Here is a 69654-nt window from a genome sequence, read left to right on the forward strand (position 1 = left end):
GACAACGAGGAAAGAGTTTTTCGTTAGTACCGAGCGTACCATGCACACATGAGCACACAACTTAAATTAAACATTGTCATTTCTCATTTCTCATTTCTCATTAACCTTTTTTTAAGATTTGGTGTCGCCTTTTGTTATGTTGCGATGGCAGGTATGGACAAAAGAACAGCGACAGTAACTCTCCGTACTATCATCAACTGGTGGTAGCAGTAGTGTTTGTTGTAAACTTGTAATAATGGTTTGCCATGATGGTACGGTTACATTAACTACAGCAATTATGTGCAGAGTACATGTTTTGCCGCGGCAACATATTTAGTGTGTAGTTATGGACGAGATTGCAGACACAAATATAACTTTGCGACCCATGTAGACTGGTTTCTATATCATTAATTATATTACCACATAGTTATTTCTTTATGTGGCTCTATAATAAGAGAAGGGAAGAAACCGATCTCGCAAAACTTAGTTTGAACATGAAATCCAATACACTAGACTACCAAGTTTGGATTGGGAGAAGATTATGTTTTCATAATAGATGGAGGACACAAATGTGATAGGTGGAGAGAAGAGAGTGAATGTATTAGAGACCACAATAAAAAAATGAGTTATAGAGTGTAGTTTAGGTGGAGAGAAGAGAGTGAATGTATTAGAGACCACAATAAAAAAATGAGTTATAGAGTGTAGTTTTTAGAGAAGATATTATCGCAGTATAGACAGTGGCAGAACTGGAAAGAAATTTAAAGAGGGGCCGGGGCCGAACAAACTTCGATAATATTTGTAGGCACAAAAATTTGGCGATTTGTATTAATTTTTTATTAACCACACTAATATATATGCACTAGCTAGTCATGGTATATACTATTTAATCATACAATGACAATTCAGAAAGGAAAATAGGAGCGGGAGTCAATATATCTTGTTCATTTTAGTTTTCCCTTGGTTTCCTACTAAGATTAGGCCTAATTAACAAAAATCTATTCTATTATACGATACAAAATCAACAATATTTATATAGTATACTGTATCAACAATAATATATTTATATAGGTTTAAATAGGAGAAGTATAGATAGAAGCCATGGCTTTGATGCTAATGCGATCGCATTAGTGGTGCATGTGGGTTTGTTGTTGTCGTCCATCTTAGCTGTGGCCGCTTGCCTGCTTGCCGTCGGCGCCTTGTCATGCATTTGCGCAATGCCAATCGCTAGACATGAGTTCGCTGGCACCCTCCACTGAGACACTGATGAGCTATGACTAGCGAGCAGCCACGGAGAACGGAGAGAACTTTCGGAGGTAGAGATCATAGTGGATTGTGGACTTTCGAGGAACCAAATGATAGGCTTAAAGTGGGTTAAGATTAAAAGGTACTTAAAAACTTAGGCTAAGATTAAGCTGAAATTAAAGCGTACTTGAAAACTTGAGCTAAGGTTAAACTGAAATTAAAGAATACTTAAATACTTTAGCTAAGATTAAAAGTACTTAACAAAAAAAAAATGTTGTTAGAGGTGCATAGCCCCTGCCAGCCCCCCTGGTTCCGCCACTGAGTATAGACATCACACATGGACACTATGGGGATTGGATTACATGTGCTCCAATAGTGCAAAGCAAGGAAACACACTCGCGTGTGTGAATTCCGAACTGGATGGGCCCTGCAGTGATTGCATGGTCGATTGCTCGATCACAGTTCACAGTTCACAGCACAGACTGCACCTGCCTGCCCTAGCTGGGCTCTGCCTAGCTTCTTCATGTGTTTCCGTTGCGCCGCCGGCGGCTGAAGCAGAAAAGCCTAGGCACGCCCCAGCCCCACCACCCCCTTGCCGGAGTCACCATCACCTTTCTGATCTGCCCCTTGTTTATTAGTTGCCTTCAAAATTTCAAAATTTTACTAGATTCCCCATCACATCGAATCAACGCATGCATGAAGTATTAAATATAGCTATACAAAATAACTAATTACACAATTTGTCTATAATTTGCGAGACGGATCTTTTGAGCCTAGTTAACCCATAATCGGATAATAATTACCAAATACAAACGAAAGTCCTACAATACTTTACACCCAAAATTTCATGCATCTAAATAAGGGCTTGATCAAGAAGATGGGTGTGGGTAACATGACAAAAGCCCAAGCATTATGCCCCGGCCCGGCCGTCGACCTGCTTCAAGATGTTACCATGTGGCTACATCGTAACTCGTACACCACACTGTAGTTTCACCAAAATGGCTCGAGAGAGAGCGTGTGTGTTTCACCAAAAGGGAGGGAGGGAGGGAGAGAGAGAGAGAGAGAGAGAGAGAGAGAGAGAGAGAGAGAGAGAGAGAGAGAGAGAGAGAGAGAGAGAGAGAGAGACCACAGCTCTCTATCTCTCTCAAACACATGGAGTACGTAATGTCTCTTTCTCTCTCCACTGTCGTGGATCAAGCCTTTTTAACCACCCACGGGGACCCCCACGGCTTGCACACGCGCATATAGGTGCTCGTCGTCGATCCCTTTCCTGTACTAGCTGTGCTCCGACGATCCAGCCCTGACCTGCACCCAAGCCATGGCGAGCAGCAGCAGGCTGATGATGATGAGCACCAACACGATGGCCGGGCTAACCAACGACGTCGACTTCTCCTTTGGGGCCATGCAGGCGCAGCCCTTTGCCGGCTTCGACGCCGGCGCCATGGCCATGCCCAGCGTCGAGCGGCCGCCGCTGCTCCAGCACCACCACAACAGCCACCTCTACGACATTTTTGACCTCGCCGCCGCGGGTTTCCCGTTCCAGGAGCCGGGCCTCCTCCCGCCCACGAGCCTGCCGCTACCGCCGAGCATGGAGATGGCAATGCCGCCGTCGCCGCTGCAGATGCCGCTCCCGGCGGGCGTGCTCACGGCGGCCGAGGTGTACCCCTTCGGCGGCGCGGGAGGGACGGCGGCGGCGGCGGCGTTTCTGAAGCGGGAGGACGGGCACCACCAGCTCGCGGACGCCGGCGGCGGCGGCGGCGGGACGATCGGGCTGAACCTCGGCCGGCGGACGTACTTCTCCCCCGCCGACGTGCTCGCCGTGGACCGGCTGCTGGCGCGGTCCCGGCTCGGCGGCGGCGTGGGCCTCGGCATCGGCGTGCTGGGCCTCAGGCTCGGCGCCGCGCACCACCACCACCACCAGCAGCCGCCGCGGTGCCAGGGCGAGGGCTGCAAGGCCGACCTCTCCGCCGCCAAGCACTACCACCGCCGCCACAAGGTCTGCGAGTACCACGCCAAGGCTGCCACCGTCGCCGCCGCCGGCAAGCAGCAGCGCTTCTGCCAGCAGTGCAGCAGGTACGCCGTGCCGCCCCGGGTCGATCGATCAGGTGGCCCCGTGAAGTGAATACACGTGCCCCGTTTTGGCCAGCGCCCGTCACACACGGACAAGGCCACTGTTGGCAGCCGAGACACGTACCTTTTTTATTTTCTCCTTGTCTCGCACTGTCGTTTTGGCTCGTCACATAACGGGTGGGTGGGCACGATCGGGCACGTACTTGCTAGTACTAGCTCGTTTAATTTCTTGAAATATAAGGGTATTGTGCTAGTGGTAGTGCTTGCCGCCTTTGAACCGAGAGGTCACAAGTTCGGGCGGTGGCCTCTACACATTGCACAGTATGTGGAAAAGACCTCCCACTAATAATCTTCTCCAGACCCCGCACAGTGCGGGAGCCTACGGCACTGGATACGTCTTTTGATGAGGGCATTTTTTTTTCTCCAGGGAGTCGGAGTACACACCGATCATGGATGTAAAAGTAAAGCAATGCAGTAGATGCAGTAGACTAATAGAGCTGGGCAAGCTCTGGCACACGCATGCATGCATGGCATGGGCGGCCAGAGCACGGCGATGTCTCTAGCGTGTCACACGACTCACACGTACGTACCAGACGTAGTAGACTGTAGAGTGGTCGTCTTCCTCTCCAAGTCTGGGTCTGGCTGCTGGCTCACTACCAAGCTGCACGCAGGGTGCAATCATGCATGCATGCCACTGTTCCTCTCTCTTTCTACGGGCTATAGTGGCACGTAGTGGAGCGGTACGCGCTAGCAACAGGACAGTTAATGCAAGCATGCATGCATGCTTGGAAAGTTGGGGGAAGAAGAGATCAGGGGGAAAGGCTGCAGGTTTATGTCCAGGTTCCATATGGCCATTTGTCCCGGTTTTGGAACCGGGATTCGGCCGCCGGGACAAAAGCGCTGGAGGCTTTTGTCCCGGGTGGTAGAACCAGGACAAAATGTCCCTCGCGTTAAAAAATATTTGCGCTCTACGGGATTGGAACCCAAGACCTATTGTCTAGCGCATGGCTTTCTTGCCAACTCAACTAAGTAGTACATGTGACTTAGTAAAGAATAACTCTCTTTTGAACTATCACGTGGAGGGGTCTTTTGTCCGGGTTGGTACCACCAACCGGGATAAAAGGGTCACCCTTTTGTCCGGGTTGGTGTTACTAACCGGGATAAAAGGGGTTGGACCTTTTGTCCCGGGTGGAGCCACCAACCGGGACAAAAGGGGGGCCTTTTGTCCGGGTTGGTGGCTCCACCCGGGACAAAAGTCCCCTGTCCCCCGCTGGCCCGGCTAGCCTTTGGACCTGGAACAAAGATCTATTCTGTAGTAGTGTGTCGAGTCAGCACCCAGCACTCCCAGCAGCAGCTAGCGATGTTTCAGAATTCAGGTGAGGTGATGCGCGCCCAGCGCATCTGATCCAATCAGATGGCCCAGGTCGGGCCGGGCCAGGTCTCACATTTCCTTTCCACTTCACCACTAGCTAGCTAGCTACCATCACCATGTGCATTGACCACTGCACCACACACTCATCATTGCAAACGGATCGTATGTATATACGTAGTCGTATACGTACGCATGTACGTATGCACAAGTCATGTATGTACACGCACGTGTATATATACCTGAAATTCATATTTGTACCGGCATGTATATGTATGGACATTTTAGTTATTATTTTTGTTTGTTTCATGGGGGCGGCTAGGTTTCATGTGCTCGCCGAGTTTGACGATGCCAAGAGGAGCTGCCGGAAGCGGCTCACCGAGCACAACCGCCGCCGCCGGAAGCCGGCCGGGGCACAGGGCAAGGACTCGCCGCCGCCGCCGCCGAAGAGAGCCGCGGACACTTGCATCATCTCCACCTCCTACAGCAGTGATCATCACAAGAGTAAGAAGCAATGATAGATTATGGCACAAGATGTGCAGCAGTAATATTGATTTAATTTACCAGTTTTAATTCATTCATAAATATAATGACCGGCAGTCGCATAATCCACACTGTTCAGTTCAGCACCAAATGTCATGCCATGCACCTAGAATTACGGATCGTGGCTATCTAGTGCTCTCTTCGTAATCCAACTTAGTCCATATATATTTTTAGCTTAAAATTATATAACGTAAAAACCCAATGCATTTAGAATTTTACCCTGCTCTAAGATTATCCAGCTAAAATTTAAGACCCTTTACCGCCGTATCTGACCCGATGGATATGCACTCATGCATGCATGCATGGCGCCAAAGTTTCGACGTACGTGTGGGATCTACTAGCTGCTACACTAGACATGTATGTAGCTAGATGCCATCATGCCAGTTGCCAGCCAGCCCTGCCCGCAGCTAGGTACTTGTGATCAGATATATACTCCATCAATGAGCTCCGATCACCACTATATATACTTTCGCAAGCCTTTTTGGATGCCACGTACTGTACGTGATGCTGACGTGGCTACCGTCTCTCATTGTGCGCGTACGACGACGACGAGCAGGTGCGAGCGCCACGGCGGAGGTCAAGTCGACGGCCCTCTCGCCGACGAACGGCAGCGGCGGCGTTAGCTGCCTCGACGCCGTGGACAATGGCCACACAAGCAGCGCCGCGGCGCCGACCGCCCTGTCTCTGGCGGCGCTCCCGCCGCTGCACGACGAGGAGAAGGACGGCGGCAGCGGCCTGGACTCCATGCTGATGCGGCAGGTGCAAGTCCGCGACGACCACGACGACGACGACCATCGCCGCTTCATGACCTCGCTCGCGATGCAGCAGCAGGAGCACCAGCACGACGGCGGCAGCGGCGGCCATGGCGGCCACGACGGCGTTGGCGGCGGAGGCAACATCTTGTCGTGCCCGCCGGTGTCAGATCACCGGAACGGCGGCTGCAACGGTTTCTTTGAGATGGACTTCATCTAGTGCGATGCACGCGTTCACGTACTACGTGAAAAGGAGGAGGAAAAGCCTATAGCATCGCTGCATTATTATGAAAGATGCGTGAGCGTGACGTGAGAGAAAGGAACAACACAGGTTGGCGTGGCACCACAGCAGCTAGCCTTTTCTTTTTACTGCGTTAGTGTACTTTATTAGCTGTAACCGTAGTGCTGATGGACTTTTAATTTACTAGATGGGAAATTTAGGTGCAGGTGTATTATTTTTATTTTATTTTCATTCCTTTTGGTAAATGTACATTATGTGTATGTGTGTTAATTTACTAGTCAATTTGGAGTGTAGTATGGTGCATGATCGACTAGCTCTTCTTACTACATTGAGTCTTGACAGTTTTGGAACCAACTTGCTTGTATACAAAACTTTAAAATCAAAATCGATGAAGTTTAACCGCTCGAATTTCGAAACATGACAAACTATTTAACGAGCTAGGGTCAGATTTTGAAAAAAGGCGTGTGTCCGGCCTGATTCATCATCGTCACACTGCAATCCTTTAATGATCAAGAAACGTTCTCGTTCCCATTACTGGTTCTGAACACTGGATCGGGGATTGAAAAAGCTAGAGGCGCGCGCGATCTTTGGCAGCCATAGGGTGCATCTCCGCATTAAATTAATTAGAGTTGGGACCGTCTCACATTTACGGCGGCGTTGCTGTAGCAGGAGACTTGTAATTACAAGTCGTCATTAATTATATGTGGATCCAAATTAATAGGAAATTAAAGAGGAAAGTACGATCAAGGGCCGGGGGGACCAGGCTGGTATAGCCAGAACGGAATCGATCGACCCATCGATCTATGCTACGCTCGCATGCATTCATTGTTGCAAAGGAGGGGCGGGGCCTGGAGAGAATTCAAGAGGAGCTAGCTATAGAACTATCCGTAGGACGAATTTAATTGAGTAAAATATGAGGGCGTGTCATTTAGATTCATCAACTTCGAAAGATTATTTCTAGTTATAGAAACTTGTTAAGTTGTTCACTGCAAGTCCATATGTATAATGTATCCAGAAGTAAGAACATGAAAGTTGGAGAGGAGAAAGAGTCCCACGACCCCTATTTATAGCTGCGTCGGGCGCCAAGCTTTAAGCCTGTCGCAGGGGAAAGGCTTGGACCGCCTGTGACGGTGCGGCACCCCACGAGCGAAAGATGCCCTCGGTTACTATGCCGAGACGTGACCAGACAGGGCAAAGCCGAGCCCCTGGACGCTGAGCAGCGCAGCATCGGTGCTGGCCGACTACCCTCGAACGGCGCGTCGCAAGGCATCTAGGGAGAGCAGGGCTGAGACCCCGAACGCAGGACAGCGCGGCATTAGCACCGGCTGCAAAGCAGCAGGTGCCATCATGACCCTGGCCTGCTCAGCACGCTGACGCGTCTCGTCACCAAAGCCAAACAAGAAGGGGCGCGCCTCGGAGTACTTTTTCTGCAGGCGCACTACCCCGACCGACGAGTTGTCACATCCACCAGGCAAGCGCTCGGACGCGCCCGGCGGGAGTGCAACGCCGATCGATCACATCAAGGGGTAAAATCGCCAAATACCCTTTGGCCGAATTCCCTGACTCGACCAAATGCTCGGGGGCTACTGTCGGGTACCATGATTAGGGGCACCCTAATTAGGGGACTAAAATCGCCATAAAAACGCAAACACATGTTAGGCAACCGGGCCCACAAAGGCCTACAGCCTTCTTCCAATCTGGAAGAAAGGAAAGGACTCAAAGAAGCCCAATATGCAGCCCACGTACACAGTGCGGCCCATCCAAACCCCCTCGAACCCGCGGGGCGATCTCCGCCTCGCTCGAGGGCTCCTCGCCGAGACCCTCGACCGCGCGCCCGCGTCTTCGCCTCGCTCGAGGCCACCCCTCGATAGGAAGAACAAACGGCCCTTCCGCTCACCCGCCCGCCGTACGGAGGCATTAAATTCCAACCACTCCTCCGCAGCATCCGGGTCGGACGGCGTCAAGCAGCCACTCCGCGCAGTGGCTGTGACCGGAGTCCCGTCCGCCAACTCCGGTCACTGCTCCGCCATTCCGGACGCTGTGGCGACACTGTGGGAACCTGCGACGCAGTGCAAGACGTGTTCGGCACTGCTCCAGCCACTGTACTGCCAACTCCCCATACCTCCTTCATACTTCCCCTCCGCGGAGACCTCGAACGGCATGGGCACCACCCTCGGAAGCGGCTCCGACCTTGACCGGGACAGGGCCCTGGCTTACTGGACCCTCGGAACGTCGCCACGCCACGTTTGGAGGACGGTACCCCCTACAGCAATGACCACGCCGCCCGCTGGAGCTACAAGGACACCGGCGCGATCTCCGCAAGGCCAAGGACGACGCCCAGGACGACTGCCACGCCAGGCGCCATACCCCACAGTGTAATTTCTACACCCCTTTGCTGGACGTACGGCCCTGCGGCCGGAACCAGGATAAATCCGTGCGTGACTGTGTTGTCTTTTGCATCAACCGTCTGGGACGAGGAACACGCAGCATCATTACTAGTTGGGTCCGGACCGCCGGGTCAGGACACCGACAATACCTAAATTTAGCTAGCTAACCATCATTAGTTAGAGGATTCAAACAGATTTTGCTAAATCCCGTGTACACAACAGTGTTCATCTGTGTATTTGACCCCGCTGCCTAATGGAGCCGACCCTGATGGCGTGCTCGGCTAGCTTCGCCCCTGACTGACTGGATCATTAGGTCAGCTGCATCAACCGTGACACGGATGCATGTGAACCTTTAGCGGAATGGTGGCACGTGGCGACATTGTCATCCTGGCACGGAAATTAAAGCTGCTGCTCTGTCTAGCTAAAGGTTGTCTTATGTTTGATGTAAATCACAACCGTGTGTGCTTTAGTATGTTGCGTGCGTGTTAGTTACTCCGCGTCATTGTAAGAAATCCTGTTTTCATCATCCTTCTTAATATAATGAAACGCAAAAAAACGGGTGCCCCTGCCCGCCGCGGCCTCCGTCGCTCGAGTCCCATCCTGCGTTCTCGGTTCTATTACCATCTGCTTCGAAAGACGCCGCCGCCTCCATCCACCGTACCCATCCCTCTAATCCCAGGGTACGGCCGCGGGCGTCGATGAGGGCGTGGCGACGAGCGGACAATTGCTGCGTCCCGGCGCGCGCGCACGGATCGGGGCTCTGGGAATCAACGGTGAGTTCGAGACGGAGAAGGAGATGCCGCGGCATATCGCAGTGGCGTGGCTGCCTGGCTGGGCTGCGGCCGAAGCAGAAGTTTCAATGCAAATAGCCCCCTGAACTCATGACGTCGATCCAACATTAACGGATAGCCCCTAAATGGGATCGTGCGCGATCCGAGTATGTACAAATTGGTCTCTATATTTTACAATACCACCTTCAAATAGATTGCAATTAATAATCATGATCGAATATTTACATATAGACCCTGTCGTTTCAGTTCTTGTTTTCGGCGGCCGATGAACGGCGGCGAGAGACGCGTCTGTATCCTGGTACTGGTAGATGTCCGATTGTCAATTCCTGCGGGGTGAGGATGGCGCGGCCGTGGTAGACCGACTACGAGGCGATCGTGCGCAAGTTCATGGAGGCGGGGTACGGCGTGGCCGTGCCGGAGGTGGTGTTCTGGAACGTGAGGGACTCCAAGGCCGTGCCGCTGGGAGGCCTAGCAGAATGGGGTGGCGCCCGTCAAGCTGCTCCTCGACGGCGGCAGCGTCACCGGCCCCAGGGCCGTCATGCAGAAGGCCATGTCGCAGTCTTGGATTGAAGCCGAAGAAGCACATTTGCCACATTTTTTCTTCAATTTTTGTTGGCTTGATCCATGACTCAACTGTCCAGTCCTTTTGCTGAAAACAGCACACCTCAGACCTCACTCGCCTTCGACAAGCTCTGGGATCGCAGTGTTTCAAATGCCGGTGGCATGCTGGCTCATCAAGAGCAAATTTCCTCCCCAGCCGCGCAGAGAACGGTACGGTAGTGAAAAGATGGCTGCCAATGGCCTCGTGAGGTGGACCACCTCGATTGTTTGGCTGGTGGCACCATCACTGATCTGGTAAGATTTTTTTTTTCTCGACTACGCAGGAGAGCTGCGCATCATTGTATTAAGTAGAAGAAGAGTTTACAGCAACAACGGAGCTAGGAAGCTCACGTTACAACCATAAGCACCGTCGGTGCAAATGAGACATGAAGTTACAAGTGCCCGTCAGGGCTAAGTAATTAGTGAACTACTCGTGTCTCAAACAACCAAGGCGTGTAGCGCCAGCATCTATCCAAAGTTTGATGTCGACCTTGATCCGGTCCTGGACCTCAAGAGCATTGGAGGAGAGGTTATCAAAGAGACGAGCATTCCGTTCTTTCCAGAGACACCATAGGATGAGCATCACCAGTGTGTCCAGGCCGCGTCGTCGTTCTTTAACCTGCATCTGTCTGATATGTTTCCACCATTGGTGGAGTTCCATGGGCATCGGGAAGGTGCAAGCGCAGTCCATCCACGAGAGCATGTTCCACCAGATTTGCTTGGCAAAGCTGCAGTTGACAAGCAAATGATCCGCTGTTTCTTGTTCTTGGTCGCATAACCAACAGATGTCGTGCGCATCCAGACCATGGCGTCGCCTTCGGTCAGCAGTCCAAAGACGCTGTTTCAGAGCAAGCCAAGTGAAGAACTTGACTCGCTGGGGTGCCCAATTCTTCCATATCCATCTAGAGCCAGCGAGAGGAATGGTGCCGTGATGCATGATTCTGTAAGCTGAGGCTGCAGAATATGTGCCATTTGCCGTCCAGCGCCAAATGAAGCGATCCGAGTCCATGGACAAGTGCATGTCAGCAAGGACCTGCCACAAGCGGATATAATCCCTGAGAACAAGAACCGAGAGACCGCCCCCTGATGTCCCTAATCCACTGTCGGTGTGGCAATGCTTCAGCAACAGTGCGCCTCTTGGTGATCCTCTTGGGAATAACTTGAAACAGATATGGCGCCATCCGAAAGACGGAGCTTCCATTGATCCAATTGTCACGCCAGAAGAGCGTGCGTTCGCCGTTTCCCACTTGCACCGTCACTGAGGCGTCGAACAGAGCCTGAACCTCTGGTTCAATTTTGATAGGTAGTGCAGACCAAGCCCGCTCCTCCTCCGATCGTTGCATCCATAACCAGCGAACACGCAACGCAAAGCCAGCCAGTCGTAGGTCAACAACACCCAACCCTCCACAGCCGGTAGGGCAGCATACAGTCGGCCAGGCCACCATATTCTTGCCCCGCAGTGCTGTTTCCTTGCCGGACCAGAGAAAATTCCGACGCAAGCTATCAATCTCATCAATGACCCACTTTGGCAATTTGTCAGACATAGTCAAGTAGATTGGCAACGTAGAGAGTGTGGATTTTACCAGCGTTGACCTTCCGCTACGACTCATCAATCTGCCTTGCCAAGCCGGAAGCTTGCTTGCGACCTTGTCGATGAGTGGTCGGTACTGGCTTTTGGGCAAGGGGCCCGTAGAGAGAGGGGCGCCCAGGTAAGTAATTGGGAACGCTGTCATGGTGCAGGGAAGTATCACATGGAAGTCTGCAAATGCTGCCTGATCGCCGAAGATTGGAGTGATGGAACATTTGTCAACGTTGGTGACCAGCCCCGATGCATCCCCAAACATCTGAAGAATGTTCTTTACAGCCAACGCCTCGCTAGCAGTAGGAGTTAGGAGCAGAATAGCATCGTCGGCATATAGGCTGCAGTGGTGCTGAATGGCCGGGACGCCAATGGGTTGCAGGACGTTGTCCATCTTAGCTTTGATAAACAGCCGATTGAGTGCATCCATGACGATGACAAACAACATCGGGGACAATGGATCCCCCTGGCGTAGCCCGCGACGATGCTGAATTGGTAGACCAGGCTGGCCGTTAAGCAGCACCTTGGTGGATGCCGTGGAAAGTAGTAGAGAAATCCAACCACGCCAACGCTGACCGAAACCCCACGCTCGCAGTATTTCCAGGAGGAATTGCCAAGACACAGTGTCAAATGCCTTCGAGATATCTAATTTGAGCAGGAGTTTGGGAAGCTTCTTTTTCTTGATTAGCACTGCCGATCTCTGTACATATTTGAAATTGTCAAGGATGTAGCGCCCACGGATGAATGCACTCTGGTTGCAAAGGACAGGCGATTAGCTAACAGCTTTGCCAAGATTTTTGGGAAGCTATGGATGAGGCTGATGGGTCTGAAATCCTTGGCATCCAGCGCATTGGGCACTTTCGGGATCAGGGTGAGTAGTGCTCCATTAACACAGGAGAAGCCCCGGCGATCAATGTTAAAGAAGGCATTGACCGCGAGCATTACGTCTCCTTTAACCACAGGCCAGGCGGCCTGGTAGAACGCCGCTGTCATCCCGTCTGGTCCAGGTGCCTTTTCAGGCTTCATGGACTTGATGACATCCCAAACCTCCTCCTCTGAAAACGGCAGCTCCAGCGCAGACAACTCGCGTGGCGTGATGCCAAGAGCCTCAAGATTCAGGGTGCAAGGACGCACCCTTTCTGTTCCCAGCAGGTCGCTATAGAAGTTGAACAAAATTGACGCCATGCCGTCACCTGAAACCAGATCGCCCGTCAATGGGTCTCTAAGTCGGAGAATGTGGTTCTTCCTCTTTCTACCGTTGGCATGTAGATGAAAGAATCTTGTGTTTGCGTCGCCTTCGGACAGAAAGAGAAGTCGTGATCGCTGTCGGGCTATGGTGCGCTCAAGAGAGGAAGGACCCAGAATGAGTTTCTTGAGATCTTTACGTAGCTGGAATTCGTCAGCAGTGAGCTCGCGCAGGTCTTGTGCTTGATCAAAACGGAGTAGCTCTTTGGCTATGAGGAGTTGCATTTTAACCGATCCAATGCTCTTGGCAGACCAGCTTTGTAGTTCACGTGTGACTGACCGGAGTAGGCAGTCCAGTCGGCGGAATGCGTTGGTCACGCTCTCAGGGCAGCGCCATCCCCGGGCCACCGCATCGAGAAAGCCGTCCAGCTTCGGCCAGAAGACTTCAAAGTGAAATCTGGGTTTCGCACGAATCGCGGAGTTAGTGAGCAGGAGGAGTGGACAATGATCAGAATCGTTGGAGGAGAGGGCCTCCAGGAAGCAGAACGGGTAGATTTCTTGCCAGTCGACCGTGACGAGGACACGATCGAGCTTCACAAGTGTTGGATTAGTGCGCTCGTTGCTCCACGTGTAGGTGAATGTCGCGCAGTTCAAGAATGTCCACCAGACGACGGAAGCGAGCCATGCTACGTCTGTTGATGGCCGCGTTGTTCTTGTCCGTTGGGTCAAGGATAAGGTTGAAATCCCCGACGACAGCCCACGGTCCGCTGCACGCAGCGCGTGTCGTCTCCAACTCCGCAAGGAACAAGATTTTGTCAGCATCTTCTTGCGGACCGAGATCTGGTAAGATGGCCAGCTTACTTGGCATCGCAGCTTGTTTTAAAAGTTAAGTTGGCAAAAACATTGTCAACCAGTGTTTTTTTTTCAAAAAGATTGTCAACCAATTTGAAGCACATTTTTCAGCATCGCCAAAATTTTGGTTTGCCGCTCATACAGGCCGTTTTGGCAATACAGACATGATCATAACTTCCCATACAGCAGCTATATGCGCAGAACGGCCATAACTTGCTGTGCTGGCAGGCAGGGCATAATTCGATAATATCGAACTTCCACGATACAGCACTTGCTGGGAGCAGAACCACCACCAAATCAGAAACTACTCTGTTTCAATCACTGTCTGATCAATGGTGCGAGATGTGGATCGATGGTGCAGCTCCTTAAGAGGATCTGATCAAGACCCCTTTGACAATAATGCCTTCGTGAAGAAGATTAAGTAAGGAGAGTTCAGCTGGGAGCTCCTGAAGAACTGATAAGAAGCTTGTTCTATCTGTTGCAGTCACTGTCTTTTCTTTTGAAGATTAAGTAAGGAGAGTTCAGCTGGGAGCTCCTGAAGAACTGATAAGAAGCTTGTTCTATCTGTTTCAGTCACTGTCTTTTCTTTCTCCTTCGCTTTAACTGTTCTAGTTTTCTCGGCGTTGGCTTTCTTGGGTCTGGGTTGGCTGTCGGCAGAATTCCAGGGTTCCCTTGCTGCTATAATAGCTTAAAACTGTACTGAACCAGCATACTCTGTTGCTTTGTTCCATGAAATGGGGCAGGGCCGTTGGCCTTTTACTCTTAAAAAAAAATCAGAAACTACTCTACCCAGGAGGAACCATACACAGCATACATGACAACAATTAAAGTTCACGAACTTCCTTTCTTCTGATTAGTTTCCTTTTTTTTTGTAACGAAGCATCTATGTACGGCACGATATGGGAGTTAGATCTCCTAGATGTTTGCCAAAACAGCATGACGATATTCACAAGGGAGAAGCACCCGCAGGTTAATGCTATCCAAACACCAAGTCAGTCTCACTTCGGAGAAGCTTCATATCTTCACCTCCCTAACATCATTTTGTCCGAATGGAGTTCCACAGCCAGGACATTTCCGATGGCGAATCTCAAGGTTCCTCTGAATGCATGGTGAGCAGAATAGGTGGAAACATTTGGTAATCACAACCTGTTAACAAATAAGCAGAGAAATAGGACCTCGTCAGCTTAGGCACCTAATAATCTGGTTATTCAATATCCATGAGATTGCCAACAAAACAGGATCTTCGTGGAGGTAAGAATGGTGTAAATCTCTGCCATCTTGATTAATAAACAGGTTTAGGCCATTCAAAAAAAACAAAAGCTGTACAGTACATCATATTTACCTCTTTAGGCCGGTCAAAGCAGACACCACACTTGAGAATAGCCTTGCATTCTTTTATTTCATCCTGGAGCTTCTGGATAGTAGTCTCTTCAGTCTCGGACGTCAGTTCCATAACTTCATTTTTCACCTCTTCGTATTGTTCCTCAAGCCGTCGCCTCTCGCTCCTGGAAAAAGTAAAGGTAACGTGAAAGTGGTTAGATGCCAGCAGCATAGCATGATCAATTTGTAAAAGAAGCTTAACAGCAGCCAAACCTCTCATGCTCTAGCAAAATCCTCAGCTCAGATATCTTTTGTTGAGTCTCGTCATATTCTTTCTCAGACGATCCAACAGAGGACCGAAGCCACTTGAGTTCCTTCTCAGTGTTGGATACCTCCAGCGCAGTCCTTTCCAGGCTGATTGCAAGATGTCTGTTTTCTGCTGAAGTTTTTATCGCTTGTGCTACACAAATCTTCATCTGTAAAAATCATTCAGTAAACCACTTTCAAAACTGGTTCACCTCCTAGTGTAAACACTAAGATCAATTTACATTTTTGAGTTGATGTTGCTATCACATTTTTCTAGGAATGTGTTGCCACATAATTAATTTTAGTGACTGCAAACAAATGATACAATACAAAAGAAGTAACAGAAGTAGGAAACTACCTGCTCTTCACCACGGGTCATTTTCAGTTTGGATGACTCCAGTGAAGTATTAACTTGCTGGAGTTGCTTCTCTAATATAAGCTTCTCTGAGAGAAGGGAACTAGAAGCTTGTTTCATCTTCACACTATCCGATACCAGCTGTTAGATGAGAATTCAGTTACTGTTAGCAGCCAATAAGAAAAGCAAAGCTAGCTTTTGCCAATGCAAAACTGCAAAGAGAGTTTTGTAAGCTTGGTTGATGTGCTTGAACCTCCAGCAGTAACTGGCTAATTGACACAGTGAGGTAGTTAAACAGCCTTAAGTGAAGCTCTTTGCCTCTATGTCACTAAAAAAGTCTGCAAAATACACCATAAAACCCACAAAACCAGTAGATGATGTTTCTAGATCCTTTTTCCTTGCCTGCCAGCAGTTCATGCTTCATTGCACATCAAAATATGGTAGACTGTGCTAAGGCAGTGTTATGTGAACATTAGCATCAAATACTCTCCGCATCCATATGCCATGTGTTTGCAGTTTTGACATAAAAGAAATTAAAACAAAGAACTGATAAATACCTTTATGTTAAAGTCCTCTCTATCTGCGAGCTGTTCAAGAAGATGCTGATTTTGTGTTTGCATGTCTTCATAAGCTTGACCGATTGTCTGCATGCAAATATCATAGGTTTTCATAGATACCCACAAAAAAGGTACTGATAAGGGGGAAAAAATAAATTTACCTCAATATCAGAAATATAGGCATCTCCTTCAGCCTCTTTAATTCTTATTGCCTCCTTGAGTTCCACAACATCTCTGAAAAACATATCATACAAGTGCAGTATGGCTTATGGACATAGTTTCGCACATATAATATATAGTACTTGCCACTTTACATCACAGATGAACCCATCAAATATTGATAGTTCATATAACTATAGAACACTAAACTGGGTACAAGATACAACTTCAGAAAAGCATGAATTTTTTTTTAAGATAGGTTGAATTAAAATAATCAACAACTATCAATTGTTCTAGCTTGTAGACATAACATTGTTCCCTGGAGCAAAAAACGAACCTTTCTGATGCATCTACTTTGGCCCTTAACTCTTCCAGTTCTGCTTCAGCAAAGGAAAGCCTTTGCTGGCATGCAGCTTCAGCTTCAGTTGCTGCTTTTACTCGAAGCTCAAGACTATGCTCCTCCAGACTGCTCTTCAAATACTCAGCCTGATTGCGAGCTCGGTTTTCTGATTCTTCAATATCAGCAATCGTCCTAGATGCACAGTATATATAGAATAATGTTATAGTGAATGAAATATACATGTATGTTAAAAGACTAAGATACGCATGTAATGTGATTCTTGCACTATACATACACTTTTTTTATCTAACACTGTTCGTTCCAGACAAACTGCAAGTAAATATGCAGTACACCATGGCCATACCCTTCAAATTTTCTAAATGTTTACATTGTAAATTTCCTGAACTATATTTTCTTTGTGCAGTTACTCCAGTTAGCAACAACATATAGAGGCCTATATCAACTAGTCCACCTAATTGCAATTTGCAAAGTTGTAAGTCAAATCAACAGTCATTGTTTTCCTCAACAGCTTGATCGATGTTTGACTAGGTCATGATTATTCAAAGATAGCACACTAGATAGCTAAAACTGACAGACACATAAATGAAACTCAATGTGCACCACAAAAAAAATAAGGGGCTCAGTCCCCTTTTACCACTACTATTATTATTGTTACTAATACCTCTTTTTTTCCCCTGTTAAATTTGTTTGCCTCGTGATGGGTTTCATCTAACTCCGCCTATGCTGACTGGAAGACTCTCTCTCCTGAGTCGTCTCAACATAGCCGGTCCCAAGCCCGGGTAAAGGAGGAGGGTTGCGTTAGGTTTTGGCAAACCAGCATAAAAAATGCCACTCTAATGGATATGAAACCTACAAGAAACTCGTTGGGGCGTAACCCTCTTAGCGACGCGCTACATCGGAACCCGGGTGTGGTGATAAATGGGCAAGGGCCGGGTCGCCATCCCCCCAAGGGCGCGTCGTATCATGACCTGGGTACGATGATAAGTGAGCAAGGGTCGGGTCGTCACCTGAATGGCGCGCTACATCTACGCCCGGGTGTAGTGAAAAATGAGCAAGGGTCTTTGCACTTCCCTCGACGGGTGCGAAGGGTAAGGAAGCTAGCCGAGCCAACTAGGATTCGTATAGGTAGCTGGAACGTAGGGTCCCTAACGGGTAAGTTGCGAGAGCTAGTTGATGTAGCAATTAGGAGGCGTGTAAATATTCTATGCGTTCAAGAGACTAAATGGAAGGGCCAGAAGGCGAAGGAGGTTGAGGATACTGGCTTCAAGCTTTGGTACACGGGAGCAACTCCGGGTAGGAATGGTGTAGGCATCTTGATTGATAGGAACCTTAAGGATGGAGTCGTAGAGGTTAGAAGGCAAGGCGACCGGATTATCCTAATCCGGTTGGTAGTTGGAGATTCGGTTTTGAATGTGATCAGTGCCTATGCCCCTCAGGTAGGCCTTAGTGAGAGCACCAAGATACAGTTCTGGGAAGATCTAGATAGCATGGTTAGTACCGTGTCTACCAGCGAGAAACTCTTCATAGGAGGAGATCTCAACGGCCATGTGGGTGCGACTAATGTAGGGTTCGAGCGAGTGCACGGGGGTTTTGGGTATGGTAGCAGGAGTCAAGAGGGGGAGGATGTGTTGAACTTCGCGTTAGCCTACGACTTGTTGATAGCGAATACCGTGTTTAAGAAGAGGGAATCCCATCTTGTGACTTTTCGTAGTGGACAACACTCGAGCCAGATCGACTTTATCCTTACTAGGAGGGAGGATAGACGTGATTGCTTAGATTGTAAGGTGATACCTGGGGAGTGTGTTGTCCCTCAACACAAGCTTGTGGTGGCGGACTTTCGTCTTCGGGTACGTATCCACCGGGACAAATGTACTAAGATTGCGAGAACAAAGTGGTGGAAGCTTAGAGGGGAAGCGGCACAAGCGTTTAAGGAAAGGATGCTAGGTGAGGGGCCTTGGGAAGAAGGAGAAGACGCAGATGACATGTGGCTAAAGATGGCAACATGTGTTCGGAAGGTGGCCTCAGAGGTGTTTGGCGTGAGTAAGGGAGGCAAACAGGAGGGGAAAGACACCTGGTGGTGGAACGACGAGGTGCAAAAGGCTATTAAGGAGAAGAAGGAGTGTTTCAAGCGCCTCCACCTTGACAAGAGTGCAGCCAACATCGAGGGCTATAAATTAGCGAAGAGGGTTGCAAAGCGAGCTGTGAGTGTAGCAAAGGGTAAGGCGTATGATGACATGTATCAGCGGCTAGGCACGAAAGAAGGGGAGAAGGACATTTATAGGATGGCTAGGATCCGCGAGCGGAAGACAAGGGACATCAACCAAATCAAATGCATTAAGGATGGGACAGATCGACTGCTAGTGAAGGATGAGGAGATCATGGATAGATGGAGAGAGTACTTCGACAAGTTGTTTAATGGAGAGAGTGAGAGCCCTACCCTTGAGTTAGATGACTCTTTTGACGATACCAACAGACGTTTTGTGAGGAGAATTCAGGAGGTAGAGATCGGGGAGGCTTTGAAGAGGATGAAGAGAGGTAAAGCGATGGGTCCTGATGGTATTCCCATTGAGGTGTGGAGATGCCTAGGAGATAGAGCAATAGTTTGGTTAACTAAGCTTTTTAATCTTATTTTTCGGTCAAACAAGATGCCGGAAGAATGGAGGAGAAGTATATTAGTACCTATCTTCAAAAACAAGGGCGATGTTCAAAGTTGTACTAACTACCGTGGGATTAAGCTGATGAGTCATACGATGAAGCTTTGGGAGAGGGTTATCGAGCATCGCCTAAGAAGAGGGACAAGTGTGACCCAAAACCAATTTGGGTTCATGCCTGGAAGGTCAACCATGGAGGCGATTTTCTTAATACGACAATTGATGGAGAGATATAGGGAGCAGAAGAAGGACTTGCACATGGTCTTCATTGACCTTGAGAAGGCATATGACAAAGTACCGAGAAATGTCATGTGGTGGGCTTTGGAGAAGCACAAAGTCCCAACTAAGTACATTACCCTCATTAAGGATATGTACAAGGATGCGACGACGTTTGTCCGGACATGTGATGGCAACACCACTGACTTTCCTATTAACATAGGCCTACATCAGGGGTCAGCATTGAGCCCTTATTTATTTGCTTTAGTGATGGATGAGGTCACAAGGGATATACAAGGTGAGATCCCTTGGTGTATGCTCTTTGCTGATGATGTGGTGCTAGTTGACGAGAGTAGGGCAGGGGTTAATAGGAAGTTAGAGCTGTGGAGACGCACGTTAGAGTCGAAAGGGTTCAGACTTAGTAGGACCAAGACCGAGTACATGATGTGCGATTTCAGCGCGACTAGGCATGAGGGGGGAGACGTTAGTCTAGATGGGCAAGTGGTGGTCCAGAAGGATACGTTTCGGTATTTAGGATCGGTGCTACAAAAGGATGGCGACATTGATGAAGATGTTAGACATAGAATTTCAGCTGGCTGGTTGAAATGGCGGCAAGCTTCTGGCATCCTTTGTGACAAGAGGGTGCCACAAAAGCTAAAAGGCAAATTCTATAGGACAGCAATTCGTCCGGCGATGTTATACGGTGCTGAATGTTGGCCTACAAAAAGGCGACATGTGCAGCAACTGAGTGTAGCAGAGATGCGGATGTTGCGGTGGTTTTGCGGGCACACAAGGAGGGATAGAGTCCGGAACGAAGTTATTCGGGATAGGGTCGGGGTGGCACCAATTGAGGAGAAACTTACTCAGCATCGGCTGAGATGGTTTGGACATGTCCAACGAAGGCCTCCTGAGGCGCCGGTGCGTAATGGGGTCCTTGAGCTAGTCGATAATGTAAAGAGGGGTAGAGGTAGACCTAAACTGACGTGGGCTGAGTCGGTTAAGAGAGACCTTAAAGATTGGAACATCTCTAAAGAGATAGCTTTGGATAGGAGCGCTTGGAGACTAGCTATTAATGTGCCTGAACCTTGAACTTATTTCTTTCGGGTTTCATCTCTAGCCTACCCCAACTTGCTTGGGAAAAAAGGCTATGTTGTTGTTGTTGTTGTTGTGATGGGTTTCATCTTTAACCTACCCCAACTTGCTTGGGAATAAAAAGTCTTTGTTGTTGTTGTTGCATAAATGAAATTAATTTTAGAACATGGGCAAATATAGTTCTACAGTAAATCTATTTATTTAGAAACTGTTTCTTTGAAGAGAGTTCAAAGAATCATAAAGCAATCGCATAAGCTTTCTATATACTATATCTAAAAATCCTAAGGTATTGTATATCTAATTTTGAAGAAGATAGACATCTGACATCCTATTGAAAATTGACAAAGTAACCAGAAAAAATGAATATAAATATATAATTATGAGGATACTTGACCAATGCAATTGTAAACCATTTTAGAAGTGGTATATCTTTTAAACATCCAAAATCGATACTAAAAATAATGAAGATTACCTTGACTCAGAACATTCTTTCGCATACATATCTGCAATAAATTGCAGCTCTTGCTTTTCCTTCTCCAACTCCTCAACCTATTGAAAATTGAAATTCCATCGACAAAGTAAGAACGAAAACCTGTCACCTCTTTTTGCACCAACTTCATTTCACCACAACTGGTGCTCAAAATTTGCATCCATGAATGCTAATTACTCTTTAGTTTCTAAATAGAAAAAAAATATATCTGTAAGAATAATCTTTGTTTCATGTTAGTGTAGGTCAAATCCTGTCTTATGGTGCAAGACAAGTCTTTGCCTTAGAGTGCAAGACAAGTCTTTGATTTTGCAGTGCCACAAAAGTGTGTATTCGAGCTTTCTCTAGTGTTAGAGTAGGTGATCCTGGGAGCTAGTGAGGCTATCAATAACATTCATGGTCAAGTTATTCAACAGTAAATAGATGGTCCAACCGTCATTTGCTAAATATAATGCTGGTATCTCTACTATCATTGCAAAAATACACAGCCTGTGCATGATTTTATATTGGATACAAAAGAAAGACAATAATGCCATGTGGCCCATTGGAAATGCTGGTATCTCTACTATCATTGCAAAAATACACAACCTGTGCATGATTTTATATTGGATACAAAAGAAAGACAATAATGCCATGTGGCCCATTGGAAAAGAGCATTATTTACAAGCTAACTGAAAGCTACCACTTTGCTAACCAATCAAGCTCTTAAACACTACTATAGTGTTGCACGTCCTTGCTAGTTACTATGACAAAACTTGATATATTTGATATAGACATTGTGATATAAGTATCACAACTTGCGGTGAGACTAAAGAAATACACTGACTTTCCCTGGGGATGTGAAATATATGTATCAATTTCTCAGGCTCTTCACACCACCTTAAAGGAAACAGAGATGTTTTTCAGGATAACATACCAATGCTTTGAGGGACTTGATCTCAGTTAGTTGTGAGTTGTACTTGTGAGATATCTCCTTTTGTTCCTCAATCTGAAAATCCAACACATTTTCAGCACATATACTAAATATTTTGCTAGCTCTTTAAAATGTCTGCAGAAGAGCACAAAATGTAGAACTCTAATTCAACAAATAAACTCTACTTAAACATTTTTTAAGTTTAAGTAACACTAACATATAAGAAAAGTTAATGAAAAATCCAATATTCAAGACCCATTATTTACACGTGGTGCTTTATGCTCACAAGATATCCTATGCTTAGCGTTAATACTCAAACAAAGTCATCATGGTCTAATAAGGCATATTGACAGGTAGATGAATGAGGAAAACATATGTCCAGAGAAACCAGTGGAAATTCAAAATCATGAACTGAAGGATCGGATGAAGACCATGGAACCACCATCACATTCTTTCAGGTGGGACAAAGGCGTGAGCTGGCACCAACACCCAGGATCAGCCCCAAGAGTGGAAGGGCAGAGAACCTCCCATTACTCTAAATTTTGGGGAGAAAAAGTACCGAGTGGAAGAAATATACACGAATATTCATTAGTGCATGGGAAGTAAATTTCCACAGGGTAAGCTTTAAAACAACATTCACAGGCATGAGTAAGGTCACACAACAACTTGACATAGGCAGAATAAAGAAAATACAAATGCAAGAGGAATGCTTGACCAGATCGAATATAGACCTTCTTAGCTACCAGTGATGCTAATGACTCTGCTTGCTCACGTAATGCAAATGCTTCCGAAGCCGCATCCTTTGATCTATTCAACTGATTCTCCATCATTCCCAGCTCATTGGACAGTGCTGCAGCCATAACCTGGATCTCATTCTTGAAGTCTTTCTTGCCTGACAGGAGAAATGAGAACAAATTATATTACATTCTGCAAAAAGAGATGAGCTACTGATTCCCTATTAAATATAAGCAATGTTCGAGGTCCCCTCTACCTGAATCTTGCAAAGTTTCCTCAACCTTGGTCTCAAGATCATTCTTTTCAGATATGAATATCTGAATTTGATTTTCCAGTTCTTCAATTTTTTTCTCATAAGTGGTAATAGTTTGTTTAATACTGTCGAATGACTCTGCTTTTGCACAAATTTCTTTCTCCTTTTGCATGACCTGGTCCTTCTCATTCTACATTCACACAGATGGAAATCTGGAAATTCCAAAACAATACTAATGCAAGTCAGTACAACAGAGGACAGACATCATACCTGTAAAACTTCAACTAACCCCCTACAGCGCTCTATCTCAGCATGCAGATTATGTAATTGATCGTTAAGAATTGCGTATGGTTTTGATACTAAAATATAGTTATCATCTTTCAATTGCCCCTGCATACATAGATCAGTGAAATAAGAAACACAACGATCCAACTTAAGATACGAATATATGTTAATCATCCGCTACAAATCAAGGTACCAACCTCGAGACCTCCAAGTTCCTTTGATAGTATTAGATTATCCTCTTGCGTCTGATGGAGTTCTAATAGACGGTTTCCTGCAAGGGTCTGCCCTCAGTTGGGAAAACCCGTAAATTAGCAGTAAAATATCAAACGTAAATTAAAAGATGGAAGGGAAGATAATACTTCTAAAGAACATCGATCTGAAGAAAATTGCAGATTCGTTTTACTACAGTTCACAAGTACCTTAGCTGCATCAACAGCATCTTTGAGGTCTTGCCAGCTCATACTTTTGTCTGAAGATTTATCAGTAGAAATGCCACCATTCACAGCATTTGCGTCGGATGCATCCATGACAGAACCATGCCTCTGCAATTGGAGCACAACCAATTTCCGTCGACTTAACTCAAGCTCTGCCATGCTTTCCTCTAGCTCACCTGCAATCCAATAAGTGCATATGTGTTATGGGTTGGTTTCATTTATAGATCAGGTTAGCCAAAACTACGTTGACCAGACTTTGTAATTTAGCATGCATTTAATTTTTGCTACTTCATGGGCAACAGAGATTTAGTATGCATTTATTTTCCGTTCATTCAAGCGCAATCAAATATTAGTACAAATTGAACACCCTGCTAAATAAATCTGCAAACCATCATATAAAGGTGCATTGTGAAACCAGGATTTATTTTATATACCAGGGCAAATTTTAATTATACAGCAAAAAAATGGCATGTTCCTATTTGCAGCCCACATTCACATACTCCTTTGTTTGTTTTTTGTTTTTGTGTGTGTGTGTGTGGGGGGGGGGGGGGGGCATTCCGAGCTTTGATTACAAATTACTTTTGCTGTGTTGAGTTTTGATATTTGAAAATGATACGAGTATATTTGTATCAGGAATAGTTTCATGAATCATGATAGTACACTTTTGCTACGTATTACAAATATATAACAAAAGATAGTCCAAAATGTCAATTATACATTGGAGGGAGTGATGTATTTACATAAGATGGAAAAAGCAAGAAATGTAAATAAATTGTCTTCAATGCAGATGCAGCAAACTTTCACCCAAATGGGAATGCATGAGGGGAGGATATTTTTAACACCTGAAATGCGCTTAATTTCCTGTAGCTCCCTTGAATGGTTGCTTTTGGAAGCCTCAATCTCATCCAGATACCTTTTGTGCTTCTCATTAATAATAGAAATAGCTTGACTGGCATTCTCAACAACCTCTTTCAAATGATCATTATGGTTTTGAAGGGCAACGATAACATCTACATAACATAACTATGGTTTAATCAAATGTGTAATGACTAATGAGTATAGAATTTAGATGCAGAGTAATGAAAAGAGAAAAGGTACAAGATTTCTTTTTTTTCTACCTTCATTTGACTTTTCTCCATTAAAAGCCAAAGCTAAAGATTCACTTCTAGCCTGATGTGAACAAATTGCCTCTTGCAGGGACTTCATCAGAGTAATAGTTACCGAACGGCGAAAAGCAAGAGCTTCTTCAACAAATTCCAACAAGCTATTTTCATTGTTATTTTTGAAATTGCTGGACTTCAGGAGCCTCAAGAGAAATACCTCCTCAGAAGGACATGACTCAAAAGAATCTAAGAAACAATGAGCACACCATCAGGTTAAAAAAACATCACTACTGAAACAAAATGGACCTTACAAAAGCGAATTTGACGCAACCTTCTGATAACTCTTCATGGTCAAGCGCTTGCAAGTTGCCCAAATCTCCACCAGCCCGTACCCCAAGCAGGACCAAATCATCAATCAGCTATAATATACATAGATGTAATGAGATGTTGGACTGGAAAAGATGCATACACAAATTATCAGCCACAAAGGAAAGAACCTGATTCCACATTTTATTCAGCGAAATCAAAGTCTTGTCATAAGAACATTGCTCATCTCTCAGCTCCTTGAACTTGCGCTCCAAGGCATGCATTTCGGACTTCTGTGCCTCCAATTGTTGAAACAACTTTTGGTTTTCATATTGAAGAGCTGCGGAATCCATCTATAAAAACAAAACAATAATAATGAAAATCGATAAAAAATCATCCTACAACAGTACAAAGGAAAGCTTCAAAAGGGCGACAAGGAACATACAAAACCCAGCAACAAACTTTCAAAATTGCTTAAGTAATCTGATGAGAGCAGGTACTCAGTTATTATGGTCAACTTGCAATATTTTCCAAGCAAATTATAGCTGAAATTTAAATTATATATTGAAAAATTGATATAGCATATTTCCAAGGTCTCTTTGGTTTGTGATGCTGGTGAACCAAACAAAAAAATTTTGGTAATGCCAAAACCTGAGCGAGAAAATGATGTTTGGGTTGTGGCTGTACCAATTCACGAGCAATGCAAAACATATCTACCGTCCTCTTTATTAAGTTATTCACTGGAGCAATTATATAAGTCATTCGGGGGCAGGAAACCGTGTTTGGATTGCAACCATGACGAAGTTTGCCAAACCTGTGAGTACGACACGTGCAAAAAAAAATTGAGCATGAAAACCATGGTTTTTATGGCGTCGCCTTGGCATCCAGGCGAGCTCCCAATCAGGGTGTCTTGCCCGCCACGCCCTTCCGGCCTATGGCGTCGCCTCACGCAGGAAGGCGTCACCTAGGCGTCGGACGAACGCCACACACAAGCGCAAGGCGATGCGCGCGGGAAAAAAAAAAGGCGCCGGCCCTTGCCGCGGGACCTGGAATCCGGCAGCCCGCCGCCTCCATCCAGCTGCAGCTCCTCTCCTGCTGCTACTCCACGCCGATTGAAGCCTCCGCCTGCAGATCGTGGCTGCTTCCTCTGCTCCACCTCCTCACGTGGCTCTGCCCCTATGCTTCCTCTGCTTCCTCCACCTGCAGATCTGCACTTCCAAGAGTCACCTCTGCAGCTCTGCCCCCCAAGGATTCGTGGCTGCTATTCCAGACTCGCTGCCGCCTGCCCGCCTCATCCGCGCTTCAGCCCTCTCCCTGATTTGTGTATGTGTGTTCTTCCCTCTCCTTCCTCTGTTCTCCCCGCAATCCTCCCCTACTCTTTCCTCCGCTGCTCTTCTTTTCCTCCCCCTCTTCCTCTGCTCTGCTCCTCTCTGCTATTTGTAGGGCTATGCAGCAATAGGTAGCTCATAGTTGTGCTCCTTTCTGCTAGTACATGCCCCTGTAGTTGCCTAATTGGTGTGAATATGTGCTTGTCTGTCTGAACCTTGATGCATAAGAGATGGACTTTGCAGCAAAAAGGTATGCATCAGTGTATGTTTGTGCTGTCCTATGGAAGGTTAGGGTATGTGTATGTCGTCGCCTCACCACACGCCATACTCGCCTAGGCGTCTAGAAGGGCGTGGGTCGCCACGCCTCGCCTTACCCCCGTAAAAACCATGATGAAAACACAGACAGCATAGGCCTTAAATTGATTTAATTGTAAGTAATACGACTGTTCAAACAGATTGCATCATTACAAATCAGATGCTTGAGTGTGCTTTAGAAGATATGTTCCTAAGAAGTTTGATAATAAGAAAAATGATGTGCTTAAACAGCCAATCACGAGCTGCCATCTAGCTTTGCATGCAACCAAGCCAAGATGTGAGCGAGCCCACAAGGCATGTACTATAGTTTTGAGTTGCCCATTTTTGTTTGGGCATTGCCAGATTTTGGTTCTAAACCAGACTGTAGACCTATTTCAGGGGCATTGTAAAATTTTGGTTGGCTAAGAACCCAGTAGCCCCATATAAAGCAACTCAAATTCAACAGAAGGTTTCGATCTCAGATCTTTCGCATGCCAATCACAAACTCCTCTGTCGTATATACTAATATACCAAGGCAGCTAAATATCTACAAGAGAAAGGTTCCAAATGACCATCTAGCGTCGGAATTCAGCATGACAGCAATATTTGAGGCACTTCACTGGTCATAAGTATTGATGTCTATGATTATTGTTAGTGGCATTTGATCCACTTCCAGATTCCCGGACGTCAAAAGGTGAAGGAAAGGAAGGATTCCAATAGGAATTCAAGCCCGTTCCCCCAGTCCGAAGGGATACAGAAGGGGGGGAAATCCTAATAGAACCCTATTGAATTCCTGCGAGAACCCTACATTCCAACAACCCCTCAAGCTGTTAATCATAAAAGGTAAGGAAATAAAAAGGAAGGAGGGAGGCAAATTTATGCCTGTAGCATCCCTGCAACCAAGTCTGGAACTTCTAATTTCACTAATAGGTAATAGCAATTTAAATACAAGATAAAAAGAACTTTCCATCAAGTCTATTTTCTCATTAATGTTGATTGATTGCAGTCTACTGGTATCCAGAAGTGAGAAGTGAGGAGTGCATTGTTGAGTAAAGTGGAAGTTTAGAGTTAATTTGGAATACAGTACCGTTAGCATTTATTTAGTCTAACATAACAGGTGCTTTTGAAAAAGAAACATATGAGATTTGATCCTAGTGTTAAAAAAACAAAAGAAAAAATGCTCTAATATAGTCGGAAGTAGTTGGAACTAGCTTTCCCAGTAAACATGTCAGTGACATGGTAAGGAAACAAGCTAATAATAAATGAAACATCCTTACTTATAACACACAGTCGTGCGTGAAACTGCATTAATTTAGAACGCCCAACATTTTTACCGTACCCAATTTCCGTTACCGTCGATAGCTAAGACTATAAGTATGTCACAGAATCTCCAACTATGGGTCATATTACCGCCCAGCTTCCACATCAAACTGAAACTACATAAGGGAGGATGAATCAAATTTATTACTGCCAGCTTCCAGTTCAGATTCGTTAAAGAAGACCATGAATATAATATTCAAACCATTAAAACACCAGATAAAAGAAAATCAGCGCGTGACCATGACAAACAGAAGGACCAAACTGCTTCCAAGGATCAATTTCGGTCATGATTGATCGACAAACAGGCTAATCAATCAGTTGGACGAATGCAAAATTGTTGCAACAGCAGGTTGCACCTTGCAGCTGCTCAAGCACTCATTGCGAGCGTGGGGAGGTGGGGTTCGATTGAACCTCACAAAAAAAAAATTGATGGGTGATTTAGCATTCCCATCATGCAGCAGTGGAATCCTCTGCTACCATAAGCAGGGGCGGACCCAGCATAGGACATGGGTGTACATGTACACACGATAATTTTTGCAAACGAAATCGAAGTTAGTAGGTAATATATTGTAACTGGATTCAGATCCGAATACAAATAGTTTGGTTTGGGTTTGCGGTGCTCCGTCTCGCACGGCCGAAGGAAAGAGAAGGGGCGGGCATACCTGGATGCTCGTCCCCGGCAAAGGGCTGGGCGAAGACGTGAGAAATGGCGCCGCCGGCCGCCGCTCGCCCGGGCGTCGCCTCCAGGGAAGGAAGAACAAGGAGGATAAAGTCCGAGAGAAGGGAAAGGGTTTAAGGGCAACTCCAACCGAGTGCTCATTTGGACCCCTACCTCATAGATGAGGGTTAAAACACAAAAATATATCTCCAACCGGTCTCTCATCTCACCCCCAACGGATGAGGCGACCTCATCCCCGCCCCTCAGACTCCCACTTGTAGGAGGTCCTCTCTCGAGCCCTCATCCGGCGACGGCGGCAACGGCCGTCCCTCCCGCGCCTCCACGGAGGTTTCCCCGCGCCGTCCACGGAGGATTCCCGGCGCTAGGTACGTCGATTTCTCGTCTCCGGTGACCATAGAGTCTAGGGAAGGGAAGAGATATGGTGTACCTTGTAGATCTGGAGGAGGTTCGTCCCTGCCTACGCTGCTGCGGCGGCGGCCCGCACCGCGCGTGCGCCCGAGGGCCGGCGGCAGGCCGCCCCGCGCCTGCGCCCGTGGGGGGCGGCGGCACCCCGCCCCACGTGCCGTGCGAGGGGGCTGGGGGAGGCCGGATGTAGCCGGCGGCGTGCCCCCGTGCGGGGGCCCTGTGCTGCTGCTGATGCCCCTTGCGCCGCCCTCTGCTCTGCTGCTGCTGTTTATTTTATTTTTTTCTCAATTGCAGGAGGTTGAAATGGATAGCTGGGTGGATTTGCTGGAGAACAATACGGGTAGCAGTGAGCTTGAATGCTTGATGCTGATGAGTTCAGTTTTGAAGCAATGCCTAATGGACAAGCATTCCAGGAAAACCTCTAGTGGTGTCTTGCTCATTTGGAGATCTCACATACTCATCCCCAAACACTTCAATAATAACTTTAACTAGCTTTCTAAGACTCTATGATAGTACTTTCACCAATACGAAAATATTAGTCCATAAAATCTGCGGGAACGCCATAACTAATCATCATGTAGGCAGCACAAATTTTCTGTAGACAAGATAACCCAAGCCTTCCACATATATCATTTTTTGCACAAAGTAATTATCATGCTCCTCTACAGCATGTGCTATGCAAAGAAATAGAGGCCGAGTCATTCTAAACCTGAGTCGAAGGAACGAGAATAAGAAAAATATAGGAGCTTCATATCGATGGATGGAGAATGCTAGGGGAAAAACAATTTCGCATACCTACGCCGAAAGATAGATGCATCATATGTTGGAGCTTCTGAAAAATAGTCATGGTACAACCTCTAATGTCCAGCTTCTCTATCGCGATGAATATATTGCCAGCCAGATACAGAGCCCCCCATTGTGAACTATGCATAGCCAGATATCTCCTATGAGCTTGATGTAGTGCACCAAGGGTGAGTTCAGGCTCATCATCATCATCCGACCAGGACGACGAGTCTAAACGAGAGAGTCTACTTATTTTTAGGTGGAGAAGCAACAATGAAGTGAATGACTCATTGCAGAATGGGGTGAACAAGCCTGTATATATATAGAGAGATGAAAGACATTGCCGTTTGAAATATAGTCGTTGGGATATGGGCGTTTGAAATATAGCAGTTAGAATATACCTATTCGAATTATAGACATTAGAATATACCCGTGTTGACGCAAAAATCAACACACTGGAATCCGAGAGCAAGTGTTCGCCGAGTCACGAAAAGTCAATCAAGCGTGCCAGTCAATTTGACCTGAAATTGACAAGGGAGAAAATAAAATCAAATTCGAGAGCGTATCGGCTGGGATTCCGAAGATCTCTCAGATGGGCGTATCGGCAAGCTTTGCCAATACTATAGACGACAAAAAAGATATTAAATGTAAGCGCGTAATAAACGAGTGTATCGTCAGGATCAGCCGATACACTAAATGACAAAAACCGGTTTTGAACAGCCGATCGTGTATGTATGATAAGATCTAAGCTACGAATGTGTAATTTAGATGATGTGAAGCTAAAAATAGATCTAAACCGGCTCTTGAGATAACAAAAGTGTTACTCCAAATCCTAAAGCCGATCTAGTATGTTTTTAGATGATAATGGCCAAAAAACATAGGAAAACCTACAAATCTAGCTGATATCGATAATTGGTGAATAAATCTAGACGAGACGATAGCGATGCGCCTGGAAGTCAAAGCCTAGATAAACTCGATAACTTTTGAATAGATTTGAACGAAGCCACAGCGATGCGCCCGGTAGCTAAACCTCAAATATACTCGGTAAAACGAAAACTTACCAGAAAATCAAGTCGCTCGAATGTGAGGCGTCCTTGATCAACTTGAAAGAACTCGTCGAAAAAAGAAAAGAAAAGGCGAAGTCGTCGAAAAAGTGTAAATGAATTGTAAAATTTGTTGTATTGGATGTGTATCAAGTTTTTCCGGTCTCTTACAACTCATATTTATAGTCTAGCGCTATCAAGTCCTAACCGATTACGGCAAACATTACTTTACCCTAAAGAAAAGACTATCTAAAGATAAACTACTTTAAATACTACAACCGAATCATTAAGATCCTCGCAGAGTCCGGATCCTCTCCTCCTTTATTGACTTCATCGGCAACTCTCCATCGGCCGAGTACCAGAGCGGACTGATCAGTATCTTCACAGAATATTCTCTTGGTCCATCGGACGAACTCCCATCGGCCGATCCCAACTCTATGCATCTTTTAGTTTCTTTTGAATCGGCCACATTTCCTTCACCGAAATCACCTTCCTTGACACGTGTCAAAAAACGGTGTCAACAATCCGATTGAAATATAGCCGTTGAGATATACCCGTTTGAAATATAGTCGTCGTTCTAATTATCGTTAGCAGCCAAATTATTAAATAATTAATTATTATAAATAACCCCGTTTCAAAATTATTAGTTCGAATATATTCAGTGTGATAATCATTATTGGTAACAAACACTGTTTGCTTATATAGTGCTACGATTGTTAGTTACATGATATCAATTAAAAAGGTGGTAGTGAAGATATAAAAAGGCATATAAGAGTTCGGTTGGAGTGGGAAGTAAAGTAGGAGGTTGGAAAATGGATGAGAGCTCCTCATCTAGAGAAATAGGGGCTCAAATTTGAGAGCTCCATTGGAGTTGCCCTAAGAAACAGAGGACTGGAGGAGATGAGAAGAACTTGAGGGCTGAGGCCCTGAGCTGGAGCCGGGAGGGCTGTCAACGAGCCGAGCTCGACCAAGCCTGCCACCTCGAGCATTCCAAGCCAAGCTCGATCCGAACATGAGAGACTGAAATATTTTTAACTTAGGTCTAGTTTAGATGCTCCGCGTAAAATTTTTAGAATAGAATTTTTGCATATTTAAATATTAATATAGACTAATTATAAAATTAATTATAGAACTCGTCTGTTAACTACGAGATAAATTTATTAAGATTAATTAATCTGTCATTAGCTTATGTTTACTGTAGCTTTAATGTAGCAATTTAGTATCTAATCACGATCTAATTAGGCTCATTAGATTCATCTCGTAATTTACAAGCAAACTATACAATTAGTTTTTATTTGTTTAGATTTAATACTATATGCATATGCCGCATGATAATTTATACTGTGTAATAAAAAAATATTACTGCTACAGAATCGCTTTATGGTCGTCTAAAACTTTATTTAGATGCAAAATTCAAAATTTCAAAATTCTAATATTACTGCTATAGAATCACTTTGTGGTCATCTAAAACCTTATTTAGATGCAAAATTCAAAATTCCAACTGTATACCTCAAACATTTATTTCGCACATAATTCATCCTTTATGAATATGTGAACGCAAATTCTATTCTATTAGTATCTTTAAAGATTCAACCAGCAAATCCTTAAAATTGAATAGTTACCATATTCATTTCACGATCATCGAGAACGTATGTGCGTGCCGCAGCTGGGGGTCCTCCTCGACCTTCCGTGGCCGGCCGCCTTGATTGCTCCGAGAGAAGAGTAGAGGGGTTGGCCGGCGGCGACGGGCTCGTGACGCTCGTCGGAGTGGGATGTGTATGTGTGCTTCCGCTCGTATTAGAGTGGGTCCCTCATGTGTGTAGTAGCATCGACACCGCTAAGCTCAGCGGCCCGATATACCTTCTCTTTTGGTCTCGGATTCTCTTGGCCCGACTCGGCCCATCCTAGGTTTGTTCATGCCAATTGCGCACTCGGATGGATGTGGGCTAACTACGAGCCCAGCTGAAGCTAGCCCACGAGCAGAAAATAGACGCTGAGGTGATTAACTCGACGGCCCACATGCCTTCACTCTCTTCAAAAGGCATCCAAACCACAACTGCCCGCACCAGACAAGAGAATAGATGATCAAGGGAATATTCGATTGGTCTCAATCTATCATTGTTAAACCTAACTTTGGGTTTTTACTTTTCTCATTAACATCTGCTCTTGGGTGGGTAGCCAATATACAGCCGCAAGTGACTGGTTCGAACATAGTTGCTCAGTTCAAGAACGGCCGGTTCAGTTAGAGATGTGTTTAACCTTTAGATCGACATGCTGCACTCCTAAGTCCTAAGGGGCGCATAAGTGTAGGTACACGAGCGCCCTCTTGTGTTTTGGAACAGAAAAACTAGACCTTGAAAAGTAAACTAGGGCATCTCTCAGATTGCGCACGAATATTTTGTCCTTTTTTTTGCGGTGGACTTGAAGCGCGGCTCAATCCTGTAGGATGCAGTGCAGGAAGCGCGGATGATGGGAAAGGTTTGGGCTCGAATCCGGTAGTTTTGTACTTTCGAATTGAATACCGCGTTGAACCCTTTGAACCCACACGGCAGCTCGTGGTGGATTCTCAAATCACATGAAGACGCCATGGCCGAATTGCTCGATCACAAATCCACCACATATGTACGTCCATAAACCAATGTGCAACTGCAGAGAACATTTCCGGCCTAAACTAAATACTGGACATGACATATACACTATACTACCTTCAGCTTTCCTGACCTTCGTGCATACTAGGGTTATCCTTCACCTTCCAATATATTTTTCGATCATAAAGTAAACAGAGAATACGGATGCTGGATTCACCTCACCTCCGCTCTCTCCTCGGCCTTCCGACCTGCCTCTTCGCCTGAATGCGGCCTGCGTCGGGCACCTGTCCCATCGGCGCTGGATTGTTCAGTTGTGGTAGCCCATTCGATGATCTGGCTGTCTGTCGATTGTTTGGGCGACGACTTCTGCTGGCAGGCGCAGGTGACCTTGCCTTCGTAGGAATGCTACTCTCCAAGTTGAAACTCCTCTTGTAACTTTTGGAGCTGTTCACTGGATGGAAGCCCATTGATGCACTGAAACAGACAGTATGACATTTCAGAATTCAGCAGCTATTTACAGAAAATTCCAGCAGCTGTATCTATACCGACTAGCAAGTATAATATCAGGTAAAAGATCATAGACAAAAAAAAAGGGCCAAAACAGAGACCACGGCCAGTCGACCACAGAACATGGGCCATGTGGAACTAAAATAACTGTCATTGAAGATACCTGGATGCAGCCTCAATGTCTTCTTGAAACATCAGTTTGGAGGCAGAACAAGAGGCATTGCCCGTGGTGCACTCTACAGATAAAAGAACAACATTAGATAAGAAGAAGGTAGTGACTTGAGGTTCATTCTCACATAAGTACATAACTAGAGAATTAGTGCAGCTGAAGTATGGCGACATACTGTCATTCTTTCCTAAAGTGCTGGGTCCATTTTGCTTTAGTCTGACTCTTCGAGACTCTTCAAAAGTAGCCCCTGTGCTGTTGTACCTTCGTTTCATAACCTGCAGTATCGATTATGACATTATGTTTATGTACTACAAGATCGAACACACAGTATAAGAACAAAAACAAAAACATGAGATTTAGCAGTGTCTACTCTACCTAAAAAGTTTAGACATGGCATGAACAAGGTCGTGAACAAATTACTTCAGGTGACAGCATTGCATCACGCGAAGGTCCTTACAGAGGCACAAGAACTGTTTGCATAATTGTTTGTTTGTTTATCTGTGTGTTCAAATCTGGAATTATGCAAACAGTTCTTTTTTAAAAGAACTGTTTGCATAATTCCAGATTTGAACACACAGATAAACAAGCAAGATGCAGCAGTGTCTACTCCATCTAAAATTTAGACATGAAACCAACAAAAAAATGTAAAGGCCAACTGTCAATTGTCACTTGCAGATCACTATTGTCTGAACTCGGAAGTTATAACACTAAATAATATTTATACTAAGAAAGCAACAAATCAGTAACAGCCGAGAAACCTAACAATATGGCATATTTTGTGTTTTGCATCATCTAAATTCTAAACTAGTTAGAAACATATTGTACATCCATGTATTGAAAAGGCACATACAAGTATAGTGAAACACACAATTATGGAATTCGATATGTATGGTCGCCAGACTTAGGATGAGTTATTATTTCTCAAGATAAGAAGACTCACAGGCTGACTCTTGTCATGATTCTTGGTGCCAAGGCCTTTGATAGTAGTTGAACTTTTCTTCGGCCATTCCTTCTCAACAGTGTTCTCAAGCCCTGGACTGTAAGCTGGAATCTCCAAATCTGCCTGTAGAGAGGTGTTTGGACTTGAAGAGTATGCAACATGGCGTTGCTGAGTGCTAGCATGCCATGCAATGGGAAGAATAATTTCAGGTTCATCTACACCTGGGTCTGATTCTACCACCCGCTCTTGAATTATCTTTATTAATTCATCGCATTCCGTCCTAGCATTAAAAATAAAGGAAAAAAGTCAAACATCCTGGTCCAATCTATCCAGCAATTGGCTATATAAGTAACCATTAGAACAGCACGTTTCAGATCTTTGTGTCAATGATTTCTGTTTTTGTTTCTGCAATATCCCTATGGAGAAAATAATGGGACAACAGTCTTGAAATTTTGTGTCACAGACTTGTCAGTTTTTTTCACTTCCAAAAAATTTCAGTTATGAAAAGAACTGTAAAGAAACAGATTACATGCTTATTCAGCAAAATGGATCTATAAATAGTCAGTAGAAGGGTATTTCAGATCTTTATGTCAATGCCATGTGCTTTTATTGCTGCAAGATCCTAAGGATATAACAGTGGAACAACATTCTTGAATTTTGGTGTCATGAATTTGGCAGCTTTACAGTTCCTAAAAAACATTCAGTGAAAAATGGAGACTGTACAAAAACTGACAAAGTACCAAAACACCGTGAAAATGAGACCCACATGTTTGAGCAAACAAATTTAAACATTGAAAGAGAAAAACAAGGTTGCACATCTTAAGATAAACAATTCAAGGAAACAGGATATACCTTGAGTAACTATCCTGCATAAGTAACTTCTTTACAGCTTCTTTTGGGTCTATTTCTGAGACAACTGCAAAGGATCCATTGCCAGAATCTTTCAAAACGATCTCCTTTCCACTCTATGACAGTAGGAAAGCACTTAGTTTGATGATACAAATTTCTTACCCAATTTATCACTCCGGTGCTCCAAGAGAACAGCTTGTTTTAATACTACCAAAATGTAAAAAAAAATTATAAGGTTGCAGATGCAGAGAATGGGCTTACCAAGTTTAACTGATAATTGTCAGAAGCAACGCACGTCCCAGTACCATCATCTGTTTGATAAGAAAATTATGAATCAGGAAAACTCACTAAATCATTGAGAAAGCAACTTTTACAGAGCTCGTCATGGAATTAACAATGTCATGGAAGTAGCAATGATCACAGTTGCAGTACACATTGCTACATTCATACCATTCCCTTCGCAGCTGAAGGTTTGAATAAACCCCTAGTTAACACATAGTTAACATCAATGCAAAGGTTCTACGGATCACTAAACAGACAGAGAACCTAGCGTTCTCGATTTACCATTCGCGGTATTGAACCTTCGCATTACCGCTCAAGCACCCGATTCCCTCTCTAATTTCACGCTAACTCGACTTCATTGGCTCACCACACAGTTACGAGTTAATCAAATCAACCACCTACTTCCCCCAAATTGCGCTCTGCTGCAAGGCAGCGGCAGCACCCGCACCACCACCTCCACTAATCGGTGATGCCACACGCGCGTACACGGATAGAGACGATCGCAGCGCCGACGCGGGCGCCTCACCGAACACCAGCCGAGCGAGGGCGGCCTCCACGGCAGCACGAGAATAGGGCGCTAGCATTTCACGAGGCTTTCGGAATTGGGAACGGGGGGAGAGGAAGGGAGAGCGAGTACCAGCAGCGACGAGGGCGCGGCGCGGCGGCGACTGCGACGACTCCGGGGAGGAGGTCGTGGTGTCGGAGGCGGAGGAATCCGGGTCGAGGACGGCGGCGAGGAGGCGACCGGCGCCGCTGACGAGGCCGGAGATCCACCCGCGAAGCGGCGGCGGCGGCAGCGAGGAATCGCCCGCGGCGGAGGAGGCCATGAGCGCGCAGAGACGCGAAGACAAGAGGGACGAGGGAGTGCTGGCCTGCTGGGCAGCGGTTGCGCTGCGGAAACGGGGATAAGTTCGAATCATCAGACGAGCAACCGCTAGCAATAACCCCCGAGATGATTACACGTGGGGTGGTTTTTTCCCCTTACTGAAAGCGTAATCCTCCCCTAGGCCCACATGTCATTGTGTCACTAAACCACGCCTTTCCTGAAGGAACGCGTGTTTTTTTTTTAATTCGTGTTTGTATTTTTTACCATCACATGCTAGTGGGGGATGATGTATCATGCCAGTCTCAGTGGGAATGTCATCGACACAGTTACCAAGACTGGAAATTTAAGAACTGTGACAGTGGAATGTCATGATGATGACACTTCTCTCATATTTCATGATACTCCTCTCTCCTCATACTATTGATATATATTAGCAAATTTAATGTCCATGACATTCTTATAACACTCCCACTGAGATTGGCCTTAAGTTCACGCTCAGGTGCCTAGCTATATAGATCAAGGGCATATCAGCCGTGTCTAAAGCATACTGACTTTACACATTATTTGAAAAAACACCAGGTTAACTTCAGAGTTAAGATATTCTCAAATATTCAAAGTCATACATTCTCAGCTACACATTATGTTTTTTTCTCCGAGTGCTGCTAGCCTGCTACATATTATGTTGTATGCTCCAATTCTAATATTCCAATATATCCAAAATCAGAAGCATTGTCTAATAAAATTTATGCTGTATGACCCCTAGATGGCTAGATTCAGCAAATGGAAAGTGTATCCAGAGCGGTCTTTCCTTAAGACATAAGCCACATATTACTCGCTTCGGGTCCCTTTCGAATCCATGCCCACCGCATGAATTGTCAGGAACCAGGGGCGAAAGCAGCAGTGGGTCTAGGGGGCTCCAGCCCCTCCTAGACCCAAAAACACCATGGAGCCCCCTCTTAGCCCCCCTTCATTTTGGAGAAGAAAAGATGAGGAAGAAGGAGAGGAAGAAGAGAGGAAAGAAGAAATCAGCCCCCCCTTTAAGAATTTCTGAATTCGCCACTGTCAGGAACCCAACTGTCCAGACGTGCTGCATCACTCCCTTCCCACCAACTCAAGTCCTCAACCCGCTCTGATCACCTCACCAGCACGCTATATTTGACGCGCGGGCTCACTTCCCCACCCTGAACCTCCACTGTGCTTGCATCTACATACCCGGCTGCATGGCGCCCAGCCCTAGCAAGCTGTCGCTGCTCGTCATCCTCCCGCGCCGCCCAGCCTCGGCACCGGCTTCGGAGCAGCCACGGGCACCATCGACATCACCAAGGTCCTTGCCAGCTTCCCGGAGTTCAACACGTTCAGCAGCATGCTCACCGAGACCAACATCGCGCTCGCCATCAGCAGCTGCGACAAGGTCACCGTGCCCGCGCTCAACAACACCGCCGTCGCCACCGTGGCGCTCGGCAGCATGCTGCTCGTGCCGTGGTCCCTGCTGGCGGACCTCCTCGCGCTCCAGGTGATGCTCGACTACATCGACGAGCCCAAGCTGGGTGCGCTACAGCACAACCGCAAGGGCAAAGGGTTCATGGTCACCACGGTGTTGTAGGTCCTGCGCGCGCCGCTGCATGGCGTGGGGTACCTCCGCATCTACTCCGGGAACGACTGGTGCGCCATGCTCTCCTCCGCCACGCCCCCGGGGCTCGGGAGGAACGCCACGGTCGAGAAGCAGGTCACCGCAAAACCGTACAGTGTGGCTGTGCTCCAGTTGATCGGCTTCGTCATCCCACCGGGCATCAGTCCCGTGAGCGTTCCCGCCGACGACGAGCAGGCACATGGCAGCACCTCCTTGCAAGCCGCCTGCGTCGGCACCGGCGCCTGAACCAGTCCCGGCACCATTCTTCGGGTTAGGCCTGCTGGTTTTGAGCCCGATCAAGCCGGTGTCTTGAAAGGACCTTAAGATGCCTAGAGGGGGGGTGAATAGGCAATATGCAACTCAAAGACACTTAAAAACTGTCAGACGCAGACTCAGCCCAGATACTCCGGGTATAAGCCCGGATACTCCGGGTTTTGTGGTCCGGAGTATCCGGAGCTATAACTAGAGTCTCCGAGTATGAACAAACTGAAAAGAAACTGCAGGAATCTATGTATGAAAAGTAGATCGAGCTAAAGTACGAGTACTAGGAGTTCTTTAAGGTTGATATCCAACAAACAAAACTCACTAGAAACTCGTGAGTGAGTAGATCGAGCTCAAACCCTAGAAAAGAAGTCTCACAAGCAAATAGCAATGAAATCAATTAAATTAACACGAAAGAGACAAGAATTTGTTTCCCGAAGTTCACACCCGAAGGTGCTATGTCTCCGTTGAGGAAGGATTCGAGAGACGGTGCTCAAGAAACCCTATGCTCCTCTCCCAAGGGTGAGATCACCTCTCAAGCCCAAGGTCACTTACTATGGATTTCTCGGCGAGGAATGAAGCTTACAAACTTCTTGTGCAGCTCACAACCTTGATTGAGCAGTCACAAGCACGCCTAGCCGTCTAGGAGCACAAGGCTCCAAGAGTAACAAACTTGAATCCGCGGGCTTGACCAAAACCAAGTGCTCAAGAGGTGGGAATGAGGCTCACTAGCACGAATCCTTGCTCTTGCTTGCTTCTCACTCAAATCCCTCAAAGGAATCACTCAAGAATGAAGAGAGGGGAGTGAGAGAGCTCTCTTTTGGCTTTAGGAGGAGTTCAGCTCGAAAGAATGGCAAGAGAGAGTGAACTGAAGGAGGGGATGGAGTATTTATATCTCTTGACCAAAAAATAGCCGTTGGGCGAACAGTTAACCGGAGACTCCGGGTATATGCCCGGAGACTCCGGGCAACCCTAATTTTTCAGCTCGTGAACAGCACCCGGACACTCCGGGCAAAGGGGTCCAGAGTATCCGACCCTATACCCGGAGTATCCGGGTTAGGCAGGATGAAAGCTCATGTTTTGCTCTTTTGAGTGTATTTTGTGGCTCACATGTGTTTGTCTAGGTTCTCTTGAGCACAAGATTTAAATCGAAACCCTTGAATCAAGTCCCTCTTGATAGTACGGTGTCCCTATACTCAAATTTCAAATACAACATCTAATATCATGAGTACACTTAAACACCGCCTTTTCATTTCCTTTTTGGGGGGCCATACGTCATCACTTGATTCACTTATATATATTCATCACCTGCACACATGCTCAATTACACAATTAAATATACATGTGTTTTATCATTATTCACCAAAATCCACTTAGGGGCCTAGATCACTTTCAATCTCTCCTTTTTTTGGTGATTGATGACAACCCACATGTAGCTCATTTGATTAACATAAAACAATAAACATCTAGCATATAAGAGCTCCCCCTTAATATATGCCATGAACTTTGAATTTCAATTTTGACTTGACATGTCAACAATTGGCATATATCAAGAGAACCACAAAAACTCTTATATGTTTAACAGTGGGGTGAACAGGTGCGTGCAAAAACATGAGTGATGCATATGACATGTTATCCACTCAATAAAAAGTGTGTCTGCCAGCGAGACCCAGAGACTCCGGTCAGGGAATCCGAAGAATCCGGCCTGTAGCCCGTAGTATCCGGCCCTTCTGAACCAGAACACAGAAAAACAGTCACCAAGTCAGAGAAAGAATTCTCACACTAGCACAAATTCCTTAGAACAGAGACAAATACGACAGCTAATCATAAAGTAGCACACATTACAAATGTTCTCACACCACATAGTCCTTACAAAGATCAAAGGAGTTCGAAACGAAAAGGAAACATAAGTTCGAGGGGCGCGTCTTCCTCGGTCTCCTCTTCCTCATCAAAGATCTCTTGGCCACTTGGAGGAGCATGGCGAGAGGAAGTAGAAGCACGGCGACAAGGAGAACGGGCTTGGCGACGAGCATGAGGAAGTGGAGCATGAGCAGCAGCAACAACAGCCTCATCGGCGGCATCCCACTCAGCAAATGGATCATCGAAGGCTGGGAGCTCGCGGTGCGAATCTAAAGGAAGCCCCATGTGACCCCGAATCTCATTGATCGACCTTGCGTTCTCATGAACATCTTGTGCAATGTTCCTGCACATTCCGAACAAGCTGCGGAGGGCCCTCTTCACAAAAGAGTCATGGTGATGGTGACGAGACGATGAAGAGGCACCCAAAGAAGATGGAGTAGGATCATATCTTGGGTTTCTTGTTGCACTGGCATGAGATGGAGGAAGAGGTGGTGCATCACCAGAGCGGGCACGCAGGTGAAGAGGTTCATGCTTGATCGTCTTTGGAAATGTGACCTTTGTCACCCTCTCAATCATGTACATGATATATGGTGCAGCAGGAAGTGACTTCTTGGCCTCAATCATAGTCCTTCTTAGCTCATTCCAAATGAAGTCCATGATGCAAAAAGGTTTTCCACTGGGCAAAGCACGGGCTAGAAGGTTTACTGCACAGTATCTAAGTGCCACGGAATCACCATCCTTTGCATCAATTGTGGCTCTAAAGAATTGATTCATTGCATAGTATACCGGTAGGAGATAGTTTGCCTTTCCTTCCTGAGCGCAAATAGGATTGAAGAACAAGGTAGGTACTTGATATGGCTTGAGTTGTTCCTCAACATGAATAGGATCTCTTTTCTCATCCTTAGTGCCAAGTCCAAGTATCCAAGAAAAGGTCATGTAATCTACTTCATATTTGACTCCCCTCGGTGGTCCAATAGAAAGCAATCTCCTTTTCATCATAGTACAAGGAAGAGTGAAATTGACCTAGGACCTCCTCATTCCAATCATAGCGAAAGCCCATGATGTCATAAAGATCCATCTCCTTGCACTTATCCATAGCCTCATTAAAGAATGGATCCTTCATATCTTCATAATATTTCCAATCCACGTACTTGCATGGGACAATGGGAGCATGAGACTTGTGCATCACCACTGAGGAATAGAAGTCTTCATGGAGTTTACACAAAAAACGCCTCTCAAGACCTTCACTCTTGTCATATTTGTAGACTTTCTCCTTGCGTGCCTCCCTAAGTGCCACATCTTGCTTGTAGTAATTTCTTTCCATCTCAACCGCAAAGCCAGGAACAATTCCAGGTCGATGAAGCCTTGGAATGCTTGGATAGTTGCGCTGCTCAGAAGAGTATTCAACTTGCAAGCGAGGAGGGGTTCGAGGACATATGTCATGAGCAATACCCTTGCTTGTTGGAGTCGGACGGGATGGAGGAGCCGCGGGTCGGCTTTGCATAATGTAAGGATCTTTCCTTGGCTCCTTTCTTGAACTGCTGTCTGCGGGTTCCTTGCCCACGCGATGTCATGGACGCAGCTCCCTTATAGGGTTTGGAGGGGCATCCTCCCTTTGAGCGCGAGGATCATGACGTCGCTTTTGCCTTCTTTGTTCCGCATCCTCCAAAAACTCACCAGCACGTGGCCTCACCATGCCTAAAGAATAGATAAGTAAGATCAAGACCAAGCTGGAAAGGATTGGGAGGAAGAAGATGTGCCTGTGGTGATCCAGTCCGGAGACTCCGGGTATATCCCTAGAAACTCCGGCCCAGAGGGTCCGGAGTATCCGGGTGTATATCCGGAGTATCCGGACTCGAGCACCCGAAACCCTAGGTTACAAAAATCTAAGGATTTTGCCATGGGATTTGCGTGAAACTTGAGCCAAAGGTTCCTACACATGCTAGGAAGAGATGCCCTAAAGATCTTTCAAAGAAACCTACGGCATTGGGAGATCGGGCGATCCGAAGTTCAAAATACCTTTGAGACCGTTGAGAGCGCGGGAACTTCGAATCCAAAGCCTCCCCGGAGTTTCCGGAGGGGAGGAGAGCCTTCCTTCAAGGATTGACGAGTTCTTGATGGTTGGAAGGTTGAAATCGCCACTAGGGCGTGAGATGAGGTGAGAGGAAGAGAGGAGACGGTGGCAGCGGTGAAAAAGACCTGAAGTCGGCTTGATCCCGACCCCCTCGCAGTATATATAGCAAATTTTTACTACCCGGAGTATCCGGCCACAGGGCCGGAGTATCCGGACAGTCTGGAGTATCCGGCCACAGGGCCAAAGTATCCGGACAGTCCGGAGTATCCGGGCCCTGGGCCGGAGACTCCGGATCCCCCTGACACAGAACAGATATGGCACTCCTTAAGCTTGATCTAGATGAGATTGAAGATATCTATAGATTTTGAGAGATCTAATAATGTGAGATAAAATTACTCGACTCGAGATCAGCCAACAATCAATCAAGGAGAACAATGATCTCAAGTGAGTAAAGTGAAGAACCAAACTTTTCATAAAACAAAAGTCACATATTTTTGAAAGTTTTCAAGATCTTTTCATTTTGAGAACCACTTAATCTATAATCACTCAAGTGTATGCAGTAATTCAAGTTAGGTTACGAGAATTCAAGATGTTTAGTTCACTTCTCAAAGAACAAAACCTTAACTCATCTAGAGGCTTAGTAAATATATCGGCAAGTTGCCCGTCGGTGCTTTCATGTTGTAAAGCAATATCTCCCTTAATCTCATGATCCCTTAAGAAGTGATGACGAATATCTATGTGCTTTGTTCGGGAGTGTTGTACCGGATTGTTTGCTAACTTGATTGCACTCTCATTGTCACAAAATAGAGGAATTGCATCAAAATGACAAAGTCACTCAACGTTTGTCTCATCCACAAGAGTTGTGCACAACACGCACTGGCGGCGACATACTCGGCCTCCGCCATGGACAAGGCAACCGAATTTTGCTTCTTAGAGCTCCAAGCTACTAAGGACCGGCCAAGGAATTGACAAGTCCCTGTAGTGCTCTTTCGATCCACTTTGCAACCGGCATAATCCGAATCGGAATAGCCAAGTAAGTCGAAAGATGAGCCCTTGGGATACCATAAACCAAGGTTAGGAGTGAAGACCAAATATCTTAGGATTCTCTTAACCGCCATCAAATGACATTCTTTCAGATTAGCTTGAAATCTTGCACACATGCACACACTAAGCATAATATCGGGCCTAGATGCACAAAGGTAAAGAAGAGATCCAATCATGGAGCGATATACCTTTTGATCCACGGTCTTGCCATCTTCATTGAGATCGAGATGCCCATTGGTTGGCATGGGAGTTTTGATGGGCTTGGTATTTTCCATGTCAAACTTCTTGAGCATATCCTTGATGTACTTGGTTTGACTAATGAAAGTGCCATCCTTGAGTTGCTTGATTTGAAATCCGAGGAAAAATGTCAACTCACCCATCATAGACATCTCAAATCTCTTTGTCATAATCCTACTAAAGTCATCGCACCAAGTTTTGTTAGTAGACCCAAATATAATGTCATCGACATATATTTGGCACACAAAGATTTCTCTATCAACTTTGCGAGTGAAAAGAGTAGGATCGGCTTTGCCTATTTCAAAGCCTTTCCTTAAGAGAAAGTCCTTAAGACATTCATACCATGCTCTAGGGGATTGCTTGAGCCCATAGAGCGCCTTATGGAGCAAATAGACGTGGTTTGGGAATTTGGGATCTTCAAAACCCGGTGGTTGCTCAACATAAACTAACTCGGAGATTGGTCCATTAAGGAAAGCACTCTTCACGTCCATTTGATATAGCTTGAAATCATGGTGAGTAGCAAAGGCAAGCAAGATACGAATTGACTCAAGCCTAGCTACGGGAGCATAAGTCTCACCAAAATCCAAACCTTCGATTTGTGTGAAGCCTTGAGCAACCAACCTAGCTTTGTTTCTTGTTACCACGCCATGTTCATCTTGTTTGTTTCGAAAGACCCACTTGGTTCCAATGATATTTTGCTTGGGCCTTTCTACTAAGGACCAGACTTCATTCCGAGTGAAGTTGTTCAATTCTTCTTGCATAGCCATCACCCAATCCGGATCATCCAATGCTTCATCTACCTTAAGAGATTCCAAAGAAGAAACAAATGAGTAATGCTCACAAAACGTAGCCAAACGAGATCGAGTGGTTACCCCTTTGCTTATGCTTCCAAGAATATTATCCACAAGATGATCCTTTTGGATTATGTGATGAACTCTTGGATGTGGAATGGAGGATTGATGTTGGATTGGTTCAGCTTCTCTATCATCTTGAGATTTATCTTGTTGTTGAGTTGTTGTTTCAGCTTGAGTGAACCGGATAAACCGGTCTGGAGTTCGGATACTCCGGTCATTATGTCCGGAGTCTCCGGCTTCATATCCGGAGTTTCCGGGTTTTGCAGCGGATGTAGAGGTAGATGGCCCTTGAAACATCAACTCATCATCATCATCATTGTCCACTTGTTTTTTAGGCTTTATCTCACCAATCGCCGACTTCTTGATGGCTTGACTTATTGATTCTTCCATTCCTACAACATTATCAACTTGCTCCTCTTGAGAGCCATTAGATTCATCAAATATCATGTCACACGCTATTTCAACACAATCAGAGGTTTTGTTGAAAACACGATAGCCATGAGCATTTGAGGCATAACTAAGAAGAAATCCTTCATCAACTTTAGGTGCAAACTTAGAGTTGTTGGGCTTCTTATTTAGAATAAAGCACTTACTTCCAAAGACTCTAAAGTAAGACACGTTAGGCTTTTTACCAAGTAGAAGCTCGTATGCCGTCTTGTTCAAGATCTTGTGAAGATATAGGCGGTTGATTGCATGACATGCCGTGTTGATTGCTTCCGCCCAAAATTGATCCGAGATCTTGTACTCATCAAGCATTGTTCTTGCGGCCTCAATGAGAGTTCTATTTTTCCTTTCAACAATTCCATTTTGTTGAGGGGTGTATGGAACCGAGAACTCATGACCAATGCCCTCTTCATCTAGAAACTCTTCTACGTTAGTGTTCTTGAATTTGGTACTGTTGTCACTTCTCACTTTCTTGATCTTAGTCTCAAATTCATTTTGAGCTCTTTTCGCAAACTTATTGAAGGTCTCTTGCACTATACTTTTGTTATGCAAAAAGAATACCCAAGTGAAACGAGAATAATCATCAACAATGACAAGACCATATTTGTTACCACCAATGCTAATGTACGCCGCCGGGCCAAAGAGATCCATATGTAGAAGTTCAAATGGCTTGATAGTGGTGACGATGCTCTTTGATGGATGTGGAACACCAACTTGCTTCCCGGCTTGGCATGCACTACAAACACGATCTTTCTCAAAAGAAACATTTGTTAGTCCTAGGATGTGATCCCGTTTTAGAAGCTTGTTGAGATTTCTCATCCCAACGTGAGCTAGTCGGCGATGCCATAACCAACCCAAGCTAGACTTTACTATCAAACAAGCGTCAAGTTGAGCCTTCTCTTGAGAGAAGTCCACAAGATAGAGCTTTCCCTTGAGCACCCCTTTGAAAGCAACGGGGTCATCGCTTCTTCTAATGACGGTCACACCCTCGTTAGTGAACAAACAATTGAAGCCCGAATCACAAAGTTGTGAGATGGACAATAAATTGTAACCAAGTGACTCAACTAAAAGAACTTTTGAGACAGTGAACTTTGAGTTTAGATTAATGTTACCGGTACCAAGCACTCTTCCCTTTTGATTTCCCGCAAAGGTAATGAAATGATCTCCACTTGATGCGGTTATTGTTTCGAACATACTCCTTTCACCGGTCATATAATTTGTGCATCCACTATCAATCACCCAAGTTGATCCACCGGAGGAGTATCCCTACAAAACAAAGTTACTCTTTTCTTTTAGGTACCCAACAATACTTGGGTCCTTTAATGTTAGTCACAAGAACTTTGGGCACCCATACATGGCTTTTCACTTTTGTGTTCCATGTACGGTGTCCTACAAACTTGGCAACTAATTTACCACGGTGGTTCCTTGTCAATACATAATCAGCATAAAAGGATACATGAGATGATTCTTGCGCCTTGATCTTGGTTGGGTTAGAGGCCTTGAACTTATCTTCTTTGAATGAGGATGCAACAATCTTAGCACCCTCATCACATGTTGTGCCTCTCTTGATGAATTTGACATGACCACTTTCTTGAATCACATCATTTGTCTTGTGAATGGGAGTGGTCATGTTCACTAGACCTCCTTGAGCACCCAAGGCGGTCTTGTTATTGTTCTTGATAAATGGAATGGCATGTGGAGTACCTTGCCCATTCCTACCAAGTCCCTTACCTTTTTCAAACCCAAAGTTGCTCCTGTATCTTGACCCAAATCCCTTGGTGTGTTTCTCAAACTCACCTACCCTTGTTGAGGGATTTTTCTTTGGGACTTGAATATGTGATGGAGCCTCTTTTTGCAACAAATGAGTGAGTCTAGAGATTTCTTTCTTCATTGCATTCATCTCAACATAGTTAGTAGCACAAGTTTCAATATCGATGTTATAGCACAGTGCACAACCATTACTTGTCGAAGGACTAGATGAATTAGATGCCTCTCTAGTCTTAGAAGTACTTTCCCAAAGAGTATTAAATTGAACTTCAAGTGCCATGTGATTAGCTTGTAAGCTTGTCATGCTCTCTTGAAGTTTCTCATTATCCTTCCTTAGGAAAGTGTTAGTGTCATTGACAAAAGAAAATTTTCTAGTCAAATCATCCACTTTTTCTTTTTCACTAGAGAGTGACTCTTTCAACTCAAGAAGAGTGACATCCTTGACTTTGATTGAGTTCACAAGCATCTTGTTTTCCTCCCTTTCATTGGCGAGGTTCTTTTCAAGAGCCTTGAATTTTTCTCTCTCAAGTCTAAGCAATTCTTCTTGTGTTTCAAGAGTCTCATCCACTTCATCTAGTTTCATAACTAATTTCATCATTTTAGTTGCGGCCCCTTTATCATATTTCTTGACTAGTTTAGCAACTTCTACTTCATTATCCATTTCATCGTCCGATGAGTTTGGAGATGTTACCTTGGATTTTTTTAGCCATGAAGCACATGATAGGATCTTCATCCTCATCATCGGTGAGATCTTCAAATAAGCTTGTAGAATGTGGAGATGATGTTTTTAAAGCCATGGTTGCAATATTTTCTTTCTCGGATTCACTTTCTTGTTGTGAATCCCGTTCTTGACCAAGATGAGCTTCTCTGGCTTGCTTCTTGTATCTTGATCTATCTCTTTTGGATGTGGTTTCTTTGATGTCTTTATTCTTCTTCTTCTCTTCCGGGCAATCGGTAATGAAATGCCCAACTTTGTTACACCCAAAGCACGGCCTATTAGATCTTCTTCTTGGCTCATACTTCTTGTTCTTCTCCAAGTTTCTAAAGTTGCTTTTCTTCAATACTCTTGTTAAGTTCTTGATAGAGAAGGTCATTTGCTCATCATCAAGCTCGTTATCATCATCACTACTAGTGCTTTCATTTTTTGAGAATTGTTTTGCATTTTCTTTGCCTTTTGACTTAGCTTGAAGTGCCAACCCACTATTCTTGGCTGCTTGTTCTTGAAGTTCGTCTAGATCTTGGTTAATCTTGACTCTCTTCAATTGATCATGGTGAGCCTCAATTCTTCCAAGGACATTCTCGGCAGTGAAGTGCTTGAATCCTCTTTCGGCTCTAATCAAGCTAGGTAGAGTAACATCCCTAGCTATATACACGGTCAAGAGCTTGTCCACGATCTCACGGTCACCCCACTTGTCACCACCAAGAGATTTGATTTGATTTGTGATCTTCTTCATGCGGTTATACATCTCTTTCATACCTTCATCCTTCTTCATGCAGAATAAGCTCAATTCATCTTCCAAAATTTTTATTCTTGATTCACATACTTTTCTTGACCCTTGATGGTTCACTAGGAGAGTGCCCCAAGCCTCCTTGGCAGTTTGTGCATATTCTATCTTATTAAATTCTTCGGGGCTCACGGATGTGTGAAGCATGTTCAATGCTTGAAAATTTCGTTGGAGCACATATGATTGAATGGGTGTTGGAGTTTCATCTTCTTCCGGTAGTTCACACCCAACCTCTACAACCTTCCACACATCCTTGTGGATTGCATTCATGTAGCCGTACATCTTTGTCTTCCATTGATTGTATCCGGTCCTATCAAAGAAAGGTGGCTTGCCCATGTGGATTGATACATCGTGCTCACTAGGTAGTGAAAAAGTGTAGTCATGAGCAACTCTTCGATAATCACTTTTGCCTTTTGACCTTGATGAGCTGCCCTTGTTTGAAGAGCGTGAGGCTCTTCTCTTGGAATCAGTGTCGAGTCATCACTAGAATCAATAATAACTCGGGAGCTAGACTTTTTCTTCCTTTGCTCCTTCTTCTTTTTCCTCCATGCCTTCCATTTCTCATAAGACATCTCATCATTGGATGTCTCTTCTTCACTTTCTTCTCCACCATTCTTATTCTTTTCTTTCTTGTTGTTGTTGGATGTCTCTGCATTCTTGTCTTTGTTTCTTTTATCACCGGAATCGCCTTTTTCACCTTCATCAACCGGATTCTCTGGATTCTTTTCATCATCCGACATCTTGACCTCTCCAGACGGTTAAGCCCTTTGAATAGAGAGCCAAGCTCTGATACTAATTGAAAGGACCTTAAGATGCCTAGAGGGGGGTGAATAGACAATCTGCAACTCAAAGACACTTAAAAACTGTCAGACGCAGACTCAGCCCGGATACTCCGGGTATAAGCCCGGATACTCCGGGTTTTGTGGTCCGGAGTATCCGGAGCTATAACCAGAGTCTCTGGGTATGAACAAACTGAAAAGAAACTACAGAAATCTATGTATGAAAAGTAGATCGAGCTAAATTACGAGTACCAGGGGTTCCTTAAGGTTGATATCCAACAAACAAAACTCACTAGAAACTCGTGAGTGAGTAGATCGAGCTCAAACCCTAGAAAAGAAGTCTCATAAGCAAATAGCAATGAAATCAAGTAAATTAACACGAAAGAGACAAGGACTTGTTTCCCGAAGTTCACACCCGAAGGTGCTATGTCTCCGTTGAGGAAGGATTCGAGAGACGGTGCTCAAGAAACCCTATGCTCCTCTCGCAAGGGCGAGATCACCTCTCAAGCCCAAGGTCACTTACTATGTATTCCTCGGCGAGGAATGGAGCTTACAAACTCCGGGCAACCCTAATTTTTCAGCTCGTGAACAGCACCCGGACACTCCGGGCAAAGGGGTCCAGAGTATCCGACCCTATACCCGGAGTATCCAGGTTAGGCAGGATGAAAGCTCATGTTTTGCTCTTTTGAGTGTATTTTGTGGTTCACATGTGTTTGTCTAGGTTCTCTTGAGCACAAGATTTAAATCGAAACCCTTGAATCAAGTCCCTCTTGATAGTACGGTGTCCCTATACTCAAATTTCAAATACAACATCTAATATCATGAGTACACTTAAACACCGCCTTTTCATTTCCTTTTTGGGGGGCCATACGTCATCACTTGATTCACTTATATATATTCATCACCTGCACACATGCTCAATTACACAATTAATTATACATGTGTTTTGTCATTATTCGCCAAAACCCATTAGGGGCCAGATCACTTTCATGTCTACGCCAAACCTGGTGTATTCAAAATTTCAAATGGTGTTAAGCATGGCCGGCTTCTACACGTGGCGCGCCCTGTTAAATTATTGAGCATGAACATAGTGTGGTTGATAGGTTGTTGCCTCGTCGTGTTCTTCGCGCTGCCAAAGGTTGTCGGAACTCGGTAGTCGGATAGCTCCGATTGCCACTGCATACAAAAGGATCCACGTAGAAGTTAAGGTTTGTGATATGATGAATAATGTATATATGAGGGATGACTCGCTCGAATACGCTATATACGTATGGTTCCTCATACTTGTTGTTTGATTCCTGACATGGCATCGCTGGCCGTGCCTGTCTCGGTGATTCCGACGATCCACCAGCGTCGCCAGTTGGCGGCCGCAATCTCGACACACCGTCGGCCACCGGCGGCACAGTGTCACGCCACCGCCTGCCCGCGAGTGGTCTGCGTGCGCTGGACGCCGCCGCGGGTGGAGGCTCGTGCGCTCGTCTGGGGCCTTCGTCTTGCTCGGGAGAGTGGCTTCATTGACCGGCTGCTCGTCGAGGGTGACGACGTCACTCTTGTGCGGCTGCTGCGCGGGGAGTCACAGCAGACACGCGTCTCGCGCAACATGGAAGAACATATCCTAGAGCTGCTCGACCGCTGCCGTGGTGGCTGCGAGGTGCAGCACATCTACAGAGAGGTTAACTGGGTGGCGGACGCGCTCTGCCGGAGGCGTACCGTTGCCCCGGCGTTTGGATCGGCCAGATCGTCCCATTCCACGTCTACGAGAAGGCTGAAGACGATCACCATGGCTTGGTGCATGAGCAGTTGCTTGTTGTGTGAGGCTGAGGTCGTGAGGAGAGCTACGGAAGCGCGCAAGGAAGCCAGCCAAGAATATGCAGCAGACTCTGCTCGTTGATTCGAGGCAGATGCAGATCGGCCCAAGAAACAAACAAGGCAGCGATGACCATGGACGATGTGATGCTGAAGAGCAATGATATGACATTGGAGTCATACTTTGTATATCTAGAACTCATAAATATGAGGATACTACCATGTGATTATGTTAGGAACCGGTCTAACACATAAATATGAGGGTACTACCATGTGACTGTGTTGGGAACCAAGGTGACTCTAATACTCATTACACAGAGACCTACGACTAAGACACACCAATTCACTCTAGAATCGGTTAGTCATTTCAATTTCTAGCTACTTAGTGTATAAGGTTCTTTCGACGGCATAGCCGTTTTCTCGCTTTCAGGTGGTAGAGCCTACTAACAGATCCTACGATGAAGTCTAGACCCTTTGTGATTCTAGGTGGCAGAGCCAACCTACGAATCACAACTTGTACACTAAGTACTTAGAAAGTGGGAGACTAACAAATACAAGGGAACTCAAACCTTTATTCACAACTCAATTTGATACAACAAGAGATGACACTTACACTCTTTATGTGGTTATCCCACCATGACAATCTTGTCATCTCCTACTTAGACCTCTTATGCCATGATATGACAAGGTGGATGGGGATAACTCTATTTATAGGACTCCATGATTCGTATAGTGTTGTCATGTGTCCACCTTCGACATTATTCTACATTTCTAGAGTTTTCTTCATCTACAAATATATTTCTCAAGAGAATTCTACACTTCACCATGAAGCATGATAACTTTTACTACTCATACTTGCTCTCAACTCTTCTTAAATCTTCTTACCTTGACATGATCTTATCCTCATGCATTGCAAAATTAGTTTCTTGTGATTTCACAATCTTCTAGATCCAAGTATGCATTGCATATTTCAACAGACCGTGAGACGACTTGACCGCTGGTGTGGGCGGCAGCGTTGTCGCAGTAGTGCCTAGATACCGGTGCAGCTGCTGTTTATGGGGAGGAGCGCCCGTAGTTATGCTCCGAGGATGTAGGCACATCGCTGAACCTCGTTAAAAAATATCGTGCCTTGGTGTCGTTCTCGTTCGTATAATCTTATAATTTGGTTTTATGTTTTTGGATTATCGTTTCCTCATTATTATTCTAACACAAAATAGCAGCCTCTACGGATCGATGTGTGAGTTGTTTAGCAAGGAGACAACACCACACAACGGTGGTGACGAATTGTGATCTCAATGTGGCATCTGTAATCGTCAAAGATACTGTTTAGACAACTCAATTCATTCTTTTTTTTTGAACGACTACCGGTACCACAAGCATGATAAGATCTCAGTGTTGAGTCTTTGTTCGATCCTATATTAACTTACACTTTTCACCTTCAATCTGAACTTTTTTGCTCATTCGCGCTCAAACAAACTTGTGAGTCTTATCGCCAAACAGATGCAATGTTTCGTATAAACTCGAACGGTCGGGCAATCCTAATCTTAGCCTTGCAAGCAAAGCTTGGACAACAAAAAGAGCCAACACGTAGCACTCTCTTCAGCCCCCCCCCCCCCCCCCCCCCCCCCTTTTTTTTTTCATCCCGTGCCAAATGTTCCTCTGCAACAGATCAGAGGTCCCTCGAGCTTCCCTGCGATCCGTTCCACCCCAGAGCGCCGACGGGGCGGCGGAAGAGTTCTCGCGCGGAGAAGGCGGAGAGGACGGCCATGCCCACGGCGGCGAGCATGCTGCAGACCATCCCCGCGGCGGCCTGCTCGCAGAAACGGGTGTAGATGTTGCAGAGCTTGCTCCACTGCAGGGCGTCCACGCCGATGAGCCCCACGAAGCACGCCTGCAGCGCCGCCACCGTCGTCGCGAACACCATGTACGCGCTTCCCTGCACAAGGAAACCCACACGCAACACAACACCAGAGCAAGGCAAACGTTTCACAACTCGCCTTAGTGAAAATTTCCTGCTGCAGAAATTGAAACCACTGTGTGTGTGTGTGGCTGATGCTATCTTTGTCCGGGCAGTTCAGAGAAAGAGGGCGTGGTTATGCAGTTGCAACTGCACAAGTGCCACAAGGACTGTTCAGCTCTGTTTCCTTGCAAATTTTCAATGAAAGAGGGCTCTGATCACCAACTCAGCACCAGTAAAAAAAATACTCAACCGAAGGGGGTATGCTGACATTTTTCATTTAGAGGAAGCGACTTTTGGCTTCCCGATCGAGAAAGCCCTTCGAGCCTGAGTGCTACCGGAGCTATCTAACCACCACAAGTTGCCATTGCCATTAGTATGTGCTCGAGGACGAGAGGGACCGCAGGCAAACTCGGCAAGCCACTGTGTTTGCCTAGCCAGCAGGAGTGTCTCTGAGAGTGACGCGTTTAAATGGAAACGGTTGGGGACAGGGCAGAGCCCTCAGCTCGGCTGTCCGGGAAAAGCGAGTTGGCAGAGTGAATGGAGAGCAAAAGCGTGAGCTGCAAACGGGCGCCGCACTGGCACTGTACCTTGTCGAGGAGGAAGGAGACGCACGCGATCCCTCGGCTGAGACGCCGGCCGCCAGCGCCGGCGCCGGCGGTGGCGAGGCGGGCCGTGTAGAGGCACCGGGCGAGCTGGACGACGTGGTACCCCGCCGCGGCCGACGCCGACACGATCAGCACCCTGGCGCGCGCAAGAAGCTCCCGTGATGAGAAGGCGTGGAGGCTCCGAGCGAGCCGAAGCTGGAGCTGGACAGATCGGTGGCGGTGCGTACCAGAGCGCCTGGACGTCCTTGGGGACGGCCTTCTTCTGGACGAAGAGCACGGTCTTGGTCTGCGCGCTGAGCCCCAGCAGCAGCGCCCCCGCCGCCGCCATCGCCGCGCACGCGCCCCGCAGCAAGTACTCAGCCCTTGCCGCCGCCGGCGCCGCCGCCTCCCCGGCTGCCATCGCTAGCTACCGACGATCCCCTCGACGCCTCGACCGATCGGCGCACCAGGCCGCCAGCTCCCTCCTCCCTCCTACACAGCAGCTTGCTCCTGCTCCCTCGGCGAAACGAGGGCCCCCCTCTGCTCTCTTATAGGCACACAGAGCTCGGAGACTTTGGGGACGCCGGTGTGCAACGTGTGTCCGGCCTCCCGGGCGTCTTATCTGGTGCGCATAGCTGCACACGGCGAGCAGCAAGTTCACTTCGCTGTCGCCCCAGCTCCTCGCGGATCATGACCTCACTGATGGGCTGCCACAACGAGGAAACGTCGAGCTAGCTACGCTAGCAAGTTGTTTCCAAGACATCACATCCATGTTTATGTTAGAACATTAGTATCTGCTAGCGGTTAGCCGTCAAGATATCTTACGGACATCTTTGTGCGGTCTCGATCGTATTACGTTGCATTTAGCCTGACAGAGAAAAAGGTGAACATTTGTAGCAGTAGCACTAAGCACAACGTATTTCTGAAGGGCTTTTTTGCCCTCTTAAATTTTCTAAAGTTCAATCAGGCCAAAAAAAGGAATATTTGTGTATACCTTTCTTTCATTCATGAATTTTAATTGTATTATTGGCCATTTTAAAAAATGAGTATTATTGACCATCTGCCTGTCGAAAAAAGAATTTTTGGCCCTGCTGATGGGGGGAAGTTAGCATGTCGTGTAAGCCATCAGATTCAGAATTATATATCTAGTATACTCCCTCTGTTTCAAATTATAAGTCATTTTAAGAATTTTGGAGAGTCAAAGTATTTCAAGTTTGACCAAATTTATATAACAAGATAAGAACATTTATGATACCAATTAAGTATCATTAGTTTTTTTATTAGCTATATTTTCATAGAATACCTATTTGATGTCATAAATTTTTGTGTTTACTTTTTATAATTTTGGTCAAATTTGAGATAGTTTGACTCTTCAAAATTTTTGGAATGACTTATAATTTAGAACGGATGGAGTAATTGTCTTGATGCTTCAACTTTGAGGCTTGATGCCGCACTCAACTGCCTGGAATGCGACGGGTAACCAGCTCAGCTCCAATGTGTAAATGTTCTGACATGACATCAAAAGGAAAAGAAATTCAGTTCGGCCAGCACACGTGCTGTGTAAGTTTCATTAGCAGCTGCTAACCAAAACAGAATACAATCTTAAATTAGTCAGATTCAGTCAGACTCGACGAGTCGTCCTCTTGGATTTATTGATCTGTCGAATGTAACACCCGGATACTCCGGGTTTGGAACACTCCGGGAAAAACTCCGGATATAGGCCCGGAAACTATGGACTTGGGGGGTCCGGATACTCCGGGTATTCATCCGGATACTCCGGATTTTTCGGGAATGTTCTGGGCCTGGGAGTGCAATTTTTGTGTAAATTACTAGTAGTTGCATTTAATCATTGGCTATTTTAAGATTTGCAACCCGTGCATGCATTCTCATATCATTTGCATACGTGTAGACGCTACCGCCGAGGGAGCCGTGTACGAGGTGATCGCCGAGCCACAGGAGCAGCAGGGGCAAGTTCAGCAGGAAGAGCGGCGTGAGCACCCGGCCCAAGGCCTAGCTGAGCCCAGTGTCGAGCAGCAGCCCGAAGGCAAGCCCCGGTGCAACTCCTACTATTTCAAATTATAACACATATATATGTCTCTACTACTTGTGCATTAGGTTTAGGAATTTCTTGAAACCCTAGCTGCATGATCCCTAGGTTTCCTCGAGTTTATACTAATATGTATAGGACGATAGAAGTGCTATGCTGAATAGTTCCCGGTAGAAGACGAGTGACCTCTTACCACTCGCGAGATATATGATGGTCAGAAGTCGAGTAATTTTCGGTTACTCGCGAGATACATGGTATAGTCATATTCCAATACATGAGTTGTGAAATTGTTATGCAATAAATGGAGAATTGAGACCGGACGGGGAATGATGATGTTTAGGTATGGCAGCAAAACAGGGTTCCTGGGTGTCTTAGTCCCGTCTGTGTCGGTTAAGGACCGAGCCGTTGTTGGCCCTGCTGATCATGTTTGAACTGTACTAACCGCATACCGGGAGTAGGAGGTAGTCGAAACCGGTAAGCCGAGTACCGTCTTGTTTCGAAAGTACAGGAACCCGCACCCAACTCCTAGGGTGAGTCGAGTAGTCGCGGAGAATTGGGATGCATATATTTACTTTTGGTGGTCTCACGTTGAGCTCGGCTGACCATATGTCGTTGGGCTGGTTCCTGTAGTTCGAGGCGGGGAGGGGAATGGTTGGCATATATAGTCCGACGGGGCAAATACGTGCCGTGTTGGTTAGGTTCACCTTGCAAGGTTAAATCGGATTGATTCGCCGTCAGTCGCTCTCGGATATGAGCACCTTGATCACCGAGTCGCAGCGTAGTGCGAGTAGGGATGATAAATGATTAATATAATGTTTCTCTATATTGATTTTATACCTGTTGCTCCACCATGTTTGCTATAGATAGTTTATGCTAATGATAGATCATGGGTATACATATATACAATCTGGGTTAAAATCATGAAAGTAAGGACTTACTTTAGTCGCGGTTTCTGCAAAATAACCACCAGCCAAAAGCCTTGCATGTCTAGTTATGTGGGCTAAGTTATACCCACTGGTCGGGTAAGCCTTGCTGAGTATTAGAATACTCAGGGTTTGTTGCCACATTTATTATTACAGGACACCCGGACGTCGACTTCTGCCCTTGTTGTTTCAAGTTCATCCGTCGGGGTGCAGAGGGGTGGCAGGTCGAGGAGCAGGACCTTTAGGTTAGGGCGCTGTCGAGCTGTACACTTGTGGGCTGAGTGTGCAGCCTTTCTGTTTTGCGTAGACCAGTCTACCGGTCCGTGGGACCGGTCTGACCGGTGGAGTTGGCAGCAGGGTGCCGACCGGTTCGACCGGTTGGGTGAACCGGTCCGACCGGTCGGGGAGGATCAGAACTGATGTCAGCTAGAGTAGTTGTAGGATTTTTGTTTTCAACTTCAGTCATGCCTATGTAAGTGTTAATCTTGTAAATTATTTATGTATTTGAACTCGGTTTGTAAAATTAAATATTTTGTGTCGTGATCACTCTTGTATTTTCAAGTATTGAGTCGTGCTTGTACCATATGCGCCCACCTTCGCGTGAGACTACTGGTATTGTTACGATCGGGCCGTGGGTTGAGAAAGAATCGCCAAATTAAGTCGTTAAGCTAATGCGCCCGATGTGTTCAAATGACGGCCATTACGCTTAATTAGAGATTTAATTTGGCGGTTCCGTCACAGCTGGTATCAGAGCCGAAACGCAATGGGGGTGGTACGAGCATGACTAATTTTGAGGTTTTTACGACTTAAAAACGAATTTCAACTTAAGACAAATGTTATTTAGTAGCGTGGGCGGGGGTTAATTGTAATAGCCCTATATAGTTAATGTTTGAGTCGCAGCTAGATTATTGGGATGGAGATGAGAGGTCACCGTAGGACGGTCATGCATTGTGCATCATGTCATTCATTGATTTAAAAAAATTCTTGCATTTTGAGGGTGGGGACGAACTGAAACACCACGAGTGTATCCGGAGACTCCGGACATAGGTCCGGATAGTCCGGGTGGGAGTATCCGGATATTTCGGGTGAGAATCCGGATAGTCCGGATTTAGTTGCAAAAAAAATTCCGGCTTTTGATTTAATTTACGCTTTCTGCATTCTTCCAGTGTTGATTGTTTTGTAATAAAAATTTTTTTTTGGGACTGACCCAACCATGGCTGAATGCGGAATGGGCGAACCACCGAACCCTCCTGATTTGGCCCAAGCCATTGCGGCCATGCTCACCAGACGCGATGAGCAGACGGCACTCCTCTAGGAGATTGTGGCGCAAGGCAGGCCACAGCGGCACGAACATCATCCCCAGCCCCCAACTCTTGGATATCCGGAGTTCCTGGCTACTCAACCACCGCTCTTCCATAAGGCGGATGAACCAATGGAGGCAGACAGCTGGCTTCGGACTATCGAGTCCAAATTCACCCTGCACCTGTACAATGATGGGGACAAGGCAGGATTTGCCGCTCAGCAGCTTAGGGGCCCAGCACGCACATGGTGGGACAATCATGTGGCAATGTTCCCCGCGGACACCCGGTTCACTTGGGCACAGTTCAAGGAAGCCTTCAGGGCACATCACATTCCAGCGAGGGTGATTAGAAGGAAGCTCACAGAGTTCTTGGCCCTGAAGCAGGGCAATAACTGTGTGCTACAGTATTACCAGGCCTTCAACACACTGGCACAGTATGCTAGGTACCATGTAGACACTGATGAGAAGAAGCAGGCGTGTTTCCGGCAGGAGCTTAGCAGCAAGCTCCAGGATCGCCTGGCCATGATCAAGTTTGATATCTTTAGTGAGCTAGTCAATGGGGCTATCATTCAGGAGGACGCCCACCTAGCTCACAAGGTAGAAAAGAAGAGAAAGGCGCTGGCAGCGGGATCTTCTAGCAGTGCCCCTCAGAGGTTCCGTCTGGTGCAGCCGGGCCCTCAGCGAGCCCCCTTTCAGCACCAGCCACCGCAGGAGTGGGGATACAGGCCCCCTCAGTACACTCAGTCACAGGGGACAGTCAGGCCTCCTGCTCCTCAGCAGAATGAGCAGAAGGTCTGGGTGCAGCAGCCGGGGGTACGCCCCAATTTGTTTCCGTGCTACAACTGCGGGCAGCCGGGTCACTTTGCACGGAATTGCCCAATGCCACCCAAGCAGGGCCAGCAGTCCGGTCAGCAGAGTCAGAAGCAGCAAGTGGCTCACTTCAAGCCAGGACAAGTACACTACACCACTCTCGAGGGTATTCCTGAGGGCGCTCCGGTGATGTCAGGTATGTTTTCAGTGAATGAATATCCTGTTACTGTCCTTTTTGATTCTGGAGCATCTCATACTTTTATTAGCAAGGGGTGTGTTGTTAGACTGGGGTTAAAAATCGAAAGCATGCCCAAGCCATACCATATTCATTCGCCTGGGGGAAAATTAATCACCAATCAGTTTGTTAAGCAAGTACCCCTCCAGTTGCAAGGAAAATTTTTTCCTACGGTCCTGATAATGTTACCAACCCAAAGGATAGATATTATATTGGGTATGAACTGGATGGAGGGTCAGGGAGTTACTCTGGACATGACCTCACAATCTGTGCACATCAAATCCTCTAATCATGGTAGTATGACTTTGAATTTGAGGGATCACGTGTCTTTGACTCATACGGTGAACCACGCCGAGGAAAAGAAGCTAGCAGATATACCAGTGGTGTGTGAATATGCGGACGTCTTTCCGGATGATTTGCCTGGACTGCCGCCTGATCGTGACGTGGAGTTTACCATTGAATTGCAACCGGGTACGGCGCCGATTTCTAGGAGGCCTTACCGGATGCCACCCAATGAGCTGGCGGAGTTAAAGAAACAATTGCAGGAATTGCTTGATAAGAGCTATATTTGTCCTAGCACGTCACCTTGGGGCTGTCCTGCACTCTTTGTGAAAAAGAAAGATGAAAGCCTCAGGTTATGTGTGGACTATAGACTTCTGAATGCTGTCACAATCAAGAATAAATATCCCCTTCCCCGGATTAATATTCTGTTTGATCAGCTATTCGGGGCCAAAGTATTTTCCAGGATTGATCTCCGCTCTGGCTATTATCAGATAAAGATTAGAGCTGAGGATATTCCCAAGACGACTTTTTCCATCAAATACGGACTTTTTGAATATCTGGTCATGTCTTTCGGGCTAACGAATGCCCCTGCTCATTTCCTGTATCTCATGAACTCGGTGTTCATGCCCGAGCTGGATAAGTTCGTAGTGATTTTTATTGACGACATCCTGATATTTTCCAAGAATGAAGAAGAGCATGCAGAGCATCTCCGTATTATGCTTCAGTGCCTATGGGAACACAAGCTGTATGCCAAATTCAGTAAATGTGATTTCTGGCTTAAGGAAGTCCAGTTCTTGGGCCACATCATCTCAGATAAGGGAATTTCTGTTGATCCTAGCAAGATTCAGGATGTCCTGAATTGGAAGACTCCAGAGTCTGTTTCGGAGATTCGGAGTTTCCTTGGGCTAGCAGGCTATTATCGCCGGTTTGTACCGGAGTTCTCAAAAATTGCTAGGCCCATGACTGAGTTACTCAAGAAAGGGGTGAGATTTTGTTGGGACGACAAATGCGAGCAGGCCTTCCAGACTTTGAGAAAGCTTCTGACGTCTGCCCCTGTCCTCGCTCAGCCAGATATTACCCGGCCTTTTGATGTGTACTGTGATGCATCAGGTACGGGCCTAGGCTGCGTCCTTATGCAGGATCAGCGGGTGATTGCTTATGCCTCCAGAGCCCTTAGACGTCACGAACAGAATTATGCTACACATGATCTGGAGCTGGCAGCAGTCGTGCATGCATTAAAGATTTGGCGTCATTATCTTCTAGGCAATCCCATTCACATATACTCAGACCACAAGAGTCTTAAGTATATTTTCACCCAGAGCGAGCTGAATTTGCGCCAGAGACGGTGGTTGGAGCTAATCAAAGACTATGATTTGGAGATTCATTATCACCCGGGCAAGGCTAACGTTGTAGCCGATGCCATAAGTCGCAAGGCAAGTTGTAGCTGTGTGTCCGCTACAGTGCTGCATGAAACCTTGTGCCAAGAGATGGAGAAGATGAACTTGGCTATTGTGTCTGAGGGAACACTGGCTAATATTACCATCACCCCTACACTTCGCGATCAAATTGTTGCTACTCAGAAAAATGATGTGGGCATGGATAAGATCAGACAACGGCTCGGTGAGAATGATCCTCAGGATCAATGCTTTCATCAAGATAGTGAAGGGGTTCTATGGTTCAAGAATCGGTTAGTGGTACCTAAAGATTTGGGGCTTCGGAAGCAGATTCTAGATGAGGCTCATCTCTCTAGGTATTCCATCCATCCTGGCAGCAACAAAATATATCAGGACCTCAGACAGCGGTTGTGGTGGACAAGAATGAAGCGGGAAGTCGCCCAATATGTGTCTGAGTGTGACATTTGTAAAAGGGTGAAAGCGAGCCACTTGAGGCCAGCTGGTCTTCTACAGCCCCAGACTATTCCATCGGGAAAATGGGAAGATATTAGTATGTATTTTATTGTCGGACTTCCCAGGACTACAAAGGGATATGACTCCATTTGAGTTGTAGTGGATCGCTTCACGAAATCCGCTCATTTTATTCCAGTCAAAGGGTATAAATCCCACCAGTATGCCGAGTTGTACATTGCCCGGATTGTGAGTCTTCATGGTATTCCTAAGACCATTATATCTGACAGGGGCTCACAGTTTGTTGCACGCTTTTGGGAACAATTGCATGCAGCTCTTGGTACTCAACTCATCCGCAGCTCGGCTTATCATCCCCAAACCGACGGACAGATGGAGAGAATAAATCAGACTCTTGAAGATATGCTTCGAGCTTGTGCGCTCACCTACAGCCAGAAATGGGATGATTGTTTACCTTTGGCTGAGTTCGCCTATAACAACAGTTATAAGGAGAGTATCAAAATGGCTCCCTTTGAGGCCTTATATGGGCGAAGATGTAGGACTCCGTTGAACTGGTCAGAAGCTGGGGAGAGGAATTTCTTTGGGCCGGATATAGTTAATGAAGCTGAAGAGCAAGTTCAGATCATACAGAAAAAATTAAAAGCGGCTCAATCCCGCCAAAAGAGTTATGCGGACAAAAAGCGGCAAGCTATCTTGTTCCAAGTGGGGGATCATGTCTATTTACGGGTATCTCCAATGAAGGGAGTCCGGCGGTTCAGGGTCAAAGGGAAGCTCGCACCTCGCTATGTTGGGCCTTTTCCCATTCTTGAGCGGTGTGGGCCAGTGGCATATCGCCTGGAACTCCCTGCACGATTATCCGCAGTGCATAACATATTCCATGTCTCGCAGCTCAGAAAATGCCTTCGTGTTCCCACCAAGATTGTGGATATAGATGAGTTACAATTGGAGCCCGATCTTGTGTATCCCGAGCACCCGGTGAGAATTGTCGATTATAAGACTCGAGTCACTCGAAATCACACTAGCAACTTTTATAAAGTGCAATGGAGTAATCACTCCGAGCGGTAAGCAACTTGGGAGACGGAGGAATTTGTTCGGACTAAATGTCCGGAACTATTACAAACCTATCAAGGCACTCATCAAGTCCTAACTTTCCATTTAGCGCATTTATTAAATCTCGGGACGAGATTTCTTTTAGGGGGAAGGATTGTAACACCCGGATACTCCGGGTGAAACTCCGGATATAAGCCCGGATACTCCGGGTTTGGGACACTCCGGGGAAAACTCCGGGTATAGGCCCGGAAACTCCGGATTTGGGGGTCCGGATACTCCGAGTATTCATCCGGATACTCCGGATTTTTGGGGAATGTTCTGGGGCTGGGAGTGCAATTTTTGTGTAAATTACTAGTAGTTGCATCTAGTCATTGGCTATTTTAAGATTTGCAACCCGTGCATGCATTCTCATATCATTTGCATACGTGTAGACGCCGTCGCCGAGGGAGCCGTGTACATGGTGATCGCCGAGCCACAGGAGCAGCAGGGGCAAGTTCAACAGGAAGAGCGGCGTGGGCACCTGGCCCGAGGCCTAGCTGAGCCCAGTGTCGAGCAGCAGCCCGAAGGCAAGCCCCGGTGCAACTCCTACTATTTCAAATTATAACACATATATATGTCTCTACTACTTGTGCATTAGGTTTAGGAATTTCTTGGAACCCTAGCTGCATGATCCCTAGGTTTCCTCGAGTTTATACTAGTATGTATAGGACGATAGAAGTGCTATGCTAAATATTTCCCGGTAGAAGACGAGTGACCTCTTACCACTCGCGAGATATAGGATGGTTAGAAGTCGAGTAATTTCCGGTTACTCGCGAAATACATGGTATAGTCATATTCCAGTACATGAGTTGTGAAATTGTTATGCAATGAATGGAGAATTGAGACCGGACGGGGAATGATGATGTTTAGGTATGGCAGCAGGACAGGGTTCCTGGGTGTCTTAGTCCCGTCTGTGTCGGTTAAGGACCGAGCCGTTGTTGGCCCTGCTGATCATGTTTGAACTGTACTAACCGCATGCCAGGAGTAGGAGGTAGTCGAAACCGGTAAGCCGAGTACTGTCTTGTTTTGAAAGTACAGGAACCCGCACCCAACTCCTGGGGCGAGTCGAGTAGTCGCGGAGAATTGGGATGCATATGTTTACTTTTGGTGGTCTCACGTTGAGCTCGGCTGACCATATATCGTTGGGCTGGTTCTTGTAGTTCGAGGCAGGGAGGGGAATGGTTGGCATGTATAGTCCGACGAGGCAAATATGTGCCGTGTTGGTTAGGTTCACCTTGCAAGGTTAAATCGGATCGATTCGCCGTCAGTCGCTCTCGGATATGAGCACCTTGATCACCGAGTCGCAGCGTAGTGCGAGTAGGGATGATAAGTGATTAATATAAGGTTTCTCTATATTGATTTTATACCTGTTGCTCCACCATATTTGCTATAGATAGTTTATGCTAATGATAGATCATGGGTAGACATATATACAATCTAGGCTAAAATCATGAAAGTAAGGACTTACTTTAGTCGCGGTTTCTGCAAAATAACCACCAGCCAAAAGTCTTGCATATCTAGTTATGTGGGCTAAGTTATACCCACTGGTCGGGTAAGCCTTGCTGAGTATTAGAATACTCAGGGTTTGTTGCCACATTTATTATTACAGGACACCCGGACGTCGACTTCTGCCTCTGTTGTGTCAAGTTCATCCGCCGGGGTGCAGAAGGGTGGCAGGTCGAGGAGCGGGACCCTTAAGTTAGGGCGCTGTCGAGCTGTACACTTGTGGGCTGAGTGTGCAGCCTTTCTGTTTTGCGTAGACCGGTCTGACCGGTCCGTGGAGTTGGCAGCAAGGTGCCGACCGGTTCGACCGGTTGGGTGAACCGGTCCGACCGGTCGGGGAGGATCAGAACTGATGTCAGCTAGAGTAGTTGTAGGATTTTTGTTTTCGACTTCAGTCATGCCTATGTAAGTGTTAATCTTGTAAATTATTTATGTATTTGAACTCGGTTTGTAAAACTAAATGTTTCGTATCGTGATCACTCTTGTATTTTCAAGTATTGAGTCGTGCTTGTACCATCTGCGCCCACCTTCGCGTGGGACTACCGGTATTGTTTCGATCGAGCCGTGGGTTGAGAAAGAATCGCCAAATTAAGCCGTTAAGCTAATGCGCCCGATGTATTCAAATGATGGTCATTACACTTAATTAGAGATTTAATTTGGCGGTTCCGTCACATCGAATTTTTCTTCGGAGACAATTTGATTGGTTCGAAGATGGCTTCTGCAGATGGTTCAACCACGGATCCACGTCTCTCTAGCTATGTCCCTAATATAAAGGAAATACTCCCTCCGATTTTTTTTAATGACGTTAGGATATCAACCTTTAGCTTATTTGTAGTGTAAAGTTTTGTCTGAAACGTCAAATATTAAGGTAGGAAGGTAGTATATGGAAAAATAACAAGAAATAGTATAATATCACCGATCAGATAAATGAAAGTTGAGCTTGTAAATTACATCAAAGATCACCGTTGTATAAACTAATTGTAAATACCAATCCAATTTTCCAGGGCTTCCCTTTCACTAGAACAGTGAACTGTCCCTCTTGACCTTTAACAGATACTAAATGCCAGGATCAGGATTGTGACGACTGCCGGGAAGGAAAGGGCACGATGGGTAAAACATGCATCCAGAAGCAATGCATCAACATACAAACCCTAAACTTTGGATTAATTCGCACTGTTACAATATTCAGAAAAGCTGGAAAAAAAGGGTACACATGCGTTGCAGAGAAATACATCGGCCACCAGGACACTATAATATTTTTTTCTTTTTCTTGAATACGTAGGAGAGCTGTGTAGTATATTTATAAGTGTCATTTTTTATATTTTGATAACTAGTTATCGTAACTGTGGGATGAATTTATTAAGAACTATGTTTTTTTCGACAAACAACTATGTTATGTTGTTGTTGATTCGATAAACATTAGAAAAGGCAAATTATATAAAAGACTATCGACCACTTAAAAAAGTAAAAGACACTACAACTAAACTGTTGGCTACTCATGAAAAACCATATGAAAAAATAGCATAACTTGTAGCCGGAGATTCTGATCTAGTTGGTAAATCCTTTCCTGAAGGCGTTTAGAGACCGAGCGTTAGCTCGGATGGCAAAGGCTTGCCGTGCGAGGCCAGCCCATCCGTGTTCGAACCCCAGGTATCCTAGGGTTCATGGTTTTCCTCAACCTCGCGGAAGAGAAAATTTCTATCACGCCCTATTTAGGGCGCGTTTAGTTCCCAAAAATTTTCACCTCTCCTTTAAACACATGTATGAAGCACTAAATGTAATTAAATAACAAAACTAATTACACAGTTGGGATGTACATGACGAGACGAATCTTTTAAGCCTAATTAGTGCATGATTAGCCATGTGTGCTACAGTAACCCACATGTGCTAATGACGCGGTCAAAGGCCTCAAAAGATTCGTCTCGTGGTTTCCAAGTGAGTTTTGAAATTAGTTTTTTTAATTAATATCCGAAAAGTCTTCCCGACATCCGGTCAAAGTGCTGATTTGACATCCAAAAATTTCTGGACGGGGAACTAAACGCGCCCTTAAACAGAAAATGCATGGTCCACTAACTATTGCAGCGTGATACGCATGCACGCCCTAACCTCAGGAAGGTCCCCTAGGATCGAGTTTTTGAAAGAAAAAAAAGTTTAGAAAAATGTAAATTTAGGAGTAAAATTTTAAAAAGTTCATGGAAATGACATGTGACCTTGTGGTGGGCCTGTATCCGATGGATTCTCACTCTTCAGTGCTGACTAAATTTTCTTGCTCCTTATGTCTGTTTCTGCGACAGGCGGGGCCCATACAAACGGATCACAGTCATCAGATCAAGTCGAGCGGCTTTGGTGACTCTGCATTTTCGTCACTGACGCTGACGCGTGGGCCGTGCCCACGTGTCAGTGACAGGGCGAAGTCAAGGGAAGACTCATCCATCCAACCACCCCCAATGCGGAACACCTCGTCAACTAGACCCCGCCCTCGTGGTCGTGTGGTCAGCGACCTGCGACCGCTCCTCGGCTCCGCTCAGCCATCGCCGCCGCCCCACCAGCCGGCGGCTGCCACCATGTCCCGCGGCAGCTCCAATTCCGTATTCCTAGGCGTCGACGTCGGCACCGGCAGCGCTCGCGCAGGTTCGATCTCCGATTCTCTCTTTTTCGATCCTCTTTTTTATTTACCGTTCCTTTTTTTTTTCGTGTAAGGATTCGTCTTTGTTTCCTAAACTTGGCAATAGCCGGTATCTTGTTAAATTATCAGTTGGCTAGAGATCGCCTATTCCCCAAGCTTACTGTTAATTCTGAGTAATTTACCGTTTTAAAGGAGTATTTGGACATTGGACTCCAAATTACTGGCTGTCCAGTGATGAATAAAATGGTTGTTCATGAGAAAGTTTGCTGTTGCTTGCTCAGATGTAGAGTAATCTAGGATAGGCATCTTAAATAGTCTTTCTGATTCATTTTATGACAGATGTTTATATGATAACTGCACGGTGCACGCACGCAGAGCTGTCTTGGGTTTTGACACACATGACATCTTTGAAGGGAAATACTTAATCTATTTATACAGTTCCACTACATGACGCAGAGCTGTCTTTCAGAAGTGAACCCCAACTGTCATTGAGATTTTGATCTCCTGGCTGTAGAGAAGTTGTACAAATATGTTGAACATACTATGTCAGTTCACTGTATACTGTTCTTTGTCCATTGCTTCAGGTATCTTTGATCAGAAGGGCAAGTTGCTGGGGTCAGCGAGCAGTCCTATACAGATATGGAAGGAGAAAGACTGTATTGAGGTTGAGAACTGTTCATGAACGTGCAATGTATTGCATACCTGATGCATGCAGGAAGTACCGTTTTAATGTGTTTGATTTGTTTTATATCCAGCAATCCTCGACGGATATCTGGCATGCAGTCTGTGCTGCAGTGAAATCTGCTTGCTCACTGGCAAATGTTGCTCCTGAGGAAGTTGCCGGCCTTGGTTTCGCCGCTACTTGCTCCCTTGGTTTGTTCTGAACTCTATTATCTTTTGCATCATCATGTGTAGAGGCTAAAGGTCAACATTTAAATGGAAGAGTTCGTTTTGTGTATCTGGGTTGTCTATAGGATTTTACCAACTCAACACAATCATATGCTGCTTGTAGTTGCTGTTGATGCTGATGGTTCCCCTGTGTCGGTTTCTTGGAGTGATGATACGCGGAGGAATATCATTGTGTGGATGGACCATAGAGCTGTGAACCAGGCAGAGCGAATCAATGCTAGCAATTCACCAGTACTGCAATACTGCGGTGGCAGCGTTTCCCCTGAAATGCAGGCTCCAAAGGTAAGACTTGTGTGTTTTGTGTGTATGGTTGATACCATGCATATATGCAAACTTTTGTCTTCCTTGTTCATCATTGGTTGCCAGTAGGCACTTCTAATTGTGCTGCTGAAAATGCTAGCCATCATGTTCATTGTCAGATAATATTTATCTTGTTCTTATCACACTGCAATCCTAAAGTTGGGCTTGAATGTCTCAGAAACTTAGTTTCTAGTATTTATGGAGCACCATAAATATTTACTCTTTGTGATGTCACTAATATTCTGAGTTCTTTACATTAGTATCAAGAGAGACTGGAAATGGTGCTCAGAAAGGGATACATGTTAATAATTGTTTGCCAATATTTGCTACAGTTAGTGCTGTTTTGATTATTCTTTTCACATTAAAGATATTGTACTTGAGAAGTGGCGAAGGAATGGGTACTGCGTTCTATGTTTGTATCTGAGTTTCTGCATTTCTAGTTTCGTATTCAGACTTTGTGCATTTGCAGCTCCTATGGGTGAAGGAAAATCTGCAAGAGTCTTGGTCTATGGTTTGTAGGTGGATGGACCTCAGTGACTGGTTAGCATATAGGTGAATCCCCATCTTTGATTTTGCTGTAACCCAGAAGCTGGTAGTGGATGGTGAGTTGCTTTTAACATTTTTGCTCTGGTGCTTTTTTTTTTGTAGAGCAACTGGTGATGATACCCGCAGCTTATGCACAACTGTCTGCAAATGGACATATCTGGGACATGCACACATGGAACAGTGGCAAGAATCCGATTCACGTGATATGGAGGCATGTGGATGGGACAATGTTTTTTGGGAAGAAATAGGGTTGGGAGACCTTGTCGAAGGAAACTGTGCAAAAATAGGTGAATAAGATTCTTTCATTTGTTGTACTGAAGTTATATATTTATTGTGGTATGATTTGTTGGTTTTTCTAATACAGCATTAAGTCTTTATGCAATGTAAACAGGACGCAGTGTTGCTTTTCCTGGTCATCCTCTTGGTTCTGGTTTGACAGCTGCTGCTGCAAAGGTAAGAAACTTAGTCGTACTCAAAGTGTTCTTGAGGTAGTATTGTTTAAGTTTTCTCTGTGATAAATTGTATCGTATACAAAGATACAATGCAATCCAGTTATATTGGTGCTTTCTCTACAATGTGTGTAAGCAAGAAATGTCTGTGCCATTGATTTCCATTGTTCACCATCTTGAAGTTGTTGCTTCTAAATATCAGGAATTGGGCTTGCTTCCTGGTACACCTGTTGGAACTCCGCTTATTGATGCTCATGCTGGTGGAGTTGGAGTCATGGAAAGCATACCAGATGAACAATTTAAAGCTGATGGTAAGTAATGGTCAACTTTCATGATTTGATAGATAACTTGGTTTTAAAACTTGTATTTTATAATTTCCTTACATTTTTCAGTGCCTGATGAAGAAGCAATATGCCATCGGATGGTATTGGTTTGTGGGACATCTACATGCCACATGGCTGTCTCAAAGAACAAATTGTTTGTTCCTGGTGTCTGGGGACCATTTTGGTCTGGTACAGTGCTTTCTCACATGTATTTTCTTTTTCCTACTTCCTTCAAACCACATATTTTTTGAATAATTTCTTGCCATCATCTTTGTTAATTTGCTTTATACTTAGTTATTTTCTATCTTTTGTTGGTCGCTTTGACTAATACTGCACATTATGCTTCCAAATCCAGCAATGGTACCTGAGTTTTGGCTCACAGAAGGTGGCCAAAGTGCAACTGGTGCTCTACTTGATTACATTACTGAAAACCATGTTGCAGCCCCTCTTCTTTCTAATCGTGCTTCTTCTCAAAGTATGTTTCATGTCTTCTGAGGCCCAGTATCTTA

General features: G+C 45.8%; 5 protein-coding genes and 1 long non-coding RNA gene across 8 annotated transcripts in view; 3 read left to right on the top strand and 3 right to left on the bottom strand.

The window, feature by feature from the left end:
* The first annotated feature begins 2408 nt into the window (after positions 1 to 2408).
* LOC120654818 (squamosa promoter-binding-like protein 5) lies at positions 2409 to 6509 on the top strand. Its single transcript, XM_039932480.1, has 3 exons — positions 2409 to 3294; positions 4983 to 5164; positions 5760 to 6509. The coding sequence occupies exons 1-3, from the start codon at positions 2540 to 2542 to the stop codon at positions 6173 to 6175; spliced, it is 1353 nt and encodes a 450-aa protein (XP_039788414.1). The 5' UTR covers positions 2409 to 2539; the 3' UTR covers positions 6176 to 6509.
* Positions 6510 to 14401: 7892 nt separating this feature from the next.
* LOC120654819 (E3 ubiquitin-protein ligase BRE1-like 2) lies at positions 14402 to 29418 on the bottom strand. Of its 3 annotated transcripts, none has more exons than XM_039932481.1 (19): positions 29172 to 29418; positions 25315 to 25476; positions 25149 to 25236; positions 24833 to 25063; positions 24557 to 24724; positions 23700 to 23890; positions 23478 to 23561; positions 23266 to 23385; positions 22999 to 23185; positions 22739 to 22899; positions 22011 to 22082; positions 21080 to 21156; positions 16625 to 16819; positions 16290 to 16362; positions 16129 to 16215; positions 15575 to 15712; positions 15184 to 15386; positions 14933 to 15095; positions 14402 to 14736 (listed from the first exon to the last, which is right to left on the bottom strand). In XM_039932481.1, the coding sequence occupies exons 2-19, from the start codon at positions 25474 to 25476 to the stop codon at positions 14605 to 14607; spliced, it is 2532 nt and encodes an 843-aa protein (XP_039788415.1). In that variant the 5' UTR covers positions 29172 to 29418; the 3' UTR covers positions 14402 to 14604. The 3 variants fall into 3 exon arrangements, with proteins under 3 accessions (XP_039788415.1, XP_039788417.1, XP_039788416.1); XM_039932482.1 differs by lacking the exon at positions 29172 to 29418 and adding an exon at positions 28728 to 28860 and having other exon boundaries at positions 14406 to 14736; XM_039932483.1 differs by lacking the exons at positions 23266 to 23385; positions 25315 to 25476; positions 29172 to 29418 and having other exon boundaries at positions 22999 to 23207; positions 25149 to 25201.
* On the top strand, positions 28967 to 29873 carry LOC120654822. Its single transcript, XR_005667186.1, has 2 exons — positions 28967 to 29109; positions 29444 to 29873. It is a non-coding gene; the product is annotated as an uncharacterized LOC120654822 (long non-coding RNA).
* Positions 29874 to 33548: 3675 nt separating this feature from the next.
* Positions 33549 to 37202, bottom strand: LOC120654821. The gene is made up of 7 exons (XM_039932484.1): positions 36948 to 37202; positions 36290 to 36339; positions 36032 to 36144; positions 35180 to 35459; positions 34415 to 34514; positions 34234 to 34306; positions 33549 to 34037 (listed from the first exon to the last, which is right to left on the bottom strand). The coding sequence occupies exons 1-7, from the start codon at positions 37135 to 37137 to the stop codon at positions 33782 to 33784; spliced, it is 1062 nt and encodes a 353-aa protein (XP_039788418.1). The 5' UTR covers positions 37138 to 37202; the 3' UTR covers positions 33549 to 33781.
* Positions 37203 to 52710: 15508 nt separating this feature from the next.
* Positions 52711 to 54622, bottom strand: LOC120654823 (CASP-like protein 2C4). Its single transcript, XM_039932485.1, has 3 exons — positions 54190 to 54622; positions 53945 to 54098; positions 52711 to 53333 (listed from the first exon to the last, which is right to left on the bottom strand). The coding sequence occupies exons 1-3, from the start codon at positions 54360 to 54362 to the stop codon at positions 53067 to 53069; spliced, it is 594 nt and encodes a 197-aa protein (XP_039788419.1). The 5' UTR covers positions 54363 to 54622; the 3' UTR covers positions 52711 to 53066.
* Positions 54623 to 66332: 11710 nt separating this feature from the next.
* Positions 66333 to 69654, top strand: part of LOC120654824 (FGGY carbohydrate kinase domain-containing protein-like) — a 5087-nt gene continuing 1765 nt past the window's right edge. Inside the window, exons 1-10 of the mRNA XM_039932486.1 lie at positions 66333 to 66623; positions 67203 to 67282; positions 67374 to 67491; positions 67631 to 67809; positions 68297 to 68379; positions 68476 to 68660; positions 68765 to 68826; positions 69025 to 69133; positions 69215 to 69334; positions 69501 to 69620. Of these exons, the coding sequence (XP_039788420.1) occupies positions 66440 to 66623; positions 67203 to 67282; positions 67374 to 67491; positions 67631 to 67809; positions 68297 to 68379; positions 68476 to 68660; positions 68765 to 68826; positions 69025 to 69133; positions 69215 to 69334; positions 69501 to 69620 (1240 nt within the window). The 5' untranslated portion in view covers positions 66333 to 66439. The remainder of the gene's footprint in view (positions 66624 to 67202; positions 67283 to 67373; positions 67492 to 67630; positions 67810 to 68296; positions 68380 to 68475; positions 68661 to 68764; positions 68827 to 69024; positions 69134 to 69214; positions 69335 to 69500; positions 69621 to 69654) is intronic.

Source organism: Panicum virgatum, chromosome 1N (assembly GCF_016808335.1).
Source record: "Panicum virgatum strain AP13 chromosome 1N, P.virgatum_v5, whole genome shotgun sequence".
NCBI classification, from domain to species: Eukaryota; Viridiplantae; Streptophyta; class Magnoliopsida; order Poales; family Poaceae; genus Panicum; species Panicum virgatum.

What these genes read in the sequence shown, in the direction of transcription:
- LOC120654821 (XM_039932484.1), bottom strand. Translation starts at nt 37,137, where the DNA reads ATGGCCTCCTCCGCCGCGGGCGATTCCTCGCTGCCGCCGCCGCCGCTT. An exon ending in ATCATGACAAGAGTCAGCCT is followed by an intron (nt 34,515 to 35,179) that starts GTGAGTCTTCTT and finishes TCGATACTGCAG; the next exon opens with GTTATGAAACGAAGGTACAA. An exon ending in GACATTGAGGCTGCATCCAG is followed by an intron (nt 34,038 to 34,233) that starts GTATCTTCAATG and finishes TGTCTGTTTCAG; the next exon opens with TGCATCAATGGGCTTCCATC.
- LOC120654823 (XM_039932485.1), bottom strand. Translation starts at nt 54,362, where the DNA reads ATGGCAGCCGGGGAGGCGGCGGCGCCGGCGGCGGCAAGGGCTGAGTAC. An exon ending in AAGGACGTCCAGGCGCTCTG is followed by an intron (nt 54,099 to 54,189) that starts GTACGCACCGCC and finishes TGCGCGCGCCAG; the next exon opens with GGTGCTGATCGTGTCGGCGT. An exon ending in TCTCCTTCCTCCTCGACAAG is followed by an intron (nt 53,334 to 53,944) that starts GTACAGTGCCAG and finishes TTCCTTGTGCAG; the next exon opens with GGAAGCGCGTACATGGTGTT.
- LOC120654819 (XM_039932481.1), bottom strand. Translation starts at nt 25,476, where the DNA reads ATGGATTCCGCAGCTCTTCAATATGAAAACCAAAAGTTGTTTCAACAA. An exon ending in TGGAGAAAAGTCAAATGAAG is followed by an intron (nt 24,725 to 24,832) that starts GTAGAAAAAAAA and finishes TATGTTATGTAG; the next exon opens with ATGTTATCGTTGCCCTTCAA. An exon ending in AAAGAATGTTCTGAGTCAAG is followed by an intron (nt 16,820 to 21,079) that starts GTAATCTTCATT and finishes CTGTGCATCTAG; the next exon opens with GACGATTGCTGATATTGAAG.
- LOC120654818 (XM_039932480.1), top strand. Translation starts at nt 2,540, where the DNA reads ATGGCGAGCAGCAGCAGGCTGATGATGATGAGCACCAACACGATGGCC. An exon ending in TTCTGCCAGCAGTGCAGCAG is followed by an intron (nt 3,295 to 4,982) that starts GTACGCCGTGCC and finishes GGGGGCGGCTAG; the next exon opens with GTTTCATGTGCTCGCCGAGT. An exon ending in CAGCAGTGATCATCACAAGA is followed by an intron (nt 5,165 to 5,759) that starts GTAAGAAGCAAT and finishes GACGACGAGCAG; the next exon opens with GTGCGAGCGCCACGGCGGAG.